At 38.6% G+C, this 72,089-nt stretch overlaps 5 gene segments (V, D, J or C); 2 read left to right on the forward strand and 3 right to left on the reverse strand.

Moving 5' to 3' along the window:
* The first annotated feature begins 4,489 nt into the window (after window positions 1-4,489).
* LOC127527769 (immunoglobulin kappa variable 3D-7-like) lies at window positions 4,490-30,441 on the forward strand. The segment is given in 2 exon segments: window positions 4,490-4,533; window positions 30,131-30,441. Coding segments are annotated over 2 exon segments (351 nt in total).
* LOC127527768 (immunoglobulin kappa variable 3D-7-like) lies at window positions 17,774-18,554 on the forward strand. The segment is given in 2 exon segments: window positions 17,774-17,938; window positions 18,198-18,554. Coding segments are annotated over 2 exon segments (360 nt in total).
* On the reverse strand, window positions 19,276-20,038 carry LOC114652489 (immunoglobulin kappa variable 1-12-like). The segment is given in 2 exon segments: window positions 19,276-19,804; window positions 19,947-20,038. Coding segments are annotated over 2 exon segments (522 nt in total).
* Window positions 30,442-31,575: 1,134 nt separating the features above from the next.
* LOC127527989 (immunoglobulin kappa variable 1D-33-like) lies at window positions 31,576-32,199 on the reverse strand. The segment is given in 2 exon segments: window positions 31,576-31,916; window positions 32,047-32,199. Coding segments are annotated over 2 exon segments (393 nt in total).
* A 22,451-nt stretch (window positions 32,200-54,650) lies between these two features.
* Window positions 54,651-55,340, reverse strand: LOC114652599 (immunoglobulin kappa variable 1-5-like). The segment is given in 2 exon segments: window positions 54,651-55,095; window positions 55,214-55,340. Coding segments are annotated over 2 exon segments (360 nt in total).
* Window positions 55,341-72,089: the final 16,749 nt, after the last annotated feature.

The raw sequence follows: 72,089 nt of genomic DNA on the forward strand, positions 1-72,089 counted from the left end.
AACCACAGGACCTCAGACAAAATGTTGGGATGTCATAGGCCCCGTTTATTTCACTGATGCATGTAACAAAATAATAAGTGCATGATGGCATGAAATATAACAGAAATCAATAAAGCTGTCAGCTATCATATCATCTCATGTTCAAAGTCATCAAGCTTGTTATCAACCTTCACTTAGGTGGGTCGTTTTCCAGATGAGCCACTATTTTCAGAGAGCACCCTGTTTTTATTGCTTCTGAACTGGAAGGGCTGGGGTTAGTTGCCCTCACTGGGTGTCTCTGTATGCCATGATCTATGTCTAAATTCTTCCCACAGTCATTGTATTTGGCATGTTTGCATGTCCTAATTATGTTTGTGTATTGTAGGTTATATTTTGGAGCTCTTGATTTCCTTCCCATAAATGTACAGGTTAGACCCCTTTGAGAGTGTGTGTGTGTGTGTGAGTGGGCCAAAGGATATACTCACACCATGTCCTGTCTTGTGCTTATTGCTACTGGGATACACCACCACTCATGAGATCCTTGAATTGGATTAAGCAGAACTGAGAATGTTATATTAAGTTACAAATTGTGTATCATCAATTGAACAAGAATTTACCTCAGAACAAGAATTATCAGATAGTTCAGCCTGTGTTAAAATATACAAGTCAGAATTAGGCTGCGTAATAGAATTAAACGACTCAGGAAGTCTCAAAAAGAGTTGGGGAATGACCCCATATAATGTTTGTGGACAAGATGCAAAAAAATAGTGAGACATGGATCAAAAAACCAAAGCATTTGATGCAGAGCAGAGAAAACAATGTGTTTTCATAACAAAATGGTGGCAGATTACAGGAAATCACATCAAAAGCGGGTTGACGGAAATGACGTCATCATTGAGGGACTGGAAGTGATGTCATCGTGTTGCGACCCGGATGTGACATCATCATGGTGAGCCCGGACGTGAGGTCATCATGGCAGAGCTGGAAAGTGGAGTAGTTAGGGGGAGCCGGAAGTAACGTCATCTCGGGAGAATCGTAAGTGATGTTATCAGTGGAATATGGAACCGTGGTTGTAGCCAATTTGGGTGACCGGAAGTATTGAAGGTAAGTTATTAATTTTCTTCTTTAGTTCTGTTGATGGAGAGAGAAAGGCATTAGTACATACAATACCCCCTTTCTATTGCAACATCACCCAACTTACAGCTTGCTGGTTGCCTCCTAATCGCCTCCTAACCGCACGTGTGTGACATGACCCCCAACAGCCCAGACCCATCGGGTTGGGCATCCTGAGCTGAGAGGTCGTAGATATGAGAGAGGGCATCAGCGTTGGCTTGCAGTGAACCACAACAATAAATGACCTGTAATCTGTAGGGTTGAAGATTTAGAAACCACCTAGTGACATGAGGATTCAACTCCTGATGCATGGCCATCCATAGCAAAGCAGCCTGGTCCGTGATGAAAGTGAACACCTGTCCCAAAAGGTAATATCTCAATTGAGTTATAGCCCACTTAATTGCCAGAGCCTCCTGCTCCACATACCTGGTCTCTCGATCTAGCAGTTTCCGACTGAGATACATAACGGGGAGCTCAGTACCATCTATGCATTGGCTCAAAACGGCACCCAGTCCTGTGTCAGATGCATCGGTCTGGAGAATAAAAGGGAAAGAAAAGTTAGTCATTTTTAAAATGGGTGTTGACATCAGGGCCATCTTCAAGTCACAAAATGCAGCCTCAGTCTTATTGTCCCAATCCACTTTTAAGGGTGCCCTTTTGTTTGTTAGGTCAGTTAAGGGCAAAGCTCTCTAAGAAAAACAGGATACAAACTGGCGAATAATAACACCTAAACCCAAGAAAGCCTGTACCTGCCATCTGTCAGTGTGATAACTGTAGAGGGCAGTATGCCACAATAAATAATTTTCAATTTTTAGGCAGTATGAACCATTCATGGTGTTGAAGGTTGTATAATAAAATAAACATTGATTTTTTGATTGCAATATAGGCGATGCTTCCAAAATAAATTATTACTTTCTATAGCACATTTCATAGCCCAGAAAGTGTAATGGATGGAATGGCCAGTGTGGTTGATGCCCAGCCAGTCATTCAGTCACTCATCCTGCCACTTTCTGCTGCCATGACCCACAGAATTACCTTCTTCATGTCTCATTTGTTTTGATTTCCCAGGTTTTCTTGTAGTGAGAAGTCAAGCAAAATGACACCTTTTATTGGTTAACTTAAAAGATTACAATATGCAAGCTTTCGAGGTGTCATTTTGCTTGACTTCTCATTACATTCATAATGGCTAACACGGTACAACACCCTAGTACTACAGGATTTCTTGAATTTGTCATTAGCTTTGTTTAGTTTATTTCTTTAAAAGGGCTGAAAAATGAAGTTATTGTCTTATCTGAAATTATTTCCAAGGATATTTTTGTAACAAATTAAGGGTGACTTATTTTAAATTTTCAAATTAAATATTTAATGCAAATACAAAACATCCTGAAACCTCCTGGTTAAGATGGACCTGAGCCTAACCCAGTAACATCAGGAGCATGGCAGGAACTGAGTCTTAATAGGAGGCCAGTACACTGCAGGGCCCATTCACGTCGGGGGCAATAGGGAATCACCAGTTAAACTGACACACTTATCTGTAGAATAAGGAAGGACAAACAGGGTAAAAAATAAAAGGCACATACAAACACAGGGAGAACAAAAGGTTCAATAGAAACAGAAACTGAGTATAAGATTTGAACCCATTATGTTAGAGCCGTAAGAAAGCAGGATTAACACTAGAATTACAAAAGCCTACGAAAAAACTCACAAACCTGGCCCACCTTAAATTAGTTTGCACCTCTCCGTCAGTGTCTTTTGTTTTGTAAATGTGTCAACCAACACAAGCAGCAAGCAGCCTACTATACCATCCACCCACCACTGCAGGAAGGGTAAAAAGCGCTCCCAGCTCAAGTCTTGTTTATCTGTTAGTGAGGTACCAGGAGCTGTATAGTGTAAATAATATATCATTATTTGGAACACATGCATTTCATGCATATTCCATGTCTACAAAGATCTATGTAACTGTAGCATGACAGAAATGTTCAACACATACCTAATGAAGTGTATAATGTGTGAAGACTGAAGTCCAAATATCAAATAAGCACATTAACAAAAGTTTCCAATATAACCAAACAAGTGCACTTTTATTCAAGACTATAACCGAAGAAAAAGAAATCGGGTTAGTGTACTTCAATGTCAGGACTGCTTTGGTAGTATAGCGGATAAGAACTGCTGACTCATAACCAACAGGCCACAGGTTTGAGCCTTGCCGTATCACAAAATAAACATTTTGAGTAGTGAGCTGCTCCTGTTGTTACTTTTATAAAATAAAAAGATACATTTGATTTGAGTCTGTAACAGCCGGTGTAAATGTTTTTTTTTTTTCCCAGTCTAATTCTCTCAGTCACATTCATGCTCCCCCCAATCTGACACTGCTGTTTTCAAATAAAGACGTGCTATAGCAGAGGTGAACTCAGATGAGGATTCTACATCAGAGAAAGAGAACAGAAGCCCTTCCTGCATGAAATGTCCATTTATATATAAGAACAACGCAACTGCACCAGGCGTTAAAGCAAAAGATGGCACCGTTTGGATGCTGCAACAGGTCCGGCGTCATCCTCCCAATCAATCTGCCCTACACCGGTCCTTCAAAGAAAAAGCAGGGCTTACAGAGCTCACCAACGTATTATGCAAAGTCCTGTTTGTGATTATGTTTTGTGATGGTGCTTATATAAAAACATGTATATGTTACTTATATAAAAACCAGATCGAATGTCATTTACCTTGATTTATTTATGTAACTTCCTATAGCATAAAGTCACAAGTAAACTGCAGTGCTTTCTCTGTTTGATCGACACAGGCATGCTGACACAGTACATGTGTACTGAAGTGACTTCAGCTGCAGGTGGAAGCTCCTGTCACGCCCTACGCCACTGTGTTTGACCAAATTCAAGAAAAGATCCCAGTCGCCCCACGGGAGAAAGACTTTCCGAGACTAAGGTCATAAAGCTTATGAAACTGTTTCTGGACAAAGGAAGAACCATAACAAGTTACTTATGAAAAACATTAATTTATTTAAATTTTATAAAACGTTCAGAAAAAAAGCCTATTTGTGTAAATATACAATCCTCCTCTTCATGTTTGTACTCAGTTTTCTTGATTGGGGTCACCAGGCTGTCCCGGAAAGCAACAGCTCAGCACAAACTATATATATATATAAGTTACAAAACAGGTCAGAGGAGCCTTTAGATCTCAGAAGAGGAAGTCATAATATGAAGGGTCACTTCCTTATGGCTAAAGACGGTATGTGTGAACGACCGCTCCCATTTCCGTCTCACGTCTTTATGATATTCAGATTTACATGCCTGACGTGATTCGCATACTGATTTTGCTTGGCTGCTATGCTGTTTTTTCAAAAGTGTGAAAATATTTAGAACTAAACACCTCTGGAGAACATGGCCTCAATGATGCTTCTGTTGTGGACTGCAGTGCTGTTTGCTCAGTGTAAGAAATATGAAAAAAATATATAATTTTAAATCATTAATAATTTTTGTTAAGAAATATTAGAACAAATGTATTATTATTGTTTTACCATCATTCAGAACTGTAACAGAGGGCATAGAAAGTTGAATATTACTACTAACATTCCAGCTATTTAATTTCTTTAACCCCTTTTCCAATAGAACAATAGAATTAAAATTGTTTCCTAATGTTTGAAGTACGTGACATTGTTTCTTTGCTCAGTGTGCTCCTTTTCCTGATATATTTTCCAGACAGCATAGGGCAGATGTTTTGACTCAGAAGCCATCGGTGAAATCTGTTCTCCTTGAAGATCAAGTCACTCTTGACTGCATGTCCAGTTCCGCTGATTTAACTAGCAGCCTAGCTTGGTTCCTGCAGAGGCCTGGAGAAAAACCCAAACTCCTGTTTTCTTCAGTGGGTAGCCAAGTGTCTGGGACACCGAGCCATTTCACTGATGGCAGATCTGGGACTGTGTTCTCGCTGACCATTAAAAGAGTCCAGCCTGAAGACGTGGGTGAATATTACTGTTAGCAGCACTATGAGCTCCCTCTCACACAACGAGAATGAGTCGAACAAAAACCTTCACAGGCTTTGGCAGTGCAGCTGCAGGGGGTCCCTGGCCAGGAGTTTAGACGCAGCAATGGGAAGAGAAGAGCAGCAAAGGATGACATTGTGAACTAAAACAGTAAAACATTTAATTGACACATCCAGTGTCAGCTTGAAAAAACTCAATTTAGAACAAACTAAACTGAACACATCCTAATCTAATCTATTACATTTATATAGTGCTGGGACTAGAAGACAGGGAGCTTGTGAAACAAGATGTTGGTGTTCCACAGATTTCTCTTCCCCCATCACAAAGGCGGCACATGAACAGTGGTTAGTGATGGTGTCTCATTCCTATCCTTCCCCATATTTACTTTCCAACCAACTCCCATAAAATGTTCCCCATGCTCTTGTGCCTCACACTATCCATCTATCTATATAAACAAAATTATATGATTCATATAATTCTCAGAAGACATGTCAGTGGAGAGCGAACTAGCTGAAACAATAGATTTAAAATGAATTGTTTTCAAGTTCTCCAAGAAAAAAAAAACAGAATTGCATTTCAGTGATTTCTATTATTTTTAGTTGTACAAACGTTTAATTAAACGATGTTATTCGTATTGGTTACTTTTTATAGTTAAGATTCTCTGTGTAAAATGAAACTACCATTTTATTTATCATTTTATTTACATATTATTATATTTGTGTTCACAGTTTTATTGTCCCTGAAGGCAGGGCTAACACAGGACAGGACACCAGTCTGCAGCAGGGGACACTTGTGCACCCACCCACACAGGCCCAGTCTGGAGATCTCAATAACTTACCTGACACATCTGTGGGATGTTGGAGAAAAAACACAGTATCTGGAGAAAACGTTACGTGTACTCAGGGAAACATGTTATGAACTCACAGTCCAGCAGCAGTAAGACATTAGCAATAAACACCGTGCCAGACAATATGTAACTGTAATACTTATGTAATACTTTAAGATGCAGCTTTTGGAATCAGGTTTATAGAAGCATAATCCCACTATAAAAATGAAAAGTCAAACTGTTCAAGTTGAGTAAATAGCCTTACAGCTAACGCTAATATCATATTGAAGCAAAGTTTTAAATGAGTGTCACTCTGGTGCCTTTGTAAAGCACCTGCAGGCTGTTCAGATGTTAAGAGAGGTTTTTGTACGAGTCTCTGTCGCTGTGTGAAAGGAAACTCTTCAAACTGTAGACAGTAGAAATGTCCTGCATCCTCAGCCCGGACTCCAGTGATAGTCATTGTATATACAGTCTCTGATCCGCTGCGACTGAAGCGACTTGGGATGTCATCTTCAAACAGTTCTGCTGTATAGATCAGGAGCTTAGGAGCGTCTCCAGGTCTCTGGTGGTACCAGGGTAAATATGTACCTGCTTCAGTGCTGGTTGTACATGTAAAGGTCATATTGTCTCCTACAGAGACTGATTTTGCCGTTGGAGTCTGAATTACCATAATCTCACAACTGGAGTCTGAAAATGAAAAAGCCAGAGTCATGTAGTATTTATTACTTGGGTTAAAAAATTGTTACTGGGTTAAAATTAGCAAAACCATTTAATTCATAAACAAGGATTGCATTATGTTTTACAACATCAATTATTAAACACCTTTTTACCTTGACTGTATAATGTGAGAAAGAGAAAGATGGGGAGCAGTGGATAAGTCATTGCTGCTTTGGATCCTGCAAGAGTGCCTCAGTAATGAAGTTTTAAACCCTGGCAGAGCTCTGAAATGAGAAATGGTGACAGACAGGGTGGCATCTATGCAAAGCAACTTCCTCCCCAGGGCTCCAGTAAACTTTAAAAACATATTTTACATGTCTTTTTTTTACTTTGCAAATAGCTAAACCCTGGTAGAAAATAACTGGAAATTCTTCCAATAATGCTTTTTGACAAACTGATAGACATGGCTATAGTCTGCTACCTGCTATCTGCTATTGGATTTTAATTCTGAGCAGGAGATGGGGTTGATGAATAAATATGGCTGATCTGTCTCAACATCTTTTGTCACACATTAACAACTGCAGTTCATATGCAGAGTTTTTAATAGTCCATTTTTGGTGTCACCACATTTATGATCTAGTATTGAGCACACACCCATGTGTTTCTTCGTGCCGGTCCCATGCCCAGATAAATGGGGAGGGTTATGTCAGGAAGGGCATCTGGTGTAAAAATTTGCCAAATCCATATGCGGACAGATGATCCGCTGTAGCAACCCCTAACAGGAGAAGCCAAAAGAAGAAGAAGAAGATTGAGCAAAGCCATCTGAATTTGCTTTTCCTTGAGTTTGGAGAAAAACAGGAATTTTGGCAAACTCAATGGAATACATTGAAGTCAATGGGGAATCTGAACTAGTTTTGAAGGAATTATAATAGTGCAAGTGTCTCCCGTGCTCCTATCACTCTGACTAACTAATACCCACAGGATCCGTGATGTGAGGGATCAGCGTTATAAACTCAGCCAGTCCCTGTCGTTTCCTGATCTGCACTACAAAGCAAAGCAAGGAACAAAACATGTTTAATTCAGCACATTGCTTGATTCTAATACCTCTTTCTTGTTTTTCTTGTTAAAACAAGAAAAAGGTATTAGAATCAAGCAAAATTATCTGCCAATATAGTGAGAAAGTTTAACTTGTTAAATTTTCTAAAAATGAGATTATATATCTTACACATACAAATCTACTCAAGTCAGTTATTCTTAAAATAAAAAAAAACAAGATCTATTATTTCTTTTCAAGATTTTCTGGCTTGTTAAGATTTCATTTTTTGCAGTGTAGTTATTTCTCTTATTCTAAAATAATATTGATTAGATCCTGCCAGGTTTTGAAAACATTTTGTACAGATCCTCTAACTGAGAATTTGATTTTTTCCAATTTCAAATAATATAAAACATCGGTTTCCCACTGACTTATCAGAGGAGAGTTAGGATTCTTCCAATTTAACAGAATAAGTCTACGTGCCAAAAGTGTAGTGAATGCAATCACCGTTTGCTTGTTCTTCTCCACTTCAAGTCCGTCTGGAAGGACACCAAACACAGCTGTTAATGGGTTAGGAGGGATTGTGACCCCAAGGCTGCCTGAAAGGCACTTAAAAATTTTGGTCCAAAATGATGTTAGTTTGGTGCAGGCCCAGAACATGTGACCCAGTGAGGCAGGAGCTTGGTTGCAGCGTTCGCAGGTTGGATCTTGCCCTGGAAACATTTTGGACAGTTTTAAGCGAGACAGATGAGCTCGATATATAATTTTTAGTTGAATAATTCTATGCTTTGCGCATATGGAGCTCGAGTGAATTCTCTGCTTTGCTACCTTCCACTCCTTTTCTGATATATTGATTAAGAGATCTTCTTCCCAATGTCCTCTTGGATCTTTGAAAGGTAGGGACTCTAATAGGATTTTATATAATGCGGAAATGGTGTTTAATTCCTTGAAATTGAGCAGTATTTTTTCCAGCATTGTGGAGGGTGCAAGGTGGGGGAAATCGGGCAATTTCTGTTTAACAAAGTTTCTAATTTGAAGATAGTGAAAGAAATGTGTAGCTGGGAGGTTGAATTTTGAACGTAATTGTTCAAAAGATGCAAATACGTTGTCTATATAAAGATCTCTGAGCATTTTAATCCAAAAACTTTTCCAGGTATTAAAAACTGGATATACTTGCGAGGGTTGAAAGAGGTGGTTCTCTTGCAGAGGTGCCACAGATAAAAGATTTTCCATCTTAAAATGCTTTCTAAATTGGTTCCATATTCATACTCTTCACAATAGTTCTAACAATCAGTCTTCAGCCACGGTCAGTTGTACATGGCTTTTTCTAGGGTTAGATCTTTCGACTCATAATCTGTCGTCTCCACCAAAACACCTATTCACAACTGCGTCTTTCATGAAGTATTTATTTCTTCTTGATTTCTGAATTGTTTTCTCACCGTTTTCCGTTCCTATTCTTACACCGCCATATGCTACGGCGGGCGTCGGCTAGTATAAATAAAAAAGAAGAAGAATATCCCAATGATTTCTATGATGAAGAGTTTCAGGCAGAGAGGAATGAAGAAGAGGGAGAGGGTTGAGATTACCACCGACCCCAGTTCCGATCTGTGCGAGTAAGTACTGTGGTACAAAGATACGGCCCGGGGAAAGGGATGCCACAGAAGCCCCAATTCTGCCCCCCACGGTCAAATGTGACCATGAAAGGACGGAATTTCAAGCACCATTAATTATAAGTGCCCAATCCACAATATAATGCACAACAGCCTGACAGATTAAAACCGTCCCACCTTGATGGTGCATAGAAACTGGGACCTGCAAGAAATAAAAGAGATGTTGCAGGAATTATTGAACCCAAAAGAAGTAGCAGGACAGAAGTTTGTGACGGTGGTGAAACAGTTAGATAACATGTATAAGACAAATGCCGCACAATGGACTCAAGTCCTTTGAAGGAAGTTAAGATCCAGGCTGAAATGATGTGAGAGGGCAATGGAATGATACTCTGGGACAACAGGGGGCTGACAGTGGCCAGTGTGATGTTCAGTGGACTCAGTTACAAGCACAGATAAACGCAACATATAAGAAGAGTACTGACTGGTCCCAATTGACACATGCTAAACAGAAAGATGGGGAGCCCGTGTCAGAATGGGAACACCGTCTTTGGGCTCTCTCTCTCTTCACCTGTTCCCATTCAAACCACGTTTTCAAGTGTTTCATTAAACCATCTATTTTTATTCAGCCCTCTAATGCCCAGTGAACTTGTTAGGATAAGACTTGCTGGCCCGCCTGTGCCTTTGCATCTCAGTTACGAAAACTGGAGTGACAGTCACAGCAGAACAACACACCGCCCTTGCACTGACTACCACCATTACATGCTCCCATGCTGCATGTGTTGTTCATATTTTCCTCAAAACAACAAGAATCTTTGCTGTCCTGGGTTCCTTCTGGATTACATTGTTTAACATCATTTCACTGTACTGCACAATTGTTTGGACTGCATGTAGACAAATTCTGGCTGTTGGACTTTATAGCCAGAGCTATTAAAAAAGACTATTTGCCTAACAAACTGTTATATCTCAGCAGAACTGGCTGGAGCAGCAGTCTCCCTTTCGTCACAACAACTGCTTTTGTTCTGGAGTGGTCTTATCCCACAAGACTCCAATACTAAGTGGCGTGATTTGGGACCTTGGGTATTAGCATGTCATGAAAGGTAGGACTGGGAATATGTGGGACCTAATATTTGGTCCAACCCAGAGGGATCTGTGAAGAAAATTGCAATAGGACTGGTTGTACCTGTAACCCGATCGCTCTGTCATTTATCTTCCACCCCTACACCTACACCCATGCTGTTTACCCTTCAGATCTCTTGGTTACACTCGCTCCCCTCATCTATCTGGGCACATGGGAAAAAATGATTTTGGCTGAATAGCTCATGTTGAACCCTTGGTCATTTTCCCAAAGTCATCCTTCCGTCCACATCATACACAATATCCTTTTCGCCTGAGGCCAAGGCCAGTATTACCATTGTTCATGCTGACTTAGTTAAGCGGGGGTGCTATTATTCTGATCCAATATTCACCTATTCTTCCAGTTAGAAAAGCAGATGGCTCGTGGCAGTTTGTTCAGGACCTCAATGCTGCTATACACCCTAGGACTCCTATAGTTCTGAATCCTTCCACTATTCTCTCTTTAGTTCTGTCCACTGCTATGTGGTTTTCTGTTACTGATCTCGCGAATGCTTTCTTTTCTATTCCTGTTCACCCTGACTCCCAGTTCTGGTTCACTTTTAAAGGGAAGTGCTGGACCTGAACTGTGATGCCACAGGGATATACAGAGACTCTGTGTGCGTGTCTGTGTGTGTGTGTGTGTGTGTGTGTATGGACAAGCATTAGCAAAAAAAAATTTGGAAGGTTATTGGCCAAAGTGGGGTAGTGTCCTGGTGCAGTATGTACAGTAGATTTTTTACTTTTATGCTCTGAGGTTCAGGAATAATGCGAAGAAGACACAAAGGCTTTGTTGGTCTTCCTAGCGGAAGATGGGCACAAGGTGTCCGGCAAAAAATTGCAACTGATAAAAAGAAAAGTGAAATACCTGGGTCATGATTTGACTGCAGGGGAATGTGCACTGTCTAATATTAGGATTGAGGCTATTAAAAATTTACCTCGTCCTACTACAAGGCAGGTTATGTCCATTCTGGGAATGCAATGGGTTCAAGGTTTTGCTGAAAAAGCACAGCCACTCCAAGATCTAACGACCTATCCTAATTTGGCCTTGACTGATAACATTTCATGAATGGAGCAGACTGAGAAGGCTTTATCTGATATAAAATAAATTTTGATGTTTCCGCCTGTGTTTGGACTTACAGACTAGTCTCGCCCTTTCTCTCTGTTCGTGGACGAGAAAGGGGGGGTATATGACTGCAGTACTAACTCAACAACAAGGAGACAGACAAAAACAGGTCACATACTATTCTTAAAAAAAACTGAATCCAGTGGCCTCTACAATCCAGAACTGTTAGAAAACAGCAGCTGCAACAACAGAGGCCATATTAGCATGTGCAGATGTTGTTCTCATGAGTCCATTAACTGTTAAGGTACCACATGCTCTACATTCCATCTTAGTGCAGGCAAGGACATCTCATTTGACAGCCGCACTTGCGGTAGTGAAGTGTGAAGCTCACACAGGGAAAACAGATCCAGTAAGTGAGGGAAATGTGCATGCAGACATGTGGGCAAAGAAAGCTACCCAGGATCCCACCTCACCACTAACCTCTTTATCCCTACAACAGGAGGAGGAACGAGAGTCACCCGAGGATGCAGTTTTATCTCCACAAATTGTAGCAACAGAAAAGGGGATAAAGATGTGACAGAATGAAGGTGCAGAAAAAGACCCGAAAGGAATTTGGATCCATCCATTAACCAAAAATTGTTTTCTCCCAAAAGCTTCCTTTCCAGGTATTGCAAAGGCGGCGCACTGTCTGGACCACTCTTTCCGAGATGCAATGATGGCAGAGGTGCAGCAATCCTGGTATGCCCCAGGATTTTTCAATTTTGTCGATGAGTTCTACAAAAGGTGTGCACTATACCAAAAGCTTAATGCAGGAAAAATATTACATGTAATTTCAGCTGTAACACCAATGGCAGAGGGCCCTTTTGAACATCTGCATGTGGATTTTATTGAACTAACACTATCTCATGGCTATAAATACTGTTTAGTACACATCGACATTTTCTCTCACTGGGTGGAAAGCTTCCCGTGTCGGCATGCAGATGTCAAGTCAGTGGCCAAAGTGCAAGTTAAAGAAATTATCCTTCATTAGGGTTTGCCTAAGAAATTGTAAACTGATAATTGCACTCACTTTGTAAATACTTTGTTACAAGAGTTGTCTCAGTGTCTGCAGATTGATGTCCGTCACTACTGCAAATACCATCCATAGAGTGGAGGGATGGTGGAGCACGTAAACTCCACTTTAAAATTCAAATTGGCAAAAATCTGTGAACAAATAGGTCTATCTTGGGCTGATGCGTTGCCTTTGGCTGTGACTGGTCTGCGGGGAAGGACTCATCGTCAGATAGGGCTCTCTCCTTTTGAGATACTTACTGGCCGCACCATGCCATGTGACTTCCGCAAGGTAAAGTCACTCTCCACACAGTCGACAATGTATTTGCATCTTTTCTTTCAGGTCTGCATAGTGCCTTACAGACAGTGCATGAACAAGTGAGGGAAACATGAAGAACTACCTCATTAGCTGAAACGTCCATTCCTATACCTACTGGGACTTAGGTCATCGTTGGAGACACACGACGTAAAGACTGGCATCAACCTAGGTGGGAAGGGCCATTCCAAGTGCTGCTGAGCACCCTGCACGCTGTGAAGGTTGAAGGACTCCCTTCTTGGATGCACATCTCTCACTGTAAAAAATGGACTGAATAGCTGTTACTATTTTATGGACTTACTGTGCTGGGACTCTGTCAAGGGATTATTCCCTCTTACCCAGAGGATAATTTGTGGTATAAGTGGTTGAATTTTACTGTTACACCATTAAGAACAGAGACCTGTTATGCATGTACCACTGCTACCCCTTCCCTATAAACTTTTCACTTGTGATATTTTTAAGGATGCACATAACTCTCCCGGTTACCCTTTCAAGTGAATCTTAATGTCAGGAAGTACACACTACTAGACAAGTGGCCTGGCAAAATAGAATTGAGCTATGGTAGATATGCCCCTAACTGAAAGGGGAGGTGTGAGTGTTGTGTTCGGCAACAATTGCTGTATTTTTAATTCCTAATAACACTGCTCCTAATGGCTCCTTTACTATAGCCTTTAGCAAGCTAAAGTCGCTTCAAAAAGAATTTACTGATCATACAACTACTGCACCTAAGTCAATTTTTGAGTGGTTTCATTCGCTATTTTCCATCTGGAAATTTCCCTTATTTAGTTCGCCATTATTGTAGGCACTATCCTTCTTATTGTCTGTCTACTTCTTTGTTGTGCATTTCCCTGTGTCCTTTCTCTTATCACCCGTTTGGTGGCACATCAATTTCTTTTTATATCTCCAGTCCCTGAGTATACTGATCAGATAGATGACACCCAATACTTTAACTTTTCCATAGACATTAAAAAAAAAAAAAAAAAAACAATGGGGGAAATGTGAAAGAAAAATTAGGGTTAAGAGCTGACAAAGCAATTTTGCTCTAACGGCAGGTTATTCATACAGGCGTCTGTCATAAGACGGTGCAGTAAGCTGACCCAGGAAAATTTAGAGTTTCTTTAGGAACGCGTCTATTAAACACAGGAAAGATGGCCGTTCCTTCTTTAGGGTCTATATGACAAGTAAAAGAAAAATAAGAACAGATGGCCCATTAGCGTAATAAAATAAAATGCTTAAGTAAATGATATTATGCTTTTTGATTAAGTAAGGGGAAGGGGGAGGAAGAAGAAATTATAAAAAGCCAATTGAAAAATGGAACTTGGCTCTTCTGCCTTGCAACATAGAATCCAGGTACTCATCTGTGACTGAATAAAAATCTAATTTATTGCACGTGTCCTGTCTTCCTCGGGGGGTTTTCTTTCACAATGCCGAGAAATCATTTCTTTCTTTTAAATAAAAGGGATGGAGCTAAGGATCTTATAACCAGGTGGTTGCATGTTTCCACAGTCGTAAATGCTTTTGTTTGCCAGCTCTAGACGACTTTCATTCAATGTCAATCTGCTCACTGGTACTGTATGTGGGTTTTTCTTTGGCTCGTCTCCCACAACCCGAAGATGTGCAGATTCAGTGAATTAACATCTGTATGTGGATGTGCCTTGTGATGGGAAGGCATTCTGTTCACGGCTTGTCCAATCCTTGTACCCAGTGCTATTGGAACAGTCTGTAACCCATGTAATTGCTAATCAGATAATGTTTGGAATATGGATGGGTTGATGGGAGGGTGAATGGTCTGCAACACAGTGGTAAAGACTTCTCTTCTATGCATCACTGAACGTTTAGATTTAAAAGCAACTACACCAAACTTAAATATCGGTGGCTGATTGCTTTTAAAGAACCATTTTTCAAACCATTTGGATGACACAGTGTAAAACTAAAGGGTTATGTTTTTAATATTTGTAAATGTAACATAAATTTATCTGCTGCTGTGTTTTTTCCATTGCATTACTGAAAAAAAAATACACTTGTGTATACTGAAACTGATATAAGTAGGTATGGTAATGGATGGATAGATATACATGTGATGTGTCTATAATTCCATATAATTTGATAGTCACTCCAAATTGTTGACTGGTAGTAACCACAGTACCTCGGACAAAATGTTGGGATGCAAATCAGGCCACCCTGTTTACTTTACTGGTGCATGTAGCAAAATAACAAGCGCATGATGCCATGAAATATAACAGAAATCAATAAAGCCATCAACTATTATATCGTCTCATGTTCAAAGTTGTCAGGCTTGTCATTGAACTTACTTCACTTAGGTAGGTCGTTTTCCAGATGAGCCACTATCATCAGAGAGCACCCTATTTTTATTGCTTCTGAACTGGAAGGGCTGTGGTTAGTGGTCCTCACAGGGTGGCTTCTCTGGACTGAGGTTGGAAAAGTAGTCACGGCTCCTGGTGTCTTGGGGTGGAATTGTGTGTGACATCCACTGCATTCAATGTCATTATAAAATATATATGAGTTAATAACAATGGTTTCAGGTTAGGAATATGACTGATTGTGTCTGTATGCTATGAGCTATGTTTGAATTCTTCCCACAGTCATTATCCGTGGCACATTTGTATGTCCTAATTATGTCTGTGTAGGTTTTATTTTGGGGGCTCTGATTTCCTTCACAAAGATGTACAGATTAGGTTCCTTTGAGTGAGTGTGTGTGTGTGTATGTGCGTGTGTGTGTGTGTGTGTGTGTGTGAGTGGGCCAAAGGATGTATTGACACCATATCTTGTCTTGTGCTTATTGCTACTGGGATAGACAGACACTCATGAGAACCTTGAATTGGATTAAGGAGAATTGAGAATGTTATGTTATGTTACAACGTGTGTATCATCAATTAAACAAGAATTTACCTCAGAACAAGAATTATAATCAGAAAGTTCAGCCTGTGTACAAAATGATACAAGTCAGAGTTAGGTGGATACCAACATGTGTTGAACTGCAAAATGACCCACTCTGATTTCTAGCACCTTGTCAAAATGTGCTGACTGTAGAGGGCGGTATGAACCATTCATGCTGTTTAAGGGTGTTTTATAAACTAAAGATTGATTTTTTTATTGCAATATAAATGGTGCTTCCAAAATAAATTATTACTTTCTATAGCACATTTCACAGAGCCAAGCAAAGCCCAGAAAGTGCAATGAAAGGAATGGCCGGTGTGGTTGGTGTGGCTGATGCCCAGCCAGTCATGCCGTCACTTATCCTGCCATTTCCTGCTGCCATGAGCCACAGATTTATTTTCTTCATGCCTCATAATAATATAATAATAAGATGCTGCAGATGTTCTATCAAACAGTTGTGGCGAGCGCCCTCTTCTACGCAGTGGTGTGCTGGGGAGGCAGCATTAAGAGGAAAGACGCCTCACGCCTGGACAAACTGGTGAGGAAGGCAGGCTCTATTGTTGGCATGGAGCTGGACAGTTTAACATCTGTGGCAGAGCGAAGGGCGCTCAGCAGGCTCCTATCAATTATGGAGAATCCACTACATCCACTAAATAATGTCATCTCCAGACAGAAGAGCAGCTTCAGCGACAGACTGCTGTCACTGTCCTGCTCCACAGACAGATTGAGGAGATCGTTCCTCCCCCAAACTATGCGACTCTTTAATTCCACCAGGGGGGGTAAACGTTAATATTTAACATTATACATAGTTATTGTCTGTTTTTTCACCTGTATTATTATCATTCTTTAATTTAATATTATTTATTGTATCAGTATGCTGCTGCTGAAGAATGTGAATTTCCCATTGGGATTAATAAAGTATCTATCTATCTATCTATCTATCTATCTATCTATCTATCTATCTATCTATCTATCTATCTATCTATCTATCTATCTATCTATCTATCTATCTATCTATCATATGTTGTTATCTCCCAGGTTTTCTTGAATGTGTCATTAGCTTTGTTTAGTTTATTTCTATGAATAGGATGAAAAATGAAGTTATTGCCTTATTTGAAATTATTTTCAAGGATGTTTTTAACAAATTATGGGAGAGTTCTTTTGAATTCACTCCCTATTTGAATAAAAAAAACACAATCATTTTAAATTTTCAAATAAAAAATTTGTGAATTTGTGAATTTTGAAATTAAATATTTAATGCAAATACAAAACATTCTGAAACCTCCTGGTTAAGGTGGACCTGAGCCTATCCCATTAACATGAGGAGCATGGCAGGAACTGAGTCTTAAAAGGAGGCCAGTACACTGCAGGGCCCAGTCACGTGGGGGTGGGGTGGGGGGGGAATAGGGGATCACCAGTTAATCTGACACACTTGTTTGTGGAATAAGGAGGGACAAACAGGGTAGAAAATAAAAAGCACATATAGACATGGGGAGAACAAAAGGTTCAACACAAACAGAAGCTGAGCACAGATTTGAACCCATTATGTTAGAGCCATAAGAAAGCAGAACTAAGTAGTAAAACTGGAATAAGGGTGTAGATGAGAAATGGAGTTGATTTAAAGGGGTAAATTATACACAGTTAAGTATCCAATTAGAAATACTAGTTAGTGCCCATCAGCAACTGTAGAATGGCTTTCTTAACCAACTGTGGAAGTGACAGAGCTGACTGGCTCACACCTACATAAAGAGAATTTCAATAAGCTAAAGAAGATGAAATAAAAACATGGATTTATTATTCTGTAGTACGAAAGAAGAAAAGGACTTAAAGAAACAATACATCACTTATGAAGAACATTTATTTTAATTTATAAAACATTCTGAAAAAAAGCCTATATGTGTGAATATAAAATCCTCCTCTTCATCTTTATACTTGATTTTCTTGATTGGGGTCACCTGACTGTCCAAAAGAGTAACAGCTCGGCACATACTATAAATACAAGTTACAAAACAGGTCAGAGGAGCCTTTAGATCTCAGAAGAGGAAATCATAATATGAAGGGTCACTTCCCTATGGCTAAAGACAGTATGAGTGAACGTCCGCTCCCGTTTCCATCTCACGTCTTTATGATGTTCAGATTTACATGCCTGACGTGATTTGCATACTGATTTTGCTTGGCTGCTCTGCTGTTTTTTTAAAAGTGTGAAAATATTTCAGAACTAAACACCTCTGGAGAACATGGCCTCAGTGATGCTTCTGTTGTGGACTGCAGCTCTGTTTGCGCAGTGTAAGAAATATGAAAAAATATAGAATTTTAAATTATTAATAATTTTTGTTAAGAAATATCAGAACAAATGTATTATTATTGTTTTACCATCATTCAGAACTGTAACAGAGGGGATAGAAAGTTGATTATTACTACTAACATTCCAACTATTTAATTTCTTTAACCACTTTTCCAATAGAACAATAGAATTAAATATAGAATTAAGTATGTGACATTGTTTCTTTGCTCAGTGTGCTCCTTTTCCTGATATATTTTCCAGACACCAAAGGGGAGATTGTTTTGACTCAGAAGCCATCGGTGAAATCTGTTCTCCTTGGAGATCAAGTCACTCTTGACTGCATGTCCAGTTCCTCCAGTTTTACTAACAGCCTGGCTTGGTACCTGCAGAGGCCTGGAGAAAAACCCAGACTCCTGTTTTCTTCAGTGGGTAGCCGAGTGTCTGGGACACCGAGCCGTTTCACTGACGGCAGATCTGGGACTGTGTTCTCGCTGACCATTAAAGGAGTCCAGCCTGAAGACATGGGTGATTATTACTGTCAGCAGCACTATGAGCTCCCTCTCACACAATGAGAAAGAGTCAAACAAAAACCTTCACAGGCTTTGGCAGTGCAGCTGCAGGGGGTACCTAGCCAGATGTTTAGACGCAGCAATGGGAAGAGAAGAGCAGCAAAGGATGACATTGAGAACTAAAACAGTAAAACATTCAATTGACAAATCCAGTGTCAGTCTGAAATATCTCAGTTCGGAACCAACAAAACTGAACACATCCTAACCTAATCTGTTACATTTATATAGTGCTGGGACTAGAAGACAGGGAGCTTGCGAAACAAGATGTTGGTGTTCCACAGATTTCTCTTCCCCCATCACAAAGGCGGCACATGAACAATGGTTAGTGTTGGTGTCTCACTCCTATCCTTCCCCATATTTACTTTCCAACCAACTCCCATAAAATGTTCCCCACGCTCTTGTGCCTCACACTATCCATCTATCTTTATAAACAAAACTATGTGATTCATATAATTCTCAGAAAACATGTCAGTGGAGAGTAAACTAGCTGAAACAGCAGATTTAAAATAAATTGTTTTCAAGTTCTCCAAGAAAAAAAAAAGAATTGCATTTCAGTGATTTATATTATTTTTAATTGAACATGTTATTCTTATTGTTTACTTTTTATAATTAAGATTCTCTGTGTAAAATGAAACTACCATTTTATTTATCATTTTATTTACATATTATTATATTTGTGTTCACAGTTTTGTTGACCCTGAAGGCAGGACAAGAGATTAGCAATAAACACCGTGCCAGACGATATGTAACTGTGAATGTGATATGTGTCAAATTATGTAATACTTTAAGATGCAGCTTTTGGAATCAGGTTTATAGAAGCATAATCCCACTATAAAAATGAAAAGTCAAACTGTTCAAGTTGAGTAAATAGCCTTATAGCTAACACTAATATCATATAGAAGCAAAGTTTTAAATGAGTATCACTCTGGTGCCTTTGTAAAGCACCTGCAGGCTGTTCAGATGTTAAGAGAGGTTTTTGTACGAGTCTCTGTCGCTGTGTGAGAGGAAACTCTTCGTACTGTTGACAGTAGTAATGTCCTGCATCCTCAGCCTGGACTCCAGTGATAGTCATTGTGTATTCAGTCTCTGATCCGCTGCCACTGAAGCGACTTGGGATGTCATCTTCAAGGTGTTCTGCTGCATAGATCAAGAGCTTAGGAGCTTCTCCAGGTCTCTGATGGTACCAGGCTACATTACTACTCACATCAGTGCTGGTTGTACATGTAAAGGCCACATTGTCTCCTACAGAGACTGATTTTGCCGTTGGAGTCTGAATTACCGTAATCTCACAACTGGAGTCTGAAAATGAAAAAGCCACAGTCATGTAGTATTTATTACTTGGGTTAAAAAATTGTTATTTGGATAAAATTAGCAAAACCATTTAATTCATAAACAAGGTTTGCATTTGTTTTACAACATCAATTTTTAAATACCTTCTTACCTTGACTGTATAATATGAGAAAGAGAAAGATGGGGAGCAGTGGAGAAGTCATTGCTGCTTTGGATCCTGCTAGTGTGCCTCAGTAATGAAGTTTTAAATGCTGGCAGAGCTCTGAAATGAGAAATGGTGACAGATAGGGTGGCATCTATGCAAAGCAACTTCCTCCCCAGGGCTCCAGTAAACTTTAAAAACATATTTTACATGTCTTTCTCTTACTTTACAAATAGCTAAACCCTGCTAGAAAATAACTGGAAATTCTTCCAATAAGGCTTTTTGACAAACTGATAGACATGGCTATAGTCAGTGCATCTGCTACCGGCTTTTGGATTTTAATTCTGAGTAGGAGATGAAGTTGATGAATAAACATGGCTGATCTGTCTCAACATCATTTTTCACACATCAAAAACTGCAGTTCATATGCAGAGTTTTTAATAGTCCCTTTTTGGTGTCACCACATTTATGATCTAGTATTGAGCAAACCCATCTGAATTTGCTTTTCCTTGACTTTGGAGAAAAACAGGAATTTTGACAAACTCAATGAAATGCATTGAAGTCAATGGGGAAGCTGAACTAGTTTTGAAGGAATTTTAATGGTGCAAATGGTCTTTTAAGTGTCCTTGAGGGATGAGGAAGCATTTGCCAATATTTTGGACTGAATATTGTGACCAAAAATGTAACTTAAGTTGGAAAGTGGCAATGCTGACCACTGTACCACTGTGTCTAAATGAAAATAAAATTAAACTGCAAGTCCAAAACACTTGCAGTCCTTTAGTTCTCTTTGCGTCTCCCGTGCTCTTATCACTCTGATTAATTAACACCCACAGGATCCATGATGTGAGGGATCAGCGTTATAAACTCAGTCAGTCCCTGTCATTTCCTGATCTGCACTGCAATGTGCAATGAATCCATGCTATGAATCTACATCTATTTTAAATTATTCTCATTATAGTCAGGTATGTATTCTTCAAAATAACATACTGCAAGTTTTTATTTTTATTTTTTTATTATGAGGTGGGTAGCGCCCTGCCCGGGGATTTGTTCCTGCCTTGCGCCCTGTGTTGGCTAAGATTTGCTCCAACAGACCCCCGTTACCCTGTAGTTAGGATGTAGCAGGTTGGATAATGGATGGATGGATTATTTTTTTTTTTTTTTAACACATGGGGGTGCTGGAGTAAAGATCAGGCAGTGACATCATGCATGCATATTTTATATCTAATGATCTAACGACCTCTCCTAATTTGGCCTTTACTGTTAAATTTTCGTGAATGGATCAGGCTGACAAGGCTTTAACTGATATAAAATAAATTTTGATGTCTGCGCCTGCGTTAGGACTTACAGACTAGTCTTGTCCTTTCTCTCTGTTCGTGGACGAGAAAGGGGGGTATATGACTGCAGTACTAACTCAACAAGAAGGAGACGGACAAACACAGGTCACATACTATTCTTAAAAAAAAATTGGATCCAGTGGCCTCTACAATCGTGGCCTATTAGAAAGCAGTTGCTGCAACAACAGAGGTCATATTAGCATGTGCAGATGTTGTTCTCATGAGTCCATTAACTGTTAAGGTACCACATGCTGTACATTCCATCTTAGTGCAGGCAAGGACATCTCATTTGACAGCCGCGCTTGCGGTGGTGAAGTGTGAAGCTCACAAGGGGAAAATGAATCCAGTGAGCGAGGGAAATGTGCATGCAGACATGTGGGCAAAAAAAAAGATACCCGGGATCCCACCTCACCACTAACCTCTTTATCCCTACAACAGGAGGAGGAACAAGAGTCACCCGAGGATGCAGTTTTATCTCTACAAACTGTAGCAACAGAATAGGAGATAAAGATGTGGCAGAAAGAGGGTGCAGAAAAAGACCCGAAATGAATTTGGATCCATCCATTAACTAAAAATCATTTTCTCCCAAAAGCTTCCTTTCCAGTTATTGCAAAGGTGGCACACAGTCTGGACCACGCTTTCAGAGACGCAATGATGGCACAGGTGCAACAATCCTGGTATGCCCCAGGATTTTTGAATTTTGTTGATGAGTTCTGTAAAAGGTGTACACTATACCAAAGGCTTAATATAGGAAAAAGATTGCAGGTAAGTCCGGCTGTAACACCAATGCCAGAGGGCCCTTTTGAACATCTGCAGATGGATTTTATTGAGCTAACACCATCTCATGGCTATAAATACTGTTTAGTAATCATCGACGTTTTCTCTCGCTGGGTGGAAGCCTTCCCATGCAGATGTCAAGTCAGTGGCCAAAGCGCGAGTTAAAGGAATTATCCCTTGTTGAGTTTTGCCTAAGACAGCGGTTCTCAAACTGTGGGGCGCGCCTCCCTTGGGGGGGGCACGAAGTAACAAAAAGGGGGCGCGAATGTTGCCATATGTGGTGTAATTTCGCTATTCATAGGAAAATTTTAAACTTGTAGCGGTGTATCGGCAGCAAAAAATATAGAATAAATTTTATTAGGGTTTCAAAAAAACGCTAGGGGGGCGCGATTAAAACTGTTGTGAAAACTCAGGTCACAAATACTTAAAGGTTGAGAAACGCTGGCCTAAGAAATTGTAAACTAATAATGGCACTCACTTTGTAAATACTTTGTTACAAGAGTTGTCTCAGTGTCTGCAGATTGATGTCCGTCACTACTGCCAATACCATCCACAGAGTGGAGGGATGGTGGAGCACGTAAACTCCACCTTAAAATTCAAATTGGAAAAAATCTGTGAACAAATAGGCCTATCTTGGCCTCATTCATTGCCTTTGGCTCTGGCTGGTCTGCGGGGAAGGACTCATCGTCAGATAGGACTCTCTCCTTTTCAGATTCTTACTGGCCGCACCATGCCAGGAAAAGTCACTCTCCCCATAGTCAACAATGATTTGCATCTTTTCTTTCAGGTCTGCATAGTGCTTTACAGACAGTGCATGAACAAGTGAGGGAAATGTGGAGGACTACCTCATTAGCTGAAACGTCCATTCCTATACCTACTGGGATTTAGGTCCTCATCAGAAAAACACAACGTAAACACTGGCATCAACCTAGGTGGAGAGGGCCATTCCAAGTGCTGCTGAGCACCCTGCACGCTGTGAAGGTTGAAGGACTCCCTTCTTGGACGCACGTCTCTCACTGTAAAAAATGGACTGAATAGCTGAATAGCTGTTACTATTTTTTGGACTTACTCTGTCAAGGGATTATTCCCTCTTGCCTAGAGGATAATCTGTGGTATAAGTGGCTGAATTTTACTGTTACACAATTAAGAACAGAGACCTGTTATGCATGTACCACTACTACCCCTTCCCCATAACCTTTTCACTTGTGATTTTTTAAGGATGCACATAACTCTCCCGGTTACCCTTTCAAGTGTTTCTTAATGTCAGGAAGTACACACTACTAGCCAAGTGGCCTGGCAAAATAGAATTGAGTTATGGTTGATATGCTCCTAACTGAAAGGGGAGGTGTGTGTGTTGTGTTCGGCAACAGTTGCTGTATTTTTAATTCCTAATAACACTGCTCCTAATGGGTCATTTACTATAGTCCTCAACAAGCTAAAGTTGCTTCAAAAAGAATTTACTGATCATACAACTACTGCACCAAAGTCAATTTTTGAGTGGTTTCATTCGCTATTTTCCAATTGGAAAATGTCCCTTATTTAGTTCGCCATTATTGTAGGCACTATGCTTCTTATTGTCTGTCTACTTCTTTGTTGTGCATTTCCCTGTGTCCGTTCCCTTATTACCCGTTTTGTGGCACATCAATTTCTTTTTATATCTCTGGTACCTCAGTATACTGATCAGATAGATGACATTAACTTTTCCACGGACATTAAAAAAAAAAAAAAAAAAAAAACAATGGTGGAAATGTGAAAGAAAAATTAACTGTTTGTAATCTACTTAGGGTTAAGTGCTGACAAAGCCATTTTGTTCTAACAGCAGGTTATTCATACAGGCGTCTGTCATAAGATGGTGCAGTAAGCTGACCCAGGAAAATTTCCAGTTTCTTTAGGAATGCGTCTATTTGACACAGGAAAGATGACCTTTCCTCCTTTAGGGTCTATCTGACAAGTAAAAGAAAAATAAGAACAGATGGCCCATTAGCGTAATAAAATAAAATGCTTAAGTAAACAATATTATGCTTTTTGATTAAGTAAGGGTAAGGGGGAGGAAGAAGAAATTACAAAAAGTCAATCTAAAATGGAACTTTGCTCTTCTGCCTTGCAATGTAGAATCCAGGTACTCATCTGTGACTGAATAAAAAATCTAATTTATTGCACTTGTCCTGTCTTCCTCGGGGGGTTTTCTTCTACAATGCTGAGTAATCATTTCTGTCTTTTAAATAAAAGTGTTGAAGCTAAGGAACTTATAACCAGGTGGTTGCATGTTTTCACATTTGTAAATGCTTTTTGTTTGCCAGTTCTAGAAGACTTTGATTCAATGTCAGTCTGCTCACTGGTACTGTATGTGGGTTTTTCTGTGGCTCACCTCCCACAACCCAAAGATGTGCAGATTCAGTGAATTAGCATCTGTATGTGGATGTGCCTTGTGATGGGATGGCGTTCTGTTCATGGCTTGTCCAATCCTTGTACCCAGTGCTGTTGGGACAGGCTGTAACCCATATACTGTAAGTACTAATCAGATAATGTTTGGAAAATGAAAGGATTGATGGGAGGGTGAATGGTTTGCAACACAGTGGTAAAGACTTCTCTTGTATGCATCACTGAAAATTTAGATTTAAAAGCAACTATAGCAAACTTAAATATTGGTGGCTGAATGCTTTTAAAGAACCATCATGTGCTCTCCATCATGTATTTAAGTGCATTATAAATTTTCAGAGAAAAACCTCCTTTTTCCTATCAATAATTAAACATATAAATAGTTCAGTTCAAGTCAGGGGACTGTGATGGCCATTCCAGAACATTGTACTTCTCCCTCTGCATGAATGCCTTTGTAGATTTTGAACGGTGTTTTGGGTCATTGTCTTGTTGGAATATCCAACCCCTGCGTAACTCCAACTTTGTAACTGATGCTTGAATATTATCCTGAAGAATTTGTTGATATTGGGTTGAATTCAACCTACCCTCGGCTTTAACAAGGGCCCCAGTCCCTGAACTAGCCACACAGTCCCACAGCATGATGGAACCTCCACCAAATTTGACAGTAGGTAGCAGGTGTTTTTCTTCTGCCATGCAAAGCGCTTTTTGTTATGACCAAATAATATTTTTTGTTTCATCAGTCCAAAGCACTTTGTTCCAAAATGAATCTGGCTTGTCTAAATGAGCATTTGCATACAACAAGCAACTCTGTTTGTGGCGTGAGTGCAGAAAGGGCTTCTTTCTCATCACCCTGCCATACAGATGTTCTTTGTGCAAATTCCGCTGAATTGTAGAACGAAGTACAGATACATCATCTGCAGCAAGATGTTCTTGCAGGTCTTTGAAGGTGATCTGTGGGTTGTCTGTAACCATTCTCACAATCCTGTGCGTATGCCGCTCCTGTATTTTTCTTGGCCTGCCAGACCTGCTGGGTTTAACAGCAACTGTGCCTGTGGCCTTCCATTTCCTGATTACATTCCTTACAGTTGAAGCTGACAGTTTAAACCTCTGAGATCGCTTTTTGTAGCCTTCCCCTAAACCATGAGACAGAACAATCTTTGTTTTCAGATCTTTTGAGAGTTGCTTTGAGGATCCCATGCTGTCACTCTTCAGAGGAGAGTCAAAGGGAAGCACAACTTGCAATTGACCACCTTAAATACCTTTTCTCATTTTTGGACACACCTGTCTATGAAGTTAATGAGCTAATCCAACCAATTTGGTGTTGCAAGTAATCAGTCATCAAAATTACAAGGGGACCCACATTTTTGCACAGCCAGTTTTTCACATTTGATTTAATTTCATACAACTAAATACTGCTTCACTCAAAATATTTGTTTGGAAAACACCCCAGTACTCAGATGTTCCTAGGAAATGAAAGACATACCACTGTTATCTTTTTTGTTGAAAGTATAGTGAATTATTATGCAGGTTGAGAGGGGTTTCCAAACTTTTTCATATGACTATATATTCAACACTCATTATCTTAAATAATATTCTGTTCCTTTATTTTATTACACACCATGCAACATTTTAGTCATACAAATTTAAATGCATTATTAATTTTCAGAGAAAAACCTTCCCATTTTTCCTATCAATAATTAAACATATAAATAGTTTAATAAATAATTATACTGTATTATAAAACCATATTTTATTATCCAACTGATTATTTTTATTATATCTGCTATTTACTAACTGTTGCTTTCACTTAAACCATTTGGATAAATTGTGTTCAGATATCTTCAGGGAAGAGGAAATGTTGAACCAGGTAAGTAGCATTATCAAGGTAGTTTGTCTTCCATCTTTGTTTTTCAGTACATAATTCACTATTTCATCAAAATAATTCCACTGAATCCATTTGATTGGTGTCTTGGAGGATTTTGAATACCTGGATTAGTTCCTGACTCAGTCTCCTCTGCTCAAGACTTAACAGGTTTATTTACTTGATCTTGTCTTGACCTGCCCTTCATTCCTGGGATGCACCCGGTTACTCACCTCTGATCAATTTCAAGGGCTGCTGTGTCTTTTTTGTAGCACTGAGTGTTGACTCAGTTATCTGTTCTGAATCATTATATGATCTTGAACAAGTGAATTGTAAGAATATTTATAAACTTGGAATACTTGAACTTCCATTCCTTTAGTAAATGTGGTTCATGTGCCTCTCACAAAATATGGAACCCAAGGTTGCTGCATCGCCCTTCACTGCCAGCAGATGTCACCTCAGCTATTTCCCTGACAGACTTGCTACGTGCCTCTGTTGCTCTTTTTTTCTTGCCAGCCTTGTCATGTGGCTGCACCGTTGCTTGCTATGCAAAGGACCTGATGCCCGATAACATGGTGGATGAAAGTCTCAACTGTAATTTATTGGATGTGTTAGACTTCTCGTTGAGCTCAGTGTGCACAACTGGCATTTATGATGAAAACGACTGGTGTGCTTCACTGTCAAGAGGTCTTACTGCATTTCAGTTTCTGTCAACAATGCTGTGTTCTCATATCATTGCTATTTTCTTGTTAGCCATAGCGTAGGGTGGGGCTTGCTATAAGAAGGACTTTGAAGCACAATTTCATGACAGAGGTAGCCCACACAATGAATTCAGGGGTCATGTTATACATATCACAACATTGGTTCTGGATTGAGACCAAGGTCAAGGTGATTTGTGATTTTTTTGGTGATTTGTGTGTGACAGAGAGACAACTGTTACCATTTCATATATAGATACTAAACTATTGTACTGTGTCTCTGGACTTACAAAGTGCTTTGGGATGACACAGTGTAAAACTAAAGGGTTATGTTTTTAATATTTGCAAATGTAATATAAACGTATGTGCTGCTGTGTTTTAAAATAAAATACACTTGTGTTGACTGGTAGTAACTGCAGGACCTCGGACAAAATGTTGGGATGCCAACCAGGCCACCCCATTTACTTCACTGGTGCATGTAACAAAATAACAAGTGCATGATGGCATGAAATATAATGGAAATCAATAAAGCTGTCAGCTATTATATCGTCTCATGTTCAAAGTTGTCAGGCTTGTCATTGAACTTACTTCACTTAGGTAGGTCATTTTCCAGATGAGCCATTATCATCAGAGAGCGCCCTATTTTTATTGCTTCTGAACTGGAAGGGCTGGGGTTAGTGGTCCTCACGGGGTAGCTTTTCTGGACTGAGGGTGGAAAAGGAGAAAAGGTGGTTAGTGGTCATGGCTCCTGATGTCTTGGGGTTTTATTGTGTGTGACATCCACTGCATTCAATGTCATCATAAAATACATATGAGTTAATTAATAACAATGGTTTCAGTTTAGGACTATGACCGATTGTCTCTGTATGCTATGAACTATGTTTGAATTCTTCCCACAGTCATTATCCGTGGCACGTTTGCATGTCCTAATTATGTTTGTGTAGGTTTTATTTTGGGGGCTCTTGATTTCCTTCACATAAATATACAGATTAGGTCCCTTTGAGTGTGTGTGTGTGTGTGCGTGTGCGTGTGTGTGTGTGTGTATGAGTGGGCCAAAGGATGTACTGACACCATATCCTGTCTTGTGCTTATTGCTACTGGGATAGACAGACACTCATGAGAACCTTGAACTGGATTAAGCAGAACTGAGAATGTTATGTTATGTTACAACTTGTGTATCATCAGTTGAACAAGAATTTACCTCAGAACAAGAATTATAATCAGAAAGTTCAGCCTGTGTACAAAACGTACAAGTCAGAGTTAGGTGGATACCAACATGTGCTGAATTCCAAAATGACCCACTCTGATTTCTAGCACCTTGTCAAAATGTGCTAACTGTAGACAGCGGTATGCCACTGTAAATAATATTCAATTTTTAGGCGGTATGAACCATTCATGCTGTTTAAGGGTGTTTTACAAAGTAAAAATGGATTTTTTGATTGCAATATAGACGATGCTTCCAAAATAAATTATTACTTTCTATAGCACATTTCACAGAGCCAAGCAAAGCCCAGAAAGTATAATGAAAGGAATGGCCGGTGTGGTTGGTGTTGGTGATGCCCAGCCAGTCACTCATCCTGCCACTTCCTGCTGCCATGAGCCACAGATTTATTTTCTTCATGCCTCATATGTTGTTATTTCCCAGGTTTTCTTGAATGTGTCATTAGCTTTGTTTAGTTTATTTCTAGGAATAGGATGAAAAATGAAGTTATTGCCTTATTTGAAATTATTTTGAAGGACATTTTTTTAACAAATTATGGGTGAGTTCTTTTTAATACACTCCTTATTTGAATAAAAAAAACACAATCATTTTAAATTTTCAAATTAAAAATTTGTGAATTTTGAAATTAAATATTTAATGCAAATACAAAACATTCTGAAACCTCCTGGTTAAGGTGGACCTGAGCCTATCCCATTAACATGAGGAGCATGGCAGGAACTGAGTCTTAAACAGAGGCCAGTACACTGCAGGGCCCAGTCACGTGGGGGGCAAATAGGAAATCAGCAGTTAAACTGACACACTGTTTGTGGAATAAGGAGAGACAAACGGGGTAGAAAATAAAAAGCACATATAGACATGGGGAGAACAAGAGGTTCAACACAAACAGAAGCTGAGCACAGATTTGAACCCATTATGTTAGAGCCATAAGAAAGCAGAACTAAGTAGTAAAACTGGAATAAGGGTGTAGATGAGAAATGGAGTTGATTTAAAGGGGTAAATTATACACAGTTAAGTATCCAATTAGAAATACTAGTTAGTGCCCATCAGCAGCTGTAGAATTGCTTTCTTAACCAACTTTGGAAGTGACAGAGCTTACTGGCTCACACCTACGTTAAGAGAATTTCAGTAAGGCTAAAGAAGAAGAAATAAAAACATGGATTTATTATTCTGTAGTAAGAAAGAAGAAAAGGACTTAACGAAACAATACATCACTTATGAAAAACATTTATTTTATTTTATAAAACGTTCAGAAAAAAGGGCTATTTGTGTGAATATACAATCCTCCTCTTCATCTTTGTACTCAATTTTCTTGATTGAGGTCACCGGGCTGTCCTGGAAAGGAACATCTCGGCACATACTATAAATATAAGTTACAAAACAGGTCAGAGGAGCCTTTAGATCTCAGAAGAGGAAATCATAATATGAAGGGTCACTTCCCTATGGCTAAAGACAGTATGAGTGAACGTCCGCTCCCATTTCCGTCTCACGTCTTTATGATGTTCAGATTTACATGCCTGACGTGATTTGCATACTAATTTTGCTTGGCTGCTCTGCTGTTTTTTTAAAAGTGTGAAAATATTTCAGAACTAAACACCTCTGGAGAACATGGCCTCAGTGATGCTTCTGTTGTGGACTGCAGTGGTGTTTGCTCAGTGTAAGAAATATGAAAAAACATAGACTTTTAAATTATTAATAATTTGTGTTAAGAAATATTAGAACAAATGTATTATTATTGTTTTACCATCATTCAGAACTGTAACAGAGGGCATGTAAAGTTGATTATTACTACTAACATTCCAGCTATTTAATTTCTTTAACCCCTTTTCCAACAGAACAATAGAATTAAAATTGTTTCCTAATGTGTGAAGTACGTGACATTGTTTCTTTACTCAGTGTGCTTCATTTCCTGATATATTTTCCAGACACCAAAGGAGAGATTGTTTTGACTCAGAAGCCATCGGTGAAATCTGTTCTCCTTGGAGATCAAGTCACTCTTGACTGCATGTCCAGTTCCTCCAGTTTTACTAGCAGCCTGGCTTGGTACCTGCAGAGGCCTGGAGAAAAACCCAAACTCCTGTTTTCTTCAGTGGGTAGCCGAGTGTCTGGGACACCGAGCCGTTTCAGTGACGGCAGATCTGGGACTGTGTTCTCGCTGACCATTAAAGGAGTCCAGCCTGAAGACGTGGGTGATTATTACTGTCAGCAGTACTATGAGCTCCCTCTCACACAATGAGAAAGAGTCGAACAAAAACCTTCACAGGCTTTGGCAGTGCAGCTGCAGGGGGTCCCTGGCCAGATGTTTAGATGCAGCAATAGGAAGAGAAAAACAGCAAAGGATGACATTGTGAACTAAAACAGTAAAACATTCAATTGACACATCCAGTGTCAGCCTAAAATATCTCAGTTACGAACAAACTAAACTGAACACATCCTAATCTAATCTGTTACATTTATATAGTGCTGGGAAAAGAAGACAGGGAGCTTGTGAAATAAGATGTTGGTGTTCCACAGATTTCTCTTCCCCATTACAAAGGCGGCACATGAACAATGGTTAGTGATGCTGTCTCACTCCTATCCTTCCCCATATTTACTTTCCAACCAACTCCCATAAAATGCTCCCCACGCTCTCATGCCTCACACTATCCATCTATCTATATAAGTGAAACAATACGATTTATAAAATTCTCAGCAAACTTGTCAGTGGAGAGTGAACTAGCTGAAACAATAGATTTAAAATGAATTGTTTTCAAGTTCTCCAAGTAAAAAATAAAAATAAAACAGATCTGAATGTCAATGATTTATATTGTTTTTAGTTGTACAAAACTTTAATTAAGCATGTTATTCTTATTGCTTACTTTTTATAATTAAGATTCTCTGTGTAAAATGAAACTACCATTTTATTTATATATTATTATATTTGTGTTCACAGTTTTGCTGGCCCTGAAGGCAGGAGCTAAAACAGGACAGGGAACCAGTCTGCAGCAGGGGACACTTGTGCACCCACCCACACAGGCCCAGTCTGGAGATCTCAATAACTTACCTGACACATCTGTGGGATGTTGGAGAAAAAACAGAGTATCTGGAGAAAACGTTACGTGTACTCAGGAAAACATGTTATGAACTCACAGTCCAGAAGCAATTAACACCATGCCACACCATATGTAATTGTGAATGTGAATTATTTCAAATTATGTAATGCCTTAAGATGCAGCTTTTGGAATCAGGTTTATAGAAGCATAATCCCATCATAAAAATGAAAAATCAAACTGTTTGAGTCAATAGCCTTAAAGCTAACACTAACATCATATAGAAGCAAAGTTTTAAATGAGTGTCACTCTGGTGCCTTTGTAAAGCACCTGCAGGCTGTTCAGATGTTGAGAAGTTTTTGTATGGCTCTCTGTCGCTGTGTGAGAGGAAACTCTTCATACTGTAAACAGTAGTAATGTCCTGCATCCTCAGCCTGGACTCCAGTGATAGTCAGTGTGAATTCAGTCTCTGATCCGCTGCCACTGAAGCGATCTGGGATGTCATCTGCAAGTTCATTTGCTGCATAGATCAGGAGCTTAGGAGCTTCTCCAGGTCTCTGATGGTACCAGTCTACATTACTACTCATATCAGTGCTGGTTGTACATGTAAAGTCAACGTTGTCTCCTACAGAGACTGATTTGGCTGTTGGAGTCTGAGTTACCTTAATCTCACAGCTGGAGTCTGAAAATTAAAAAGCCAAAGTCATGTAGTATTTATAACTTTTTATTTGGGTTAAAAACAGCAAAACCATTTAATTCATAAACAAGGATTGCATTTATTTTACCACATCAATTATTAAACACCTTCTTACCTTGACTGTATAATGTGAGAAAGAGAAAGATGGGGAGCAGTGGAGAAGTCATTGCTGCTTTGGATCCTGCTAGTGTGCCTCATTGATGAAGTTATAAACCCTGGCAGAGCTCTGAAATGAGAAATGGTGACAGACAGGGTGGCATCTATGCAAAGCAACTTCCTCCCCAGGGCTCCAGTAAACTTTAAAAACATATTTTACATGTCTTTTTTTTTACTTTGCAAATAGCTAAACCCTGCTAGAAAAGAACTGGAAATTCTTCCAATAATGCTTTTTGACAAACTGATAGACATGGCTATCAGTCAGTGCTCCTGCTACTGGCTATTGGATTTTAATTCTGAGCAGGAGATGAGGTTGATGAATAAATATGGCTGATCCGTCTCAACATCATTTTGTTGCACATCAGCAACTGCAGTTTATATACAGAGTTTTTAATAGTCCATTTTTTGGTGCCACCACTTTTGTGGTGAAGTAATGAGCAAACACATCTGAATTTGCTTTTCCTTGAGTTTGGTGAAAAACACTGACATTTTCAGGAATTTCGGCAAAGTCAACTGGAAAACTGAATTAGTTTTGGAAGGAATTATAATGGTGCAATGGTCTCTGAAGTGTCCCATAGGGATGAGGAAACATTTGCCAATTATCCATCCATCCATCCATTATCCAACCCACTTTATCCTAACTACAGGGTCACGGGGGTCTGCTGGTGCTAATCCCAGCCAACACAGGGTGCAAAGCAGGAAATAAACCCCGGGCAGGGCGCCACACACACACACACACCCACACACACACACTAGGGACAATTCAGAATCACCAATGCATCTAACCTGCATGTCTTTGGACTGTGGGAGGAAACTCACACAGACACGGGGAAAACATGCAAACTCCACGCAGGAATATTTGCCAATTATACTGCACTTAATATTGTGACCAAAAATGTGGCCTAAGTTGGAAGGTGGCAATGCTGACCACTGTACCACTGTGTCTCAATGAAATAAAATTATTCTGCAAATCCAATATACTCAGAGTCCTTTAACTCTCTTTGTTTCTCCCGTGCTCCTATCACTCTGACTAATTAACACCCACAGGATCTGTTTTGTGAGGGATCAGCGTTATAAACTTAGGGGTTCGGGTAGTCCCTGTTACTACCTGATCTGTGCTACAAAGCAAAGAACAATGTACAATGAATCTATGATATATATAGATATATATATATATATATATATATATATATATATAAAGGAGAGTTGGGATCCGTGTGGCTGTGTTTGTGTGTTTGTGGAGGGATGGAGAGTTAAGGCGGGTGTTGGAGTCACGTGACCATCTCCCCTCCCATTCCCTTACTTCAATCACTTCATTTCGCTCCAAGATGAGCTACGCAGCTGACGCGGTTAGTCCTTTCTCCTTTACTGATTAACTGTTTAGTAGACGTGGTACTTACTGAATAGTATTTTTTCCTTAGTATTTCTTAGTGTTTAGTAGACGCGGTGTGCCGGTGCTCCCGGCGGTGTTGCGGTTTATTGTTACTTTCTACTTCGTTTTTGTACTTTACTGTTTAATAATAAATAATAATAATTCACTACATTTATATAGCGCTTTTCTCAGTACTCAAAGCGCTAAAATATTGAGTGATACTTAGCTGATAGCAGTGTAGAAGTAGCACAGCACAACGCAGCCGGTAGGACAGGTGGGTGTGGTAGCGTAGGTGAGCATACTGCAAAGATAATTACACAGTTTTTAAATGATCACAACTTATCAGACCCCTGGAGGTTTCTTAACCCAAACTCGAACATATTCGTTCTACTCACCAGTGCATTATAGCTACTCAAGAATTGATTATTTTTTTATAGATAATAATTTCCTGCCTACAATTAAATCATGCAAATATGACACAATTGTTATCTCTGACCATGCCCCTCTAGTCTTGGAGCTAAAATCAATAAGCCCCTCATACTCACCTCGCAGATGGCGTCTTAACCCTCTTTTATTGGCAGACGAGAACTGCACAGAATTTATATCCAAACAAATCAGTTTCTTCCTAGAGACAAACACGTCCACAGAGGTTTCTGCAGGAACACTCTGGGAAACTCTAAAGGCCTTCTTAAGAGGCCAGATTATTTCATATCTTTCCCATAGAAATAAATTAGAAACCAAGAAAGTGTCAGAGCTAAGAAATGAAATTACTAGAATAGATGAAGAACAAGCCAGGCGTCCAAGTGAAGCTCTTCACAGGAAAAGGCAGGCCCTGCATACAGAACTTAACATCTTAACAACTAAAGAAACTGAGCAACTTATTTATAAGTCTAGACAGCATTACTATGAACACGGAGAAAAAGCTAATAAGCTTTTAGCTCAACAAATTCATAAACAAGAAGTTCACAATGCAATACCAGTAATCACCAACAAGAATGGAGAAGAAATCATCGACCATAATAAAATAATGCACACATTTAGAGATTACTATAAGTCTTTATATTCCACTGAGCCCAAAGAAGACAACACGCAATCTAATGCATTTCTGGATAATTTACAAATACCACAAATAGATGTAAGTGCTGAGGAACTGGATAAACCTCTAACGCTAACAGAATTACTAGACGCTATAAAGTCACTACAAAGCGGGAAATCATCAGGCCCTGATGGTTACCCCGTAGAGTTTTATAAGAAATTCTCCACTCAGCTAGCTCCACTCTTATTGGTAACATTTACAGAAGCTAAAGACCACCAAATACTACCTCAAACATTTCGACAAGCATTAATCACCGTCTTTCCTAAACAAAATAAGGACTTGTTACAATGTGCATCATATAGACCAATTTCACTCCTGAATAATGATGTTAAGATACTCTCAAAAATCCTAGCTAGAAGGATGGAGAAAGTGCTGCCCTCGGTAATATCACAAGATCAAACTGGAATTTTTAAAGGCCGACATCTATCTTCAAATCTCCGACGCTTGTTTAATGTTATATATTCACCAGCAAAATCAAACACCCCAGAGATATTACTATCATTAGACGCAGAAAAGGCATTTGACATGATCGAATGGAATTACCTTTTCACTGCACTGGAGAAATTTGGGTTTGGCCCGAATATTTGTGCTTGGATCAAACTACTGTATACCAGTCCAGAAGCTTCAGTTTGTATTAATAAAATTTGCTCAGACTACTTTAAACTAGAACGTGGTACCAGACAAGGATGTCCCTTGTCGCCACTGTTGTTTGCAATCGCTATTGAACCACTGGCAGTTCACTTCCGAAATTCTTATCAGATAAAGGGGATTGTCAGAGAAGGACTGGAACAGAAAATTTCTCTATATGCAGATGATATGGTCTTATATATATCGGACCCAGAAAACACTGTCCCTGCTATTTTAACAGCACTAACAGAATTTCAAAAGATATCTGGTCTTAGAATTAATCTGAATAAAAGTATACTCTTTCCAGTGAACTCACAAGCATATAATATTAGATTAGACACCCTACCTTTTACCATAGCAGATCAGTTTAAATACCTAGGGGTAAATATCACAAGTAAACATAAAGCTCTTTATCAACAAAATTTTGGCGTCTGTATGGAAAAAATTAAGCAAGACTTGCATAGATGGTCAACCCTTCATCTCACTCTAGCCGGAAGAATTAACATTGTTAAGATGAATATCCTTCCTAAACTTCTCTTTTTATTTCAAAACATTTCAATATATATCAATAAATCGTTTTTTAAACAGTTAGATTCAATAATAACCTCATTCATTTGGAACTCAAAACACCCACGTATCCGAAGAGCGACCCTACAAAGACCTCAGGCAGAAGGTGGCATGGCTTTACCTAATTTTCAGTTTTATTACTGGGCAGCAAACATACAAGCCATAAAAACCTGGACACAAATAAATGCACATACCCAGGCTTGGTCTGCAATAGAAGTAAAATCCTGTAGTACTTCTTTATATTCCCTGCTCTGCTCTCCAATAAATGAAAGTTATCGCAAATATACTAATAACCCAATTGTGCTTTACTCACTCAGAATATGGAACCAAATTAGGAAGCATTTTAAGATGGAAAATCTTTTATCAGTGGCACCTCTGCAAGGGAACCACCTCTTTCAACCTTCGCAAGTATATCCAGTTTTTAATACCTGGAAATATTTTGGGATTAAAATGCTCAGAGATCTTTATATAGACAACATATTTACATCTTTTGAACAATTACGTTCAAAATTTAACCTCCCAGCTACACATTTCTTTTACTATCTTCAAATTCGAAATTTTGTTAAACAGAAATTGCCCGATTTCCCCCACCTTGCACCCTCCACAATGCTGGAAAAAATACTGCTCAATTCCGAGGAAACAAACACTATTTCCGCAATATATAAAATCTTATTAGAGTCCCTACCTTTCAAAGACCCAAGAGCACATTGGGAAGAAGATCTCTTAATCAATATATCAGAAAAGGAGTGGAAGGTAGCAAAGCAGAGAATTCACTCGAGTTCTATAGATAGATAGATAGATAGATAGATAAATACTTTATTAATATGTGCAAAGCATAGAATTATTCAACTAAAAATTATATATCGAGCTCATCTGTCTCGCTTAAAACTGTCCAAAATGTTTCCAGGCCAGGATCCAACCTGCGAGCGCTGCAACCAAGCTCCTGCCTCACTGGGTCACATGTTCTGGGCCTGCACCAAACTAACATCATTTTGGACAAAAATTTTTAAGTGCCTCTCAGACAGCCTTAGTATCACAATCCCTCCTAACCCACTAACAGCTGTGTTTGGTGTCCTTCCAGATGGACTTGAATTGGAGAAGGACAAGCAAACGGTGATTGCATTCACTACACTCTTGGCACGCAGACTTATTTTGTTAAATTGGAAGAATCCTAATTCTCCTCTTATAAGTCAGTGGGAAACCGATGTTTTATATTATTTGAAATTGGAAAAAATCAAATTTTCAGTTAGAGGATCTGTACAAAATTTTTTCAAAACATGGCAGGATTTAATCAATATTATTTTAGAATAAGAGAAATAACTATTATTGCATTTAACTCCCTTCTCCATCTCTTATTTATATAGATATTTACTTCTCCCCTTCTTTTGTCTAATGTTGCCTTATTAAAAAGCTTAAAGAAATTTTCCTTTAGCTAAGCTCTCCTTCTCAGGGGTGGGGTTTGATTTGTTTTCAAATTTGTTGGGTTATAAATTGATCTGTTTGTATGGAATGATTACAATGAAAATTAATAAAATAAAAATATTAATAAATATCGTCATGATTATTATTGGTGTCACACTTTGAAAGGGTGGGACTATTGCTCTCCACGTCCAAATGTCACCACCAAAAAAAAAACAGTGCAGGGCAGATCACAAATGTGGACTGAATGGTAAGAAATATAATTGGTGCAGGACTGAGACAAGTTGGAACTATTGTGGACCAATAGCAGAGGGGGAGTGTGCCTACACTTTAACAAGTGATTTTTTTATAAACTCAGAACTTTTCTGTACAATTGGTAATGGTTTGAACACAAGACATATTAGATTGGAGATGCAGGCTGCTAATGATTTATTAGATGGCACATCCTACCTGGAGACTGCTGTCAATTTGATTGCTCGTTGGCATAATGGTCTCTTACAAAGTCAATCCCGCATTAACCTAATAACAGAAGACAACCTGAGCATTGATCTTCATGAATTTGTTGTCAGTGAAGTGCATTACTACAACCTCCAGATTCGAGTCAATTCTAAAAGCATTGATAAACACAGTATAACCATTTCCGAGATTCTAATTCCTATAGGCCAAAATATTCCTGAGAAGTATTTCCGCAGAGCATTTACTGAAAGCCTTCTTAGGCGAGGCAGAGTTAAACTAATGGAGGTAAATAATGTTATCGGCTGAATCATGGAATTTTACTCTTACATATTCCTTATCATTCTTTAGCATCTCTGCTCAGATTGTGCTTGAAATTTATCAATGTGTGATCATACTTACAGTTTTGTATTATGAGAACTTAGTTGCATGCATCTGGTACTGCATTGTAATATTACTGAAAACATATTTTTACCTTTTTTGTAGTGCACCTGCATTTTCATTACAATAAAGCTTCTTTATACCTACATGAAGTGATCATACTTGATGAAAGTTAATATTTACATCAAACATACTTGGAAGAATATTAAACTTGAAAGAAATGTGTAATGTTTCCATCTCCTTCCATCACATATTGAGATTCTGGCTTCTGTCCATTCATTCACTTACTGAATTTTCTGGAAAAAGTTTTTTTTTTGGTGGTGGTAGGAGCTGAACCCAGAATGGTAACTATGAAAGTTCATCCACATCCATTAGAGGGTCATGAGGACCAACAAAATTCCAATCAAGATCAAACTCTACTCCAGCCACCAGTAAATTGCAAGGCACACATTTACTCTGACGGGGATAAATATCAACTAGTTGCAGGCATCTCTTCATTTTAATTAGAGGTTTAAGGGCATTGTCTATGGACCTGGATTCGACTCCCCTTAGAGCCCCAGAAGTTAGACATTTAAAAATGCCCAGGAACCTCATGGAATGGGATTGGGTGACTACATTTAATATCCACCAAGTCCTTGCTCTGTGCCAAAGAGTGTACACAATCTTTGGGAAGAAGTTTTATATCAAGTAAGGAATATCAACACCCAACATTTCGATGCGGAAAGCATTGTGGATTTCCCTATGAAGCTACAGGGGACACAACAAAGAGCCCAACATCCAAATTAAGCTGACCGCAAATATATACTAAGAACTACAGGGCAAAGGCAGCGTGTATTCCATCATAAATGTCTTCACTCAATCTTAGAGCCATGCCACACAAGTCACTATAACATTGGGTGTTGTTCTATAATATAAGAAGGACAAACTGACTGTGATATTTTTATAAAATTACAAAGTAAAAAACTGAATAATATCATAAATCTTCTAAACAAAGTAAGAGCAGCCATCTTTTATGTTAACATAACTTATTCTTCCCCTTAAAAATTTTCACGTTTTATTGTTATACAACATTAACAAACACCACAGATTTAATTTGGCTTTTTTTATATTGAACAACCAAAAAAGATTTAAATGTCAAAGTGAAATCATACCTCTGCAAAGTGATCTAAATCAATTACAAATATGAAAATCTTATAGTTGATCACATGTATTCGCCCCCTTTAATAGGACACACCAAACTCAGCACTAGTAAAGCCATCTGGTTTTAGAGATCCTTCATTAGTTCAATGGAGACCACTTGTCTGGAGATTCAATTGATTGTTGTTTAAATATACCTGACTGTATGTGGAAGGTCCAACTTGTGATGAGACAGTATCATGGACCATCTTACACAATGAAGACAAAAGAACACTCCAAGTAACTCTGTGAAAAGATGATTGAAAAGGACAAGTCAGGGGATGGAGACAAGAAAACAGCCAGATCACTGTATATCCAGTGAAATCAGTCATTAATAAATCAAAAAAGTATGACAAAGCCAAACAATTTACTCAGGGCAGGCCATCTACAAAAACTGAATGAACAGGCAAGAAGAATACAAGTAAAGGAGGCCACCAAGAGACGTCTGAGAACTCTGAAATAGTTGCAAGCTACAATGGATAAGAATGGAGGGACAGTGAAGACAGCAACCGTTGGCCAGGTGCTTCATTAATTACAGCTTTTTGGGAGAGTGGCAAAGAGAAAAAAAACACACAAGATATCTGGAGAAACATGGGGGACTCTGAAATTTGCTGGATGAAGATTTTATGGTCTTATGAGAAAAAATTTAAGGTTTAGCCATCAGACAAAACACCATGTTTGAACACTGCACATTATCAATGCTGCATGGATGCTTCTCTACAGTAGGCCCCTCTACAAAGAAAGATAAGGAAAATTTAAAATGTGAGCCTTACCGAAATGTCTCATTAGATAGTGACATTGTCAAAAGCAAACTTAATTGACTGATTAATATCAAATGGTCAATTCCTCTTCACATCATTAACATTTCCTCAAAGAATACAACCATTCAAAATCAGTTTAGGGTCATCATTTAACATAATGTGCACATCTTTAGTATGTGGGGAGAAACTGAAGAAGCAGAAGAAAAACCCACAAAAACACATCTACAATATGCAAACATCACAAATAATTGAAGAATGGGCAGTTCAGAACAAATACCTTCTGAATATGGCATGTAAAACAGCAAGAAGAACAGGTGATTAATTTGTTTTCTACCTTCATACACTGAATCATACCAAGACTTTTCTGAATGATATTCTAAAACTATATATATTTTAATGTTACATTTTTTGACACAAAAGATGTGACCATCCTTTTAGCATCCATGTGCCTCCTGACCTGTTTTCAGTTGAGTAAGTGGTAAATGCCAATGGCTCACACCTCCAGACAACCAGATCCCAGCCTCCCTTGTGTCCATGTTTAGTTTGCCCATTTTTCTAGTCTGTTGTGAGTCTGTTCTTAATTCCATCCATCCATTACACAATCCGCTTTATCCTAACACAGGGTCACAGGGGTTTGCTGGAGCTAATCCCATCCCTGGCAGGAACAAACCATGGGCACTTTTTGCACAGTACAGACACTCTGTCCATTAATTAATTATTGAATTCATTTGACAATGGAGGAAAGGAAAACATAAACTCCAGTCAGCAGCGCACCTGAAGAAAAGAAACATCTGTGGGTACACAGTCAATTGTAAGAGAGAAACTCAAAAACAAAGTCAGACAGACTCAGAGTCCTTCTGGGCATTCTGTAGCAGAGTCTGTGCTGGGCCATTCATTCTGATAAAAGAAACTTTCTATCTTATGATTTTAAGGCTCTCAACATCTCAGGTGACTTTTCATGGGCATGAAAGCAGCTTGTCAGTAAAGCAGTGGCACCAAGTGACACACCAAGTTTTTAAGAAGGGAAGTAGAATAGAGGAAGGTTAGTGATGGTTCATTAATGCTTATGTTTTTGTACAAGTGACTAACAAGCGATGCAGTATGAACAGCTAATCAGCAGCTCTAATCAGGGTATGCTATACTAAAGTAGGAAGTCCTCAGCTAGAATGTTCCACAACTTTGGGTCCCTGTAACTAAAAGTTGGACCTCCTACTGTTACTAATTAGAACATTAGAACAATCTAGACAAGAACAGGCCATTCAGTCCAACAAAGCTCACCAGTCCTTTCCACTTATTTCTTCTAAAAAAACATCAAGTCAAGTTTTGAAAGTCCCTAAAGTCTTACTGTCTACCACACTACTTGGTAGCTTATTCCAAGTGTCTATTGTTCTTTGTGTAAAGATACATTTCCTAATGTTTTTGCGAAATTTACCTTTAACAAGTTTCCAACTGTGTCCACGTGTTCTTGATGAACTGATTTTAAAATAACAGTCTTGATCCACTGTACTAATTCCCTTCATAATTTTAAACACTTCAATCATGTCACCTCTTAATCTTCTTTTGCTTAAACTGTAAAGACTCAACTCTTTTAATCTTTCCTCATAATTCAACCCCTGTAGCCCTGGAATCAGCCTAGTCGCTCTTCTCTGGACCTTTTCTAGTGCTGCTATGTCCTTTTTGTAGCCTGGAGACCAAAACTGCACACAGTATTCCAGATGATGCCTCACCAGTGCATTATAAAGGTTGAGCAGAACCTCCTTGAACTTGTACTCCACACACCGTGCTATATAACCTAACATTCTGTTAGCCTTCTTAATGGCTTCTGAACACTGTCTGGAAGTCGATAGTTTAGAGTCCATTACGACTGCTAAATTCTTCTCATAAGGTGTACTCTCGATTTTCCAACTGCCCATTGTGTATTCAAACCTAACATTTTTACTTCCTATGTGTAATACTTTACATTTACTGACATTAAATTTCATCTGACACAAATCTGCTCAAGCCTGTATGCTACCCAAGTCCTTCTGTAATGATATAACGGATTCCAAATGATCTGCTAATCCACCTATCTTAGTATCATCTGCAAACTTAACCAGCTTGTTACTTATATCCATCCATCCATCCATCCATTTTCCAACCCACTGAATTCCGAACACAGGGTCACGGGGGTCTGCTGGAGCCATTCCCAGCCAACACAGGGCACAAGGCAGGAACCAACCCACCGCAGGACACACACAAACACACCCACACACCAAGCACACACTAGGACCAATTTAGAGGGAGGAAACCGGAGCGCCCGGAGGAAACCCACGCAGACACGGGGAGAACATGCAAACTCCACGCAGGGAGGACCCAGGAAGCGAACCCGGGTCTCCTAACTGCGAGGCAGCAACGCTACCACTGCGCCACCGTGCCGCCCCCTTGTTACTTATATTCCTATCTAAATCATTTTATATATTAAAAATAGCAGCAGCCCTAGCACTAACCCTTGTGGAACATCACTCTTAACATTGGCCGATTCTGATTTGGTTCCTTACACCATCACCTTCTGTTTCCTGCGTCTGAGCCAATTCTGCACCCATCTAAAAACATCACCCTGAACTCCCACTTTATTTAGTTTGATGCCCAACCTCTCACATGGCACCTTATCAAATGCTTTCTGAGAGTCAAGATAAATAATATCATATGCTCCACTTTGATCGTATCCTTTTGTTGCTTCCTCATATAATTCCTGCATGTTAGTAAAACATGATCTCCCTCTCCTGAACCCATGCTGACTGTTCCTAATAACTCCTGTTCTTGACATGTGTTGCTCAATCTTATCCTTAATAATTCCTTCCATTAATTTTCCTGTGATGCATATTAAGCTTACTGGCCTATAGTTGCTTGGATCTGCCCTGTCACCCTTTTTATGTAACGGGATGACATTTACTATTTTCCAGTCCTTTGGAATTTCCCAGTGCGCAGTGATTTCCTAAAAAAATGTGTCAAGGGTTTATATATGCACTTGCTAGCCTCCTTAATAACTCGAGGGTAAGTATTATCTGGTCCTGGTAATTTGTTTGATTTCATCTTATTTAATCTGAGCAGCACTTCTCCTTCTACAATTTCCAAATCCCTCAGTACCTCCTTAGCAGGCCTGTTTACCTCTGGGAGGTTATCCACTTGCTGACTTGTAAACACTTCAGAAAAATGTAAGTTTAGAGCATCCGCTATTTCATTGTCTGTATCTTTTAATTCCTCTTTATTTTTTCTGATGCACTTTACCTCCTCCTTGACTGTTCTTTTACTACTAAAATACTGAAAGAATCTCTTAGGGTCGTCTTTCACCTTATCTGCTATATTCCTCTCCAACTGTCTTTTAGCCTCCCTGATATCCTTCTTAATAGTTGCCCTCGTGTTCTCATACGCTCTACGATCCACTTTGCAGTCATTAGTCTTATATGCCTTATAAAGCAGTTTTCCTTTGCAACCTCTTTTTGAAATCTTTATTAATCCACCGTGGAGTTTTTTTTAGCTTCCTATTAATTCCAAATTTAGGTATGTATCTGTCCTGCATTAAATGTAAAACATTTTTAAACCTGTTCCACTGCTCCTTGACTGTATCCACACTTAAAAACTTTTCACAGTCTATCCTCCTTATACTTTGTCACATCTGGTCAAAATTTGCCCTACCAAAGTTCAACTTAACAATTTTAATCTTCGCATCTGTTACAAAATATTGAGAATTGTATTATATTACAGTCACTTGACCCTAGTGGTTCAATCACCTCTACACCCTCAATTCTGTCTTGATTATTACAAAATACTAAATGCAGACAGGCTTCACCCCTTGTTGGTGCTTTAACATGCTGTGTTAAAAAACAATCACTGATTACTTCTAAAAACTCCTTTTCTTGTGCTCCTCCATCTGCAAGGTTATCCCATTTTATATTCAGATAATTAATGTCCCCATGACTATAATATCTCCCTGTAATCTTGCCTTTTTGGTATTACTAAAAAGATGTGTGTTGAAATTACTGTCTGAAATATAATGAGACCTCTTTCCTTAATATTTTCCAGGTGAAGCCACATGTCCTCACTAAGATGGGGCTCATCATCCAACTGAAGAGGACTTGCATTTAAATCCTGTTTGGCATAAACAGCAACCCCATCTCTTTTTCTGTTCTGTCTGTTCCTTCCTAAAAAATATGTATCCCTCTATGTTACACTCATTCCCATCTTTGTTGTTTAGCCAGGTTTCCATTATTGCTATAATATCATAATTATGCTCAGCTACATACAGCTCCAACTCTCTTACCTTATTTTTGAAATGAAATCTTAAGCAGGCTGGCATCTTGGGTGTCTAATGCATGCTCTGGCTTACAAGTTGATTTAACCAACTCCAATTTAACAGACTTAGAATTTAAAGGAAAAAAAAAGTCTGCCCTGAACGAAACATTTGCCACTGCGAATACAGCATGTGAAAATGATGAGGAAATAAATCAATGTTTTCCAAATAAGCTATACACTCCATCCAGAGTTGAGCTCAGGGTACTATCTCATTGAGCTGGGGAGCTGTAATGAACAGGGAATGATTAGTGGCAAGTGTCCCCAAAATCAGACTGTCTTTGCATTTTATTCTGTTTAATCGTTTATGTTTTGGTTTTCTGAATGTTTTACATAATTGGGACATTTAAAGGAGTAAAATTTGAGTTTGCACAAAAATTGTACTTAATTGAGAAATATTGCTGTTGTTTAGTAACTGTAAAAATACATTTGAATACAACTACATACCTGAAAAGAAATTTTAATACAGTATAAAGATACATATTATAACAAAGTGAGCAGTTTCATTGTGTGCTCCCCGTTTCTGTCCCATTGAAAGGTATGCCCAATGACAGTGTAAAAGAGGACAAAACAAAGATAAAGATTTGAGGTGCAACCCTATATATTGTAAAGACAGAAAAATAAATGTGGGTTTTCAGCAAAAGAATGTTCCTAAGGACACGAGTCTGAGATGGTAACAAATCAGGTTAAATGTCAGCCAAGGAAGAGGTGGGAATGGCACCGGACATGACGTTAGTCTTCATAACAGTTATAAAACATCAGTTATTCATCCCTGGACAGTGTGGCATGTTGACATGGTCATAAAATGACTTACTAGATATGTAATATCAAGAGAAATGTGTCTCAGTGAAGCCACTTTAGACCTCTCCAAAGTGGAGTTTTCTTAGTAGGTCACATTACAGAGATAAAAAACTCTTTACTGATGCTTTGTAAGTGTTTTGAAGTGTTTGTTAAAGTCTTGTTACATAATAGTGATTGAGTAATAGATGCATTTTTGCATTATCTAAACTAAAGCTTTTTACACTAAAAATCGAGGCCTTAAAATTAGGGTGTGCCAGCATGCTAGCTCCATGAGACAGGTCTGAGTCTGAGTAACTGTATATTTTATATTTTTTCCTTCATGGACTCTATGAGTTAGGTGAATTAGCAACTCTAACTTGACCTTGTATAACTGAGTATGAAACGCTGCCTTGGATAGACCCTGCTATCCTTGACCTAGAACTTCACCTTGAATCAGGGTTAAAATGAATGGATGGATGGATGGATGGCTGACTTGGAAAGGAGACATCTGTGCCTTGAATCGTTAAACCCTCGAATACAAATGCATCTTCTTTGGGCTCTGCAGTCACAAAAAAGGTCAATTTCTCTTTATCCCTTTGGTTGATTATTTGTTTTTGACAGAACAAAGAAATAATTTAATAAGAAAAAAAAATGTGTTTGTTGTGTTGAAATATATTTCTAGTGACTAAATCCAACGGTCCACTTGAGGGTATCTTTGTCATTTCTGTAGAGATGTTGATTTATGCTATTTTGGAAGCGGGTGACTTCATTTGATCTGCTTTTTCATATTCTTATTTTGAAAAACAGTCTTTTACTCTATAGATTAATGGTTAACATTTGAGCTTGTACTAGAAAGCAGGGAATGCCTTATTTATTTAAACAATAAAAAAATAAAATGGCCAGTGTGATAAATCCTTCAGGTTAACAATGTAGTCTGGTGGTTAACGCACTGAACTTTTAACTTCAATGCTCCTAGGTCATTTATCTGTCCTGAGCTACTATATTTTGTGTCAACTGGTGTTTGGTAAAAGTATTCATGAACTGTTGCACAGTCACTTTAGACCAGTTGAGCTGGCAGGAGCTAAATTGTATGACAAAGTGAGTTTATGCAGTTTGAGCATTTTAAGAGACTAAAATGTTGCTTACTATATTAACAAAGGCAGGATGTTTTGCAACAGTTTCATCTTTATAGTCTATTGACAGCATAATAATGTCACTGGTGTAATATGATGTGCATTTCTGTGATAAATAAACCTGATGTTGAGTATGCTATGGAAATGTGAAGTTTCAGTTTATTATAATGTGCCTTTTACGTATCTTAAAGCAGCACAACACCCTTTATGAGGGTGAGGGCTACATGTAGTATTTACATTTATAGAGATTGCATAGTGTAGGAAAAAGGCATTCTATTAATTAACAAGATTGATTTGATTCAACGCTGTTGTTTCACTGTATGTGCATGATCTTTTCAAAAAATGTGCAATATGATCATCAAAAAAAAACAACTTTATTTAGTCTCACATATCTCTTACAGTACAATGCACAAAAATATGGAATTTCACCACATTTTTCTGTATGTGTTAGAGCTACAATACATGTTCAGGACTACATTTCTTAATACATGCTTCAGTCCACTGTCTAAAGCAGTGACCTGTGGCAGGCAGTGGCTCATCAGCGGAGCAGGGACACTTTACGAGACAGCGTTTGTTACATTTTAAATCAGAGCCCACTTATATTGAGTACTTGGACATAACTGGAGTGGAATAATTTTTACAACCTTGGAAAAAATGTTTGTCTCTGACTGCTGGTTATATCAGATTATCAGAATGGACGCTACACTTCCTCTGCTGCCCACATGCTTTGTTTTTCTTTAATATAATATTCACCTAAAAAGTCAAAAGAGCAAATAAAAGAATTACCATCTAGGTACCTGAAATACCAAATTGTCTTTACCAGCATTTTCATATCATGTTGCAGAATAAAATCCCAAGCCAGGAAATCACGCCATGTCCAAAGCCTTCTGTTTCCAAATAAGACTTTATTAAAAGATAACAAAGCTATGCTATGTCTGTGGAGAAAGCCATTATTCCTGGGCATGGAGACATCTTTATACAAAACCTACCATGGATAAGATACTTAGGCACTCCGGTTTATGAACAAAATCTAATGGCATTATCACCACTGCATCCAGTAAATTCCAGTCAAGCCTACTATTACGTTATCCATGCCCATTATTTATTATGCTAATGGACAATACCTTTTGGCATTTCAACGCTATTGTTTAATCACCCTTCACCTTTCAATAATGTACAATATACTTTCTGTTTGATATTGCCCATTTTTCCCACCCATTTTTGGTGTCAGCTTTCATGGTGTCATTTTACCTTGGTGGAGTGTAGAAGAATATGCATATTGTGATTTGATGGATTGTATCTCATCCTGAAGGACAATTTTAGCAAGGAGGACCAGAAAGTGAAATCAAAAGGAGAAATGCAATAGCAAAATCTTAAACAGACCAAGGTCAAAAACAGAAAGTCTGAAAATATTAAAAAGCAAACTATTAATAGGAACTTATAGTCAAAGTAAACCAAAATCAAAAGCTAAGCCTCCATCTCAAGTGCACTCCGGAAGGTGATGTGCCAATGATACAACTTCCAGAGGTTATATGGTAGAAATGGATCTCTATTGCTGACAATAAAACCCTTAAAATGTTGGCAACTGCAATAATCAAAATGGCTTTATATAGCAAAAAATAAAATGTGCCAAAATTAAGCCAAAAGCATGGTGTAAGAATTAAATTTAAGATATTATAAAACTTACTGATGTTAGTAAAACTTGAAATCTGAAAAAAGAAACAAAATAAAAATCTACAGCTTCATAAAAATACTGAATTAACATCTTTGTCCAGATAAGTATCTGCAATATTATTATCGTTCTTTGGGCTTTTTAGTGCCTAAAAGATTTCAGAAAGAGTTGGGAGGGCTGTGAAAACTTCTATCGATGGCAATACAGCAAATGTGGCAATGGCTCTTCACAATAATTATTCCCTCAGACAGCCAGGGCTCAGCAGAATTTGTTGAAGTTATTCTTGGCATAACTGTCAGGGATCTGAGGCAGCTTGTTTTCAGCACAGAACAAAATTGTAATGACCTCCTAGCCAAAGAACTCAAAAAGGCTTAGCTTCAATATCTAGGCCACAAAGTTCCAAATATGAGTTAGAAATAAAAATGAGCCTGGCCTCAAAGTCAAGAAGCAGGTTTTACAGCCTACACAGACTGAAATGGAGCAGAGAGAAAAAAATAATTTAATATCAAGAAGGGCACAAATGAAAACCACTGGCTTATATATTAATTTTATTAAACCAAATAATGTTTAAAACAAACTAAGACATCAGAAAATGTCAAGATGACAAAATTCCAAATTAATATAAAAATTTAGGAAAAAAGAATGGATTTCAAAAATAACCAAAACAAACAGTAAATAAGCCAAAAAAGGGAAATCATTAACAAAAAATCTCTTCTGCAAGGTCTAAACGGATCAAGAACAAAAGCAAAAGTCACAAGCAAAATGAAGACAATACAAAAATAGTCATGTGACCAACAAAAATGAAAGAAAACCACAATGAAGGAGCTAATCAGTAGTAGGCAGGAAAGTTGCCAGTGCATCAGGATAGAACTCTTTGCAACAAACAGTGCATATGGGAATTTATTTGTGCCACATCTGAAGGCCCTAAAAATATAATTACAGGAAATGGAGCAGGCCACAACTATGAGTAATGCAAAAAACTAACAACAAGAAACAAGGGGAAAATAACAAAATTCACAAAAAAAGTGAAACAATTATACTTTAGGATCTAAATGAGGTTGATAACATATCATATGTATCACAAAAATAGTTCCCAGTTGGAAAAGAAGACCACATGAAGGTATTTTGGTTGTCTCAGTTTAGCTGTGTTATCTGTGATAAATATATGATTTATATGAATAAAAAGAGATGGTTTATTGTTTATTTTTATCATATAATATGAACATAAGTCAATAGTTATTTGCACATTTGTGATCATTTTGTTTGGGTTGGCTGTGCAACTCTTCCCCATTTGTATGGAAACTGGTTGTGTCTGTGGTCACAATGGTAACGTTTCGACCTTCATCAGTCAGTTTCTCTTCCTGTTTTCTAGGGGTAAACACAAGGTCTCTCTCTGCTCTTCAGTGATCTGTCTTTTATGGGCTAAAGGTATTCTGAGGCTGGGATTAGATAGATAGATAGATAGATAGATAGATAGATAGATAGATAGATAGATAGATAGATAGATAGATAGATAGATAGATAGATAGATAGATAGATAGATAGATAGATAGATAGATAGATAGATAGTTTTTCACACCACTGTATCTATCTATCTATCTATCTATCTATCTATCTATCTATCTATCTATCTATCTATCTATCTATCTATCTATCTATCTATCTATTTGCCCCCTTCCTGATTTCTTATTCTTTTGCATGTTTGTCACACAAAATGTTTCTGATCATCAAACACATTTAACCATTAGTCAAATATAACACAAGTAAACACAAAATGCAGTTTGTAAATGGTGGTTTTTATTATTTAGGGAGAAAAAAAAATCCAAACCTACATGGCCCTGTGTGAAAAAGTAATTGCCCCCTGAACCTAATAACTGGTTGGGCCACCCTTAGCAGCAATAACTGCAATCAAGCGTTTGCGATAACTTGCAATGAGTCTTTTACAGCGCTCTGGAGGAATTTTGGCCCACTCATCTTTGCAAAATTGCTGTAATTCAGCTTTATTTGAGGGTTTTCTAGCATGAACCGCCTTTTTAAGGTCATGCCATAGCATCTCAATTGGATTCAGGTCAGGACTTTGACTAGGCCACTCCAAAGTCTTCATTTTGTTTTTCTTCAGCCATTCAGAGGTGGATTTGCTGGTGTGTTTTGGGTCATTGTCCTGTTGCAGCACCCAAGATCGCTTCAGCTTGAGTTGACGAACAGATGGCCGGACATTCTCCTTCAGGATTTTTTGGTAGACAGTAGAATTCATGGTTCCATCTATCACAGCAAGCCTTCCAGGTCCTGAAGCAGCAAAACAACCCCAGACCATCACACTACCACCACCATATTTTACTGTTGGTATGATGTTCTTTTTCTGAAATGCTGTGTTCCTTTTACGCCAGATGTAACGGGACATTTGCCTTCCAAAAAGTTCAACTTTTGACTCATCAGTCCACAAGGTATTTTCCCAAAAGTCTTGGCAATCATTGAGATGTTTCTTAGCAAAATTGAGACGAGCCCTAATGTTCTTTTTGCTTAACAGTGGTTTGCGTCTTGGAAATCTGCCATGCAGGCCGTTTTTGCCCAGTCTCTTTCTTATGGTGGAGTCGTGAACACTGACCTTAATTGAGGCAAGTGAGGCCTGCAGTTCTTTAGACGTTGTCCTGGGGTCTTTTGTGACCTCTCGGATGAGTCGTCTCTGCGCTCTTGGGGTAATTTTGGTCGGCCGGCCACTCCTGGGAAGGTTCACCACTGTTCCATGTTTTTGCCATTTGTGGATAATGGCTCTCACTGTGGTTCGCTGGAGTCCCAAAGCTTTAGAAATGGCTTTATAACCTTTACCAGACTGATAGATCTCAATTACTTCTGTTCTCATTTGTTCCTGAATTTCTTTGGATCTTGGCATGATGTCTAGCTTTTGAGGTGCTTTTGGTCTACTTCTCTGTGTCAGGCAGCTCCTATTTAAGTGATTTCTTGATTGAAACAGGTGTGGCAGTAATCAGGCCTGGGGGTGGCTACGGAAATTGAACTCAGGTGTGATACACCACAGTTAGGTTATTTTTTAACAAGGGGGCAATTACTTTTTCACACAGGGCCATGTAGGTTTGGATTTTTTTTCTCCCTAAATAATAAAAACCATCATTTAAAAACTGCATTTTGTGTTTACTTGTGTTATATTTGACTAATGGTTAAATGTGTTTGATGATAAGAAACATTTTGTGTGACAAACATGCAAAAGAATAAGAAATCAGGAAGGGGGCAAATAGTTTTTCACACCACTGTAGATAGATAGATAGATAGATAGATAGATAGATAGATAGATAGATAGATAGATAGATAGATAGATAGATAGATAGATAGATAGAACAGAAACTCATTAAATAAAAACACATAAGTTAAAATATATGCAAACACCCACTATGCTTTGAACACACACCAGAATGACTCAAAAGGGAGATAAATTAAAAAGAAAGAAAACTTCTCACTTGTTGGTCCAAATCCCAGTGAAGCATTATACTGGCATATTGTTGTTGGTGTAAAGGAGCCCCAGTAGTGTTAATTCACACACTTCTGCTGAATGATTCGTTGACTGAAAGTCCTCAGTGTTAGTGTGTCATGGAGAGGATGTGCAGCATTGATCATAATGGTACTCAGTTTTGTTTTAATTCTCTACTTCACTGCTACCTTCAGGGAGTCCAGAACCTCTCATTCCTTTTGTAAGCACTCCGCTATGGTAAAAATAAAAAAATCTCTATATTGTGTAGAAATCTGTGCATGGATTTTGGCCCCGGTACACCTTCAACACATAAAAAGCGGATCACTGCTCGCTGCTGTTCTTTGTTGTCAACAGAGAATGGAACGGCCATGTCTGCTACTAGAAAACAACAAGAGAAACTGACTGATCAAAGTCAAAAGTTTACTACAGTGACTGCAAACGCACCATGTCTCCACAGGTTTGCAGGAAAAACTGTACAGAAAACTCAAACTAAATAATATAATTTATTTTCTAAAAATATTTAGAAACAAAGCTGTACATTCCAAATTCCTCCTCATTTTGTTTAGTCACTCTTCATTAAAGTCACTGGTCAGCAATAGAGACTACTTAATTAACAGCACTGCACATGAATTTTAATTATAAAACAGGTTGGAGGGAATTTTAGAGATGAGAAGGGGAGGTTATGATAAAGAAATCAAGTATGAAAATAGAAAATATCAGTATTGACCTTGATCTTAAAAGGCTGAAGCAAACCTCAAAACACATAAGCTTGTGTGCGCTCAACCAAGTTCTCAGTGCAGTAAACAAACCTGTCTCTCTCAGCAAAGTTCATGTCTGTGGAGGTAAAGACAGAGAATAAATGAAATGTCCAGATATACATGCATGACAAGATTTGCATACTTATTCTTCTTGACTGCTCGGCCATTTCAGAAAACATTTCATAATTAAAGAGACACTTTTTCAGCCATGATTTTTTTTTTGTGTAGCAATTTGGTTTAGAGGAAAGATAGAACATCAACACTTTTGTTAGTTTTCTTAAATTTTACCTCCATTATTTCTAGTTTGCCTAGTCTTTCAGCCTCGATGGCTGTATTTTTTAGATGTAGTGAGTTCAGCTACAATTCTGGCTCATCTTCCCCGTTTATCCATTCTGTCATGTTATAACAAACCCAAGACATCAGACAGACAAATCCCCCTTATGTTTCCGTAGTCCAAAACTTTTCTTTTTTCCTTGTGGCCATGTTGTATACATTGTATGCCCATCTGAACAAATATCAAAATAGACATGTTATGAAATCACCTATGTCAGTTTAGCTGCAGTCAAGCTCGACTACTCCACTAACTTCTCTTTTCTGTCTCTCATACTCATCACAACATGCCATTTGTGTTCTGTCTCTTTGTTCATACTGTTTTGTCCTTACTTTATATATGTATCCATAGGTCTGAATTGCAATCTGATTATTTGGGTGGTCACTTACTATGTAACGCTTGTGTATATATATATATATATATATATATATATATATATATATATAGTCACGAATATGCGTCTGAGGATCACCTTGCCGACTCTGATCAGGTATGCAGTACCAATTCAGGGCGAGAGGGAGCAGTGTCATTAACTGTCTTGTCTTACTTTCACAGTTCAGAGAAGACGGCCCAGGAGACCAACTGACAACATCCCCATGATAGCCTATAAGTCCCATATCTTCCAGGGTGAAGAATATAAAAGCTCCCATCCTCAGAAGAAGGCCTGTCATTCATGAACAGAATTTTGAACAGGATGGATGTCCTGATCAAAGAAGATAGAGAAAAACTGGTTAAACGTTTATGTTCTACTTTCGCACCTTTGTGCATCCATTCATTTTCTTGCTTTCCGTTTGCTATTGAAAGAGATTCAATTAAACTGGGTGGCCTGACTGGGACCCCAACTATTTTTGGGACACTACTCTTCACTCCATACCACAATATAAAATGCAAAAGATTGTGCCTGTCACGTGATGTTCACACCATTACTAGCAAACCACTGGGGCAAGAATCTTGATCTTGGTCTTAATTTAATTAATTAATTAATTATGACATGATTTGTGTTAGAAAGCAAAAAAGTATGGCTGCTGGCAACCCCCATAAAGTTATTGGAGTTTGTGTCTTTGTTACAATAAACTGCATAGGATGACTGATTCAGAAGATGATATGACAGTGAGACAAAAGAAGTGTAACAAAATCTGAACGTGAAGCAAATCGCAGAAGCTAATTATGTGATAGGAAGAAGAAAAATGAGAACTCCGGCATGAAACTAAATGGAGGACCATAAGTCTGCATGTTTTCTAGTTTAGAATAAAACCACCGGAGATTAAAACTTCATAGAATATTTGAAAACTTGTATTAGTCAATTTGATTCAGTTTACTTTATTGTTATTATTTCTTTCAGTAAAATTAAGATATTTGCTGCTTCTGCAACAGCTTAAAAAGAGGAAGTGACAAAATAGAACAATCTACTAAGCAAAGCAGTGACAAACAATAGGAACAAATATCAACAGTATCAAGTTCACAATAAATGGATTAAGACCATATATGTAAATTAAGGAATTGTAAAAAATATGTTGAAAATGAAAAAGTGGCATACATAGAGGCACTGAAACTGTAAAAATAGACACTTTGAAGCAATCTGTTATTTCATTTAATTTACATACAGAGATTTAAGAAAAAGACAACCCAGCATGACTGCTTGATTGTGCTACTTTTTTAAATGTAAATGTCTACCCATAAACTTTCAAACATGCTTAATTCAGTTTGGGGTGAAGGGTGCTGAATTCTGGCAGCTGGCAGCATCACTCAAACAGGTCCAGTTGGGGCTTCTGAATAACCTAATTGACAGGTCTGTGGGATGTGGAAGGGAAAATCAAGTGTCTGGAGACAAACTTGAATATACTTCAGGAAAAATGTGTCACCTCCACACAGACAGGCCAGAAACAGAACCCAAGAGTGTAATCTTTAATTTAGGAGAAAGTAGAGTGAAATGACACCTTTTATTGGCTAATGAAATAGATTACAAATGCAACGCTTTCGAGGCAGCTAAGGCCCCTTCATCAGGCACCTTAGCTGCCTCGAAAGCTTGCATTTGTAATCTATTTAGTTAGCCAATAAAAGGTGTCATTTCACCTACTTTCTCCTGTGTCAATCGATGGCTAACACGGTACAACACTCTACTGCTAAAGCTTTAATGTATTAATGGAAAATACTCTGCCACTATGATCCCAAAGTATTAAACGAATAGAGTGTATATATGTATATATATAAAGCACCACCCCACCATTAAAAAAGTCACTCAACATAAGTTTTATAAATAGCCTGATCACTTGCAGTAGCATCTAGCTTCAAAAGGGTCTTGCTCCGGTGCCTCTGCACCTGCATGTCCTTCAATAAAGGAGAGGTTAGTTGTTCAGCTCTCTGTCACTCTGTGAGAGAATATTCCAAATACTGCATGCAGTAGTAATTCCCTGCGTCTTCTGGCTCGACTCCATTGATCATCAATGTGTATTCAGTATCTGATCCGCTACCACTGAAGCGACTAGGAGTATCATCTGCGAGGAATTCTGTCTCATAGATCAGGAGCTTAGGGGCTTCTCCAGGTCTCTGATGGTACCAGGATATTCCAGTACTCACATCGCTGATTGCTATACAGGTGAATGTGACACAGTCTCCAGCAATAACTGACATGGCTGTTGGAGTCTGGATTACTGAAATCTGACAGAAGGAGCCTGAAAAAGAGAAAGACAAAGTCATGTAGTATTTATTACTTTGTACTTTATTACTCTCTTATGTTTAAAGCATATTTTTCTTATGTGTTATTACATCCAATATTAAACACCATCTTACCTTTATTGCATAATGTGAGAAAGATAAAGAAAAGGAGCAGTAGGGAAGTCATAGCTGCCTTGATTTCTGCTAATATTTATTTGAGATGAAGTTATAAATCATGGCAGAGCTCTAAAATGCCGCCTGAAGACACAAAGTGTGTTAAGTATGCAAAGTAACTTCCTCCCATGAGCTCTAGTAAATTTATAAAACATTTTGAACTTCTGCAAATGGACCACCCTACTGGGCGTTTTTGGATATGATCTCTGATAGACATGGGTATCGATCAGTGCTTGTATTATTGACTGCTGTATTTGATTTGATAGGATGTACAGTAGATGGACATGTAAATGTAATTTAAAACTTTACATTAAGTAACAAATTTGGCTAGCCTTTATTCACATTGTTTCAACAAAACGTTTTACAAGCCAAAATAACGTTGAGTGCAAGAAGGATGTAGAAACATCTTACAACTGTCAAATATAAAGTGAGATTAGAGTGGGGTGGGGTTGAAGTCACGTGGACAAATAAAAAAAAAAAACAAGAACAAGTGTGTCTGTGTATTTGGTATGGGATTTGTGAAAGCAGTGCTAATTTTTGTGAAGTGCCATTTTATTTGAATATAAACTGTAATGCATTGTATCACTGCATTCCAAAATATACTCCAATAGAAGATGCACTGCAAAAGTTAACTCTGAATGTGTCCAACTGAGAGTAACTGGCAGATGAACAGAAATCAGCTTATCCACCTTAATAAAAGGAAAAGTGTCTATGAGTGCGTCTATCAATCTATGTGTCTGTGTGGTTGTTATGTCTTCTGTTATATGCCATTTCTTGGAGTCTGGTATCTCTGCAGCACGGACCCTCTCTTAACCCTAATCTTAACCCTAATGTAGCTAGGTGGAGTTATGGAGGTCAGCAGCTAGACTCTGTTGGCACTCATTGGGGTCAATGCCACCTCCTTGGAGCTCCAGGGTAAAGGCTGCAGGAGTCGTAAAAGCAGTGCTAATGTTTGTGATGTACCACCTGTTGGAATTAAAATTGTGATACATTTTATTACTAAACATATTGTAAAATCCATTCTAATAAATGGTGTACATGCAAACATGAATGCAAAATATGCTGAGGTTTGCGTTAGTTACTTAGATTCCGATCGGTCTTAGATACAGCTAGCACAGCTAGTTTACTCATAACTTCACAATAATATTTACTCATAACTTCACAATAATTCGCAAACACAGTTTGGTTAAACTAATATCTTTCATGCACTGCAGAAAACCGATGAGGCAAATGGGACAGACCGCACCCCCATGTGCAGGTGTGCCTCACTAATCACTAACCTCCTGCAGCTGTAAAGCGCACACCCACAGAGAATGAGCCAGCCATTCCATTATTTATTTATTAAAAAACGGGCTCCGATTATCAAGCTGTGTACCTTCTATACCACATGTCACTTACCATGAAAATATGGAAGAGGGTAATGGATTAAAGGCTGAGGAAACAGACGAGTATAGGAAGAACAGTTTGGATTTATACCAATAAACAATAAAACCAAATCAGTAATATGGATTCTGCCATAAAAGAGCCCTAGTGACACTGCAGCATAAAGTGGTGGACAGACGCATTCCTTAAAGAGGAAGTTTTCCTAAGTCACCTTACAGCAACCTGTATTATGACAGATAATAATAATAATAATAATACATTTAATTTATATAGCACCTTTCCCATGCTCAAGGCACTTACAGAATATAATAAAGAACGGCAGAATATACAGTATATAGCATTGTACAAACCAGATAAATAAATAAAGAAGATTAAGACAGTAAATTCTGAAAAAAAAACAGACAACATAATTGATGGTCCAGCACACACATACAGGTTACATGAGCATCTTGACAGAGAAGTAAACTGAGAGAAGGGTAATAAAGTCAAGTAGAGCTAAACAACAAACTGACCAGATGAGTTTTGAGTTGTTTTTTAAAAGAATTCATGGAGTCAGCTGACCTGATTAATTTCGGTAGGTCATTCCAGAGTGTGGGTGCTATACAGCTGAAGGCCCTGTCACCCATGGAGTGTAGATTAGTGTTGGGCACAACAAGATTGCCAGAATCAGAGGGCATTAGTGGGCGGGCAGGCACATAGTGATGGAGAAGGTCAATGATGTAGTTTGGCGCAAGGTTATTTAAGGCTTTGTAAGTTATTAGTAGGATTTTATATTTGATTCTGTAGGACACAGGGAGCCAGTGAAGACGGAGCAGGATGGGTGTGATGTGCTCTCTGCTGCTGGATCGAGTAAGGACTCTTGCAGCTGAATTTTGAATCAGCTGGAGCTGTGATATAAGATTAGAAGGGGCACCTGCCAGTAGGGAATTACAATAATCGATGCAGGATGTGATAAAAGCATGGACAAGTTTCTCAGCATTAGAGAAGGAGAGGAAGGAGCGAACACGGGATATGTTACGGAGGTGAAAGTAAGAAAGTTTCTTAATGTGATTTATGTGGGCGGAATAAGTGAGGGAGGAATCAAAAATGACACGAAGATTTTTTACAGTAGAGGCAGGTCTGATGAGATCACTGCCAAGATGGACTGGGAAGGAGCTCATTTTATTAAGTTGCATTTTAGTCCCAATTTGCAGGAGTTCAGTTTTATTGCAATGTAATTTTAAAGAGTTCTGCTCCATCCAGGTTTTAATTTCACTAAGGCAGGTTGTGAGCTGAGAAAGCTCTGATGAAGTTCCACTTTTAACATTGAAGTAGAGCTGAGTATCATCTGCATAAAAATGATAACCCAAGCCATAACTACGGATAATATGGCCAAGGGGAAGCATATAAATACAGAAAAGCAGAGGACCAAGGACAGAGCCCTGAGGGACTCCTTGTGTGACTGGCACGGAGTTGGATCTGCTGTTGCCAAGACTAACAAACTCTTGCCTATCAGTCAGATAGGACTTGAACCACTGGAGGGCAGTGCCAGAGATACCCAGCATGTTCTCCATTCTGGACAGTAGGATGTCATTTCTAACAGTGTCAAATGCTGCACTGAGGTCTAACAGAATTAATATGCTAGTTTGTACAGAGTCTGCTGCCATAAGCAAATCATTGGTTACCCGTAGCAGAGCAGTTTCACAGCTGTGCCGCACCCTGAAACCAGACTGAAAGGGTTCCACCAAATTATAAGAGGTTAGGTAATTGGTGAGTTGGGAAGCTACAACATGCTCAAGAACTTTTGACAGGAAAGGTAAGTGGGAAATAGGCCAGAAATTGTTAAGATTGTCAGCATCAAGACCAGACTTTTTTAACATTGGGGTTACAGAAGCAATTTTAAAAGTGAGCGGCACTGAGCCAGTGTCAAGGGATGAGTTTATTATTGTTGTAACAGTCGGGATTATGGCATGAAGGCAGGATTTAAGTAGTGTGGTGGGGATGGGGTCCAGTACACAAGTAGTCGGCCTCATCTTACAAAGCAGGTCATTAACAGACGCAGATGTGACTGTTGAGAACTTAGAGAAAGAGCTGGATGGAGTGGGAAAACAGGGAGAGATATAAACAGAAGATGTATTTATGTTAGTTAAATTATTTAGATCTTTAATTTTGTTACGGAAAAAGTGGAGGAATTCCTCACAGACTTCAGTAGAAGAGGTAGTTGGACCAGATGCGGGTTCGAGTAGTTTATTAACTACAGAGAACAAAACCCTTAGGTTATCATGGCCACTTTCTATTATTCTGCCATAATGGGTGTTCTTGGCAGAAGTTAGTGCTTCTCTGTAAGCTCTTTGGTGGTCAGAGAAAGCCTGGATGTGCACGGTGAGGCCAGTCTTACGTGATATTCTCTCAAGGCGTCGGCCAGCTGCTTTCATAGATCGCAATTCTGAGCGTTTAAAGGAAACCTCCTTATGTTTTAAAGGAGCTGTTTTATCTAATGCTGAGTGAAGGGCTGAGTTAGTGGTCAACAAAACTATCTAGTGTTGATGGAATAGGTGCAGACAGTAAAAGATCAGAAATGGATCCAGAAAGGATAGAGGGACAGATATTTTTAAGGTTTCTGTAAGAAATTTGTCGTTTACAGGTAAGAGGTGGGAGAGGTAATGAGACAGTGAAAAATACTGCTTTATGGTCAGAGAGTCCCAAATCAGTGCTGTAAATGTTGGCAACAGATAGTCCAGAAGTACAGATCAGGTCCAATATATGACCGCCAGAATGGGTTGGAAAATCAACATGTTGTGTCAAGTCAAAACAGTCCAGTAAGGATAGGAATTCATTCCTCAGTTTAGATGTGGGGATGTCAATATGGATGTTGAAATCACCAAGAAGGATAATTCTCTGAGAGTAAGAGCTTAGATGGGTCAAAAGTTCAATCAGATCGGATAAGAAGGATGCATTGTATTTTGGGGGACGATAAAGAACAATGAGTGAGACAGGACCTGATTTCGTTATTAGTTTAAGAGCCAGGCACTCAAAAGACAATGGACAGTCAATTGGAATTCTTTTAATGCTTTGCCATTAAGAGACCTCTTGTTAAACAGTGCAATATTAGATAATGAGGCTTCTTTCTGCACAGAGCCGCAATCAGGGTTTATTTCCACATAATGCAAATTTGGCACACCGACAATTTTATTTCCAGGGTCATGAGAAAGACGGCGTATTCCTGAGCAAATGCTGCCGGTGGTCTTTTCATTCGCAGCCCAGCGGTGGCGGCGACCTGACCCGCGATGTATATATTTCAGGCGCTGCAAAATACCGGTGTCCTGTAGGATGTTGCAGTCAGACCATTTGCTCTGGACAAACTGTTTAATAAGAAGGAGTTTGTCATGAGAGTATTTTAGCATGATACTGGGCAATACTTATCTGAATAGCAGTGGAGAAGCAGCACAGCACAGCGGAACCGGTAGGACAGGCGGGTGTGGTAGTGTAGGTGAGCAGCCATAGCAAGCAGCAGAAAGCATAGCAAGAGGAGGTAGCAGGAGTTGGAGGTTCCAATACACAGCCACAAACAGTAACGCCTGGTAATTTCAGGCGTGATCGCCCTATGAATAACCTGCCATTATAACAAAAAAGCTTTGTTAGCTTTTAACCTTTAGTAGCATGAAAGCAGTTAAATTTTCTTTCACAGGGCTCAGTGCTGATCCCTGATGTAATCCCACCTCCACATTGAATGCTTCTGTCACTCCTAACGCAGACCTCACCACTGTCCCACTTCCCTCATACATATCCTGTACAACTCTTATATACTTCTCTGCCACTCCTGACTTCCTCATATAACACCACAACTCCACTCAAGGCATCCTGCCATATGCTTTCTCCAGGTCCACAAATACGCAATGCAACTCCCTTTGGCCTTCTCTATACTTCTCCATCAATACTCTCAGAGCAAACATCGCATCTGTGGTGCTCTTTCTTGGCATTAAACCATACTACTGCTCACTAATCATTAGCTCCCTTCTTAACCTAGCTTCCACTACTCTTTCCTCTAACTTCATGCTGTGGCTTATCAGTTTTATCCCCCTGGAGTTACTGCAGCTCTGCACATGCCCCTTATTCTTAAAAATTGGTACCAGTACATTTCTCCACTCCTCAGGCATCCTCTCACTTTTCAGGATTCCATTAAACAATCTACTTAAAAACTCCACTGCCATCTCTTCTAAACACCACCATGTTTCCACAGGTACGTCACCTGGACTTTCTATTCTTCATCCTCTTTATAGCTGTCCTTACTTCCTCCTTGCTAATCCATTGCACTTCCTGATTCACTATCTCCACATCATCCAACCTTGTGTCTCTCTCATTCTCTTCATTCATCAGCCTCTCAAAGTACTTTTTCTATCTGCTCAACACACTCTCCTCACTTGTGAGTACGTTTCCAGCTTTATCCTTTATTACCCAAACCTGCTGCACATCTTTCCCAGCTCGGTCCCTCTGTATAGCCAATCGGTACAGGTCCTTTTTTTTCCCTCATTAGTGTCCAACCTCTCATACAACTCATCATACGCCTTTTCTTTATCCTTCGCCACCACTCACTTCACCTTATTCCTTATTTCCTTGTACTATTGTCTACTTTCTGCATCTCTTTGAATATCCCACGTCTTGTTCGCCATCCTCTTCCTCTGTACATTCTCCTGTATTTCCCCATTCCACCACCAGGTTTCTTTTTCCTCCATCCTCATTCCAAATGTCATGCCAAGCACTCTCCTTGCTGTCACCCTTACTACATCTGCTATAGTTGCCCAACTGTCTGGTAACTCTTCATTGCCACCCAGTGCCTGTCTCACCTCCTCCCTAAACTCAACCTTGCAGTCTTCCTTTTTCAGCTTCCATCACTTGATCCTTGGCTCTGCCCGCACTTTCCTCCTTTTCTTGATCTCCAATCTCATCCTACTGACCACCATCCCATGCTGCTCAACTAAACATTCCCCTGCTACCACTTTGCAGTCTTCATTCTCTTTCAAGATTGACTCTTCTGCATAGGATGTAATCTACCTGTGTGCATCTTCCTCCACTCTTGAACATCATGTTATGCTCCTCCCTCTTCTTAAAATATGTATTCACCACAGCCATGTCCATCCTTTTCTCAAAATCCACTATCCTCTGACCTTCTTAATTCCTCTCCTTGGCACCATACCTACCAATCACCTCCCCATCTCTTCTGTTCCCTTCACCAACATGTCCATTGAAATCTGCTCCAATCACCACTTTGTGTTACTTGGGTACACTGTCCATCACTTCGTCCAACTCTCTCCAGAAATCTTCTTTCTCATCCTTCGCACACCCAACTTGCGGGGCATATGCACTAACAACATTCATCATCACACCTCCAATTTCCAGCTTCATAATCATTACTCTGTCTGACACTCTTTTCACCTCCAAAACACTCTTGACATACTGTTCTTTCAGAAAAACCCCTACCACATTTCTCCTCCCATCCACACCACAATAGAACAATTTGAATCCCGTCTACCTCTGTTTTGTGTACGTGTCAGAGGGGCCCAAAAGAAGGAAAGGTCATCTTTCCTGTGTCTAACAGACGCATTCCTTGAAAAGGAAGTTGTCTTAGGTCAGCTTACAGCAACCTGTCTTATGACAGACGCCTGTATGACATCATCACACCTCCAATCTCCAGCTTCATAATTATTACTCTGTCTGACACTCTTTTCACCTTCAAAACACTCTTGACATACCGTTCTTTCAGAATAACCCCTACCACATTTTTCCTCCCATCCACACCATGATAGAACAATTTGGATCCACTTCCAATCTACCTGGCCTTACTCCCTTCCATTTAGTCTCTTCCACACACAATATATCAACCTTGCTTCTATCCATCATATCAGACAGCTCTCTCTCTCCTTACCAGTCATATTGCCAACACTCAAAGTTCCTACCCCCAGTACCACTCTCTTTACCTTCCTCCTCTCCTCCTGCTTCCGGACATGTCTCCCACTTCTTATTCTCCTTCTTCGGCCAACAGTAGCCCAATTTCCGCCAGCACCCTGTTGGCTAACAGTACTGGTGGTGGTCATTGATAACCAGGGCCTTATCTGATCTGGTATGGAAATCTACAATGTTTACCACATATTGATCTGGCAAAATTTTACACCATATGCCCTTCCTGATGTAACCCTCCCCATTTAACCTAGCTTGGGGCCGGCATGAAGAAACACACTGGTTTGTGCCTCCCCTTTGGCTGGGTTGCTGAAGACATCTGCTATTAACTACTGTATGTCAATATGTAAAACAGTGTGGCCCATGTGATGATCTGGGCCATTGTAACCACCTGCTGCAGAACATTGTGGACTTACACAGTGCACCTGCCATGGCATGTTATGACATGCTGGGCCATACTTATTCCATACCTGTAGGTTTTCCACATGCATCTGTAGGTAAGGATACAGGGAGACATTGATTTTTATCAGCCTTCAGAAAAATTGAATGTGCTGCTTAACTAATTTAACATAGAACTGAAGGACTGCGAGAGACCATCACTGATGTGGGCCCCTTAAAACTTAAAGCACAAACCTCCACAAACATGATGAACATTATTTCTTTCTATGTGGACTTTCACTTCTTAGAGCTGGTTATGTCAATAAGGCACATAAAGGAGGACAAATATCCCCATCTTTCTTGACCATGAGGTACTTTGTATAGCACCTTATGAGCACTGTCAGTATACTGCATAGCGCAGTAATGTTGATATGACTGAAATGAATCCATGGTCAGTTTAGAAAATAATAACATACTCAGTTTAAATATGCTTTTCTATGTAATCTGTTTACAGTTTGAAAGGGTACTGTACATATCATGTACAGGTATGTTATTCAAACTCAGAACCTTTTTTTTTAAACTTTTTTGTTTCTGCAGTCACTATTATATTACAGTATGGGTTAGAGTGCTACTGTGAACTGTTGGTCAGCAGCTTTTTAAATTATGCTTGTGTTTATGCTACTGTTGCACTTAGCATACTTAACATAATATCCCCCCCAACCCCATCAATGCTAGTCATCCTAAAATATGATTTTGAAACATAATTCGTTATAGTGAATTGCAAACGATGATGCTCTCTTCCCCTTCATCAAAGCTGTTTCTTTCTACAGATATGCAAAGGCGTGTTCCCCTTGAATGTTAAGTTATCTGGCCAAATCTTTATTACCCAACCTTTAAGTTATCTGGCCAAATTTTTATTGCCCAACCTTTAAGTTATCAGGCCAAATCTTTATTACCCAACCTTTAAGTTATCTGGCCACATTTTTATTACCCAACCTTTAAGTTATCTGGCCAAATCTTTAATACCTAAATGGTCAATTTAAGGTAGAAAATAAACGGACAAAGCTCCCGCACCCAAACTGCTAAGGTCCAAGGGAGTTCACCCTGTAGGGAGTTACTCGATTTCACCGATATGCTTTATCAAGCACATATAAAATAATGAATATACAGTAAGAGCAAAACTAAATAAACAAAAAGAAGAAAAACATTTTTAGGATGAATAAAAGAGCAAAACGTATGTGAGTGCTTTTTGCATTCGTTTGAAGCATTAATAGCATCCAGGAAAGCAAAGTACTGAATGGATAAAGTTAAAATCCAAACAAATGCAAGACACAAATTTCCTACTTTGGAAGAAAGAAATGTAATTTGTCTAAAAACACATCACAATGTAACATTCTAAGGAAAAACATGGATATTTTATGTACAGTGCCCATTAAAACTATTCAACCCCTTCAGCATCTCAAATTTTAATATAATACAACACTGAATCACAGTGGATTGTATTTGGCTATATGGACACTGATCAACAGGAAAGATTATTTAATGTCAAAGTGAAAACAGATCTCCTCAAAAATAATCTAAATTAACTACAAATATAAAACACAAAAATAGTTGATTGTACAAGTATTAAACCCCTTCAAGGCCGTAGATGTATCTTTGGCAGCCATGACAGTCTTGAGACAGTGTGCTCAGGTCTCTATCAACTTCACATATCTGCACAGTTTTCTGCGTTCTTCCTTGTAAAACTGCTCAAGCTCTGTCAAGTTGCATGGGGATTGTGAGTAAATAGCCTTTTTCAAGTCCAGCTGCAATGTATCAATTAGACTGAGATGTGGACTCAATCATTCCAGAACATTAACGTTATTGTTTTTAAGTCTTTCCTCTGTAGTATTGACTTTATGTTTGAAGTCGTTATCTTGCTGGAAAACAAATCTTCTCACAAGCTGCAGGTTTCTTGCAGACTGCATCAGGTTTTTTTTTGGATGTCTTTTGGATGTCCCTGTATTTTTCTGTATTTATTTTACCCTCTACTCGCCCAAGTCTTTCAGGGCCTGCTGTACAGAAGCATCCCCACAGCCTGACGATGCCACCCCTATGATTCATGGTGGGAATCGTCTCCCACGTGTCTTAAGACAAACACTAGCTGAGGTAATATATGCATTTTTTGCCTTTGTTGCTCTCCTGTAAATCTGCACAGTGAATCTCATCTGATCTAACTTGTAACTCCTTTGGTGTCCTCATAGGTCACTTGGTGGCTTCACTCATTAGACTTCTTCTTGCATGGTCACTCCAATTTTATGTATGGCCTGCTATTGGCAGATTTAGAGCTGTGCCACACATCTTCTATTTGTTTATGATTGATTTAATTGGATGTCCCATGACTTTCCTTTTCAATCACCATTTTACGGAGTTGCTCGAAGTACTGTTTTGTCTTCATTGTGTAGGTTAGGCCATAATATGATGCACTGGCACAGATGACAAAAATACTGCAATATTAAAAACAAGAAGCCTGTCACAATGATGGACTCCAATGAGAATAGAAATGTGATGAATTTTATCCGTAAGATGTCTATTTGTCATTTTAATATTTTTGTATGTTGTAAGATTCATGTTTGGTAATAAATGCTATTGCTAAATTAACATAAATATTTGTTTAGTTAAGAAAAAAATACTTTGCATTAATGTACAGAATAAATAAATAGATAATGAAAGATTATGGTTTATTTGCCTATAAGCTAAAATGTATTAGGAATACCACTTCTATTTTGCTATAGATTTGATGTAATAGAAAAAGAAATTAAGATTCAGTGTTTATTTACAAATGGCAGGTTATAAGGGCAAATGGTATTATGCTTGTGCATTGTGATGTTTGTAGGAATGGTATATATGTTTAATGTAGAAATGTAATAAAAAATAAAGAAGCCTGAAACATAAATGTCATAGACCAATAAATCTTTTTCCTTAATTTTGCATGTGAGATATGGAAATCTTCTTTTCATTTGAGTGAATTGTACATATTTTTAATTTCACCAAAAGTTTAAAATTAAGTTAACTATGGAATTGCTTGTGTTATGTGACATACTCAGTGCCAGAACTTTTGCCATTTCAGAAGTTGCGGAATTTCAGAGACCTAGAAGAAACACCTAATGATTGATTTTAATGATGCTATTTTTATTGCTAACTTTATGTTCCCATGTTTTTTTTACCTTCATGTACATCAGCATTTTGAGTTGTTGACAATGACAACTGTTACTAATTACATAACATGACAGCAATGTGAAATGTAATGTCTACACATCACCATTTTAAAAGACGGCAGAAGCACATTATGGCTAATTGTGGCTAATCTTTGGATTGAAGAACCTAAAACACAAAAAAGACTAGTATTAATGATGGAAAGGATAAGATTTTACATTTACGAATTTGACATACTATATGCTTTCATTTTTCATTTGAGTTATGTTTTTGGAGATTGGTGTATTCATAAATATGCTCTGATCTCTATCTGACAAAGAACTATTGTTTTTGATTTATCTTATTGAAAGACTAATACCTCTTAGTTTTATATTGTTATTACTTCTTAATTAATTCACATCTTCCATATATTCGAATATTTTCTTTTATTTCATATTCACAACACTTTTATCATGATTAAATTAAAAGCATTTTATCAAGCTAATTTTCTCCCAGCACTAAGAAGAAAGCAAAAAGTACAGAAAAATAAAAATAAATACATGCACAAGACCAGGGGCATCATGTATAACCCCTTGCGTAGAATTCACACTTAAACATGACGTGCGGATAAAACTAGAAATATGCGTATTCACAAAAAAATTCAGATGCATCAATCTGTGTGTAAGCAAAGTTACACACTCTTCCTCTTTATAAATCCCAATGAATGTGAATTTCAACCCACATGCATGCACCTACAGTCCCACTTTGATTCCTCCATGAAATTTGCATATTGCAAATCAATATAAATAGTCCCTTCCATTCAGTGTTTTGTTAAAAGACAATGGCAAAATCATGCGGAAAAAAAGAAGAATTTCAGCAAATATGTAATGGAGGTCCTGCTCAGTGAAGTAGAGGCAAGGAAAAACGAACAATTTGGTGTCCTAGAGAGTTGTATAAACAACAAAAGGAAACTGATGGAGTGTCACAGTGTGGCAAGAACACTCAAAAATTCAAGTTCAGAAAGTCGCACAGTGCTCTAAATAAAAAAGAAGTAGTCAGATATCAAAGTCAACCTGAAAAGTGTTGAGTGTCATACGAAAGCGTATTAGGGTCACAGGGAAGAAAAAAAAAAAGGTCTATGTCGAGATTAAAGCTAAAATGTTGACTTTAATCTCAAAATTTCCACATTCCACACAAGGACATCTGCAAGGATAATAAACCAATTAATTAAAATTTTCTATAACATTAAGAAGAACACGCAAGGAGAGATCCAAGACCTCATTCTGCTCCTTGGAAATGACAGGCAGGAGATGTAAAGGAGCTACATCTATATTACAAAAGACTCCGGAAACTCCTTATTGTCAACAAAAAAAAAAAGCTGCATATTGTTCGAGAGAAAGCTGGACACTTAATAGCAAAACACAAAGAGCAACAGACCAGCATTGTTAATCTCTCCTCATACACACCAAATGAAGCAGAGATTTCAGTACTTACAAAGGGACTCTCATATTGTCCTGCAAAGCCCATTGACAACATCAGACTCTGCAGTGATAGGGAAAAATTCTTTAGAAAACTCAGACTTAAAGAATTTTTCCACAAGAATGAAAATGGTGACACACAGGAACCAACGACAAGCAGTTACAACCAAGGTTATTATAGTTTTGCCTTTTTATATTAGTTTTTATTTCTATATTTTTTCTGACCTTACTTGGAAATTTAGTTTAGTTTTAGTTTTCCTTCGTCGTGTATTTTTAGTTTTAGTTTAGTTTTTTTCACAAAGACATTTCTATTTTATTTTTATATATATTAGTTTCAGTTTTAGTTTTAGTAATTATGGCATGGAGCGCCTACGGAGTTAGTTTTGTGTCACAATCAGACAGAACTGTACACTTAACAGATTTGGATACGAGTTTAATGCTAGTGGAAGCCTGGTTTACTATCTGGTTTTGTTTTTGTCTGATAAAAACAAGCATAATCAAACTAGACACTGAATATGAACAATTTTACACAATTTTATAATTTTTAAAATATTTTCTCATGAAAATCACAGGGGCTTAGGAAGAACAGGGCTCTTAGACTTGAATGAGTGTGCAGACCCCGCCTAGCTGTATTGAGGGAAACAAAGAACAACAAGCATTAGTATCAAGGTTAGGGACAGCGAGTCTTGAACAGACCACCATAAAGGACAGTAAACCGATAATGAGCAGAGTAAGAGCAGGTAATAGGAGTACGGACAGGCATAAAGCAACAGAGACAGCGTCTGAGATTAAGAACAACATATACATTACCTAAACCTGTTTATCCAGAGTAGGATTGCAGGAAATCTGGAGCCTACCGCAGCAGGTTTGGATTGAAGGCAGGATAAATCCCTGGTATGCAATATGTATGATATGGCTGATGTTAAGAACAAAAAGAATATGATATTTCAACTATCTATTTTGAGAGAGAAAAACATTGAAAAAAGGGAGACAAATATTTTAAAATATAACTCTGCTAATGGATTAGATTCACAGTATCAGGTATTTTGAGTTGTGAATATGAACTAAAAAAGATAAATTAATAAAAATGGAATAAATACAAAAACCCATTAGTATGTTTAGTTTTTCATCACTTGTCAGACTCTCTTTGTTTGTATCGCTTCGTTGTTAAACAATGTTTTTAAAGCAAAAGTAATTGGTCAGCAACAATATGCTGATCTTGTACGATGACCTAGTCAGTCTCTCGATCAGTGTCGTTTTATTATCAAAAACTGGGAGTGGACTCCCCTCAACTTTCGTGTATGCTCAGATATGGGGATGGATATTTGAGGAGTAAACCGCAAGACAATGATTATTTTTTATATTATGTACATTAAGGAACCATCAACAACAAATCAAATTAATTATATATTGAACAATTATTATAAAAGTAAAGTTGAAAAAATCATACTCGTTTTTTTTTTTTTCATACAGCTGCAGAGTCTGTGTTCAGGTAAAGTACCACTTCCGGGTGATGGATTTGGCCCAAAAGTTAATACAGATCTATAATTGTGGTGTAACATCCACATGCCGAATTTCATCCATCTATCTAGTTGAGTTTTTGAGTTATTGTGTTTATACACACAGGCAGACACAGACATACATGCGTGCGCGTACACACACAATTCCAAAAAACAGTATTGTTGGACACTGGTTAGTCTATAACGTCAAGACTCATCAAAATATCGAAGTCGAATTTTTTCATGATTACTATACTTCGTATATGAGAAAGTAAAAATGATTTCTCCTGTGCAAAGTGGCAGGTGAATTGCTGTTAACAAAAAGCAGACACCTGAGAAATAAACTGAAACATTACTCACTCGTGATTTTTCTGTCCATATGGTAAACGTTTTGTTGACCAGCACATTCTGATTTCAGCCATTTGAATTACATCTTGATGATACAACAAGCACAAAGAAAGGCGGCATGGAAATCGCTTTCTATTTCTCACGCTTTACGCACCCGCACTCAGCTTGCTCTGTCACCGCAAATGCTGTGTGAACAGCCGCCCTCAGTCACCAGCCGCCGTTCACTGGATGAATATATGCGGGCGGCATGTGGTGGATGACTTTCTGTTTTAGAGTTAAAACTTACAAGGGTTAAAGACTAACGGCAAGAATATTAATTCAAAAACGAAAACTAAAAATATTTTAGTAAATTATTATTTTATTTCAGTTAGTCTTTCCAGCTACTTTAATAGTTTTGTTTAGTTTTTCATTTTGGTTTTGTTAATTATTTTATTTCAGTTTACGAAAATGTTTTTTTTAATAATAGTTTCAGTTTTGATTTTAGTTTTCGTTAACTATAATAACCTTGGTTACAACAACCCCACTAATAAATCTACATGGATACCAGTAGTTGGCAGAAACTCCACCCTGGACAATTATATAGACTGCTTCTGACAGACAGTGAAAAACAGGGATCTTAAACAGGCAGCAAAATTGGATAGAAACATTACTATTGATGAGCAGAGAGCCATACATTCACTAAGGGAAAATACAGAGATCATTATCAAACCAGCAGACAAAGGAGGTTCCTTAGTTATCATGAACACATCAGATTATATACAGGAAGCACAAAGACAATTGTCCAATACTATGCATTACTACAAACTACAGGAAGACCCCACAAATCTCTACAAGAATGAACTAAAATACATAGTAAGTAGCTTCCCTCTTGATATCAAGGATCATGTAAACAGTTTAATTCCTGGGAACCTCAAAATGGGTTACTTCTACATGCTTCCTAAAATTCACAAAGAAGGAAACCCAGGAAGTCCTATAATCTTAGGAACTGGCTCCCTTAAAGGAAATGTTTCAGGTTGAGTACAGCACATCCTTAAACCCCTCACCTGCAATACAACCTGACACCGCTGATTTCTTAAAAAAACTGTCTGGTACAGGCCCCTTACCTGAGGGAACCTTACTGGCCACAATGGATGTTGAGGCACTTTACACAAATATCTTCCATGATGATGGCACATTGGCATGTGAAACGTACCTCAGACAACATGATTTACCCACATAGTCTGTTATACAAATGATAAAATTCACTCTGACATATAACTTATTCTCATTTGTACAAGACTTCTACTTGCAAGAAATGGGGACTGCAATGGGCTGTTAGTTTGCACCTCACTATGCAAACCTATTTATCACTAGAATTACCAAAGCCTACGAAAAAACTTGTAAATCCGGCCCACCTTAAATCCCCTTCACACTTCTCAGTTAGCATTGTAAAGGACAGCCGGGTTCCATGCCCGGCAGGGACACCTCTGCTGCATCTGTTCCGGGGGAGCAGCCATGGACTGTTCAATACCTCCCCCGGGACGCTTGGGGGCAGCCTCCCTGGCAGTCAATGATTCCCCAACCCGGCACATGGCTCCATGGGAGATGGAGTCCTCCACAGCCTGGTTGGGGGCTCGGATGGCCGCCAGGAGGAGCTGCATGGACTTGGCAGCCCCACCCGGAAATGCGTTTAGGTCCAGGTGATCAAGCACCTGGAATGCTTCCGGGTGGGGTATAAAAAAGGCCAGTCACCACCACTGAAGAGAGCCAGAGTCGGGAGGAAGGAGGACTAAGCTTGTGGAGGAGTGGTGGGAGAGGAGAATGAGTGCTGTTGTTGTTGTGGACTTGTGTTTTGTGGGACTGTGTATTACCTGTGGGTCACGGGAGAAGAAAATAAAAAGTCCATTGAGTTTATACGTGCCTCTGTGTCAGTCTATGCCGGGTCGGGCGCTCATATAGCGCCTTATTACAGCATTTTTTGTCTTGTAAATGTGTCGAACAAGACAAGCAGCAAACAGCCTACTATTCCATCCCCCCACCGCCGTAGTTCTTCCTGTCCCAGCCTTCATTATCTGGGAGTGAAGTACTGGAGTTTTAGTGTGGAAATAATAGATCATTATTTGGAACACACGCATTTCATGTGTGTTCCGTTTCTACAATAATCTGTGTAAACACATCGTTTAAACAGAAATGTTTTTCATATTTTAGTAATAAATGACAAAATGTACACATAAACTATATAATGTGTAAAACCTGAAGTGCAAAGATCAAGTAAACTCTTTCACAAAAGGTTCAAGGATAATACAACAGTTTCCGTGGAGCAGGGACAAAAATTGCTGTGTCAGCTTTTATCCATCCAGATCAGAGAATTTCCAGTTCGATCATCTCAAAACACCACTCACATCTACAGTTATTCCCAGTTTTTCCCAGTCCCTGGGGGGTCAGTAGTATGTATTGGGATCATGACTAAAAGAATAAAAGTGAAAAAAAAATGGTAACTATACATTTACAGCAGATGTTACAGACGCAAATCAAATGTATGTGTTTATTGTATAATATTAACAATAAGAGTAGCTCATTACTCAAAACGGTAAATATACAAGGCAGTCAGGATCGAACCGGGGGACTCTTGATTATAAGTCAGCAATTCTTACCGCTGCACCA

The sequence above is a fragment of the Erpetoichthys calabaricus genome, chromosome 5 (genome assembly GCF_900747795.2).
Source record: "Erpetoichthys calabaricus chromosome 5, fErpCal1.3, whole genome shotgun sequence".
NCBI classification, from domain to species: Eukaryota; Metazoa; Chordata; class Cladistia; order Polypteriformes; family Polypteridae; genus Erpetoichthys; species Erpetoichthys calabaricus.